Below are 72,089 nucleotides of genomic sequence, written 5' to 3' on the forward strand. Positions count from 1 at the left end.
ATTTGATTGTTCTCCACGGACTGGACAAATACAGTGAAGGCAGCAATAGTGGCAAGCTTTGCCCCCTCCCTTCAGTGCTATTCATTCTGAACTCCAGTTAGTCTTCACTGTCCTGCCTTCCCTGAAGAAAGAAATGCCAAACTAAGCTGCAGTACATATGTTGGCTATGTAATTTCCTTGATTATGGCATGTATCAATCCCCAAATTCACGATATCAATTATTTCAGTTTTCACTTAAGCCATAAAGCAGGGTGCTGACTTCAAGTTATAAAATAAATTTACCATTTTATATGATGCATGATTAACTGAGTTACTAGTGAAAACCTGAAGTCACTCCCCAGATGTTGCAAGAGCCTGAGAGTAACACAGAGCTGGTTGCATTCAAGATTTGAATGTAAAATCTGGAGTGAGGATGCATTTTTTCAAGGGCTGGAATTTTAACAGTATTTGGCAGCCACTTACTTCCCCAAAATAACCAGAAACAGTTAAGAGGATTATCATGTAAAGAATCGTAGTAGATGCCCTGGTCGATTAGTAGATACACTGTGAGGTAGAAACATTGAAGCATGGCACCCAAGCCATTTTGAGTTAGAAAAGCCAGAAGAGAGACTTCGACCTATGCAGAAGAGGAGAGTAATAGAAATATGTAACTGTGCTTACCTGAAAATCTCCTTTCTTCAAGTAAGTTCCACAGATCCCTACAATGGGTACTGCAGGCTGCTTGCAGGTTGGGGGCAGAACCAAACTTCTCAGTCACGGGCAGCCGGGGATGCCCCAGCTCCTGAAGTTCCCTCCAGTCGAGACAATTTGCACAGTTAGGATAATTCATTTCTACTTACCTAAACTAAACTATATTTGGAGGAAAGAGCATAATAGTTTTTCCTCCTACGGAGCATGAAAAATTCCAGCTACTGATAACAAAGCCAAGTCCTTGATGTCAATTTCTATCTCTATTCTGGATGACCTATTTGTCTCCAGGATGGCCAAATCTATGGACCTTATTACTAAAAGAACAGACATTTTCATGTAGGCTCAGTGTGATGCTCTGTACCTCAGGGGGATACCCTGCATCCCCATGTTCATCTTTATAAAACGATTGTGTGGTATCCAATGCAAAGCTTGTCATGTTGGCTGTCTTCGGAAGTCTCATAATACACTGAGCATGGTTGTTATACTAATTGTCACAGTAACGTTATAGTAAGGTTATAATTTCATGTATATAGTTATGAGGCTGAAAATGTATCCTCACGGCTTAAAGCAAGCCCATGCAAAAACTCGTCAGGGTGTGGATGGGACAAACCCAGCCCAGCCTCACAGGAACAATGGACACTGGCTTAGGCAGCAACAAAAGAATCTGTTAGACCCTTGAGGGAGTCGCCCCCTTCCTTTGGGCAGTTTGGGACTGTGATGAGGTAATGCTCACCTAACTCTGAAGGGGGGGTGCAAAGCCAGGAGGAAAGAAAGGACATGATACAAGGGAGAGACATTTTGCCATGCTCTCTCTCTCCCACCTACATCTACAGACAACACCACCACCACCACCAAGTGACTGAAACACTGATCAAAAGGGAGAGAGAGCCTGACTGAAAAGCCAGCCTGTGGTGAGAAGCATCTAAGTTTTTAAAGACATTGAAAGTGTTAAGATCAGCTTAGAATGTGTTTTGCTTTTATTTCATTTGACTAAATCTGACTTGTTATGCTTTGATTTATAATCACTTAAATCTACCTTTATAGTTAATATATCTGATTGTTTATACTACCTGAAGCAGTGCATTTGGTTTGTAGTGTGTCAGAGACTCCCCTTGGGAGAACAAACCTGCTACATATCAATTTCTTTGTTAAATTGACAAACTTATATAAGCTTGCAGCATCCAGCGGGCATAACTAGACACTGCAAGACAGAGGTTCCCAGGATTGTGGCTGGGACCAGAGATATTGGCTAGTGTCATTCGCTTGCAAGTTGCTGGGAGCAGCTTACATGCCAGAGGCTGTGCGTGAACAGCCCAGGAATGGGGGTTCTCACAGCAGAGCAGGGTAAGGCTGACTCCTAGAGTCAAGGATTGGAGAGGCCTAGCAGATCACTGATCCAGACAACACCAGAGGGGAACGTCACACTCAGATACATTTTTCTATTCTTGTTTGTGCTAAGGTCCAGAGATGCATTATAATGAGATTTTTATAGCAGTGTGCCAGCAGGGTGGGAAGCAGGATCATCCTTTAAAGGTGAACATCCAAAACAAGGTAGATTATAGATAGATATCTTTTCTGTTATCCCCTGGGCACTAAGGCATGGAGAAGACTGCACTGTGGCAGTCTGTCACCTCCCAATACAAGAAACATGGCTGTTATGCCCTGAGATTATCAGTGCTCCTAAGGGCTGGACTGTGATGCATAACTGAAGGGAGAATACTTCTTGAATGTATTTAGGGAATGAATGCTATGACGGGGTGAGGACTACCTGTCTGCATTAAAAGTACAAAACTAGGTCTTATTAGAGAAAGCTTCCAACTTCAAATAAAAGGCTCATCTGATTGGAGATGGTCGCCATTGGGAAGCCTACTCTAATGGGTAGGAATTATGATGACACCTCCTTCAGGGGCTCAATCTGGGTAGTAGTCTGTGGAGCAGAATTGGGTTCCAAGGTCATGCTCTATGACCTTGCAGGGCTGGAATATGGTAGATGACCTAAGGAAGTATTTAATGTTGGGATTTGTATAAAACTTCCTTTTCTTGAAAATGCTGAGAACATTAAATGTTAACATGGTAATTAAACTAGGGACTTTGCACCGGCCAGTTGAATAAGTTTTACTTGCTGACTTCACTTTTTGGGGTCCAGGAAAGCAATAATCAGATCAGCTAAGGGCTTATCTATACTTACATCACTGCAATTGTGGAGCTGCACTGGTGCAGCTGTGCCCCTGTAGTACTTAAACAGAAGAACTTCTCCCATTGGCATAGGTACTCCACTCCCTGGGAAGCGGTAACTATGTCAACAGGAGAAACCCTCCCATTGACATAGTGTAGTCTATACCTGGCATTCAGATGGTATAACTGCACCACTCAGGAGTATGACTTTTTCATACCTCTGAGCAACATAGTTATACCAACATAAATTCATGGTGTAGGGTAAGTATTTATTCTAAACCTGTATACTCCCAGGTAGTGGATTAGTCTTCTAGTAGCAAACCGCCTTTGGGCTATAAAGGTATCCAAAGGTCCAATGCTAGGCTAATCTAGTTGGAGAGCCATAGCTTCCACAGCCAGAAAGGCATAAACAGTATGATTACTGTTCTCGTTTCTATCTTTTGTACTGTTGTAGGAAGCAGTGGAAAAGGTAGGAAGACATATGGCAGGGACTTTTGCACAGCTTTGCCAGAGGTCATTCCCCACATCACATCCTAGGTCATGACATACAGAGAAACTGCAGGGCAGTTTATATACTGTGTCCAAATGCAAAGAGGTTGATAACCAGCCCACCAATTGATTTATGATGAGAGAGATATTTCAGGGTATAGGAACCACTCTGCTAATCAGACTTCTGCCATATATGTCTTAGTGTTCATCTCCTTCTTGCTGTGCAGTCCACGGGGACAGGAAATTTTGCTCTGCCCAGCGCAGAAGAATTAATATGAAAACTGTCAGACATGTTGACTATCATGACCAGAATAGGTCTGTTATCCATGGAAGGAGGTTCTGAGCCCTCAATGAACATGATATTCCAGATGATGGATGCTGTGTTCTCACTTTCTGGTACCCATTCTCTGTATTGAACTGGGAAGATCCCTTCAAAAATAAACTGTTGTATAATAATCCCAATTGTGGGGGTGGAGAATATACAATTTGAGCTAGATAATCTGCCAACAGATGAGACAGTGAGATGCAGAGGGGATACTGGAATTATTGGATAGGTACCAGATTAACTCTGGAACCTTGAAGCATGCCTGTCTATGAAAGCAAAATTGCCAATAGGCTCCAATAAGAATTGAATTTCTGTTTCTGTGACACCGCTTGTTTTCCATTACGGCAATCTTCAGCTTCTCTTAACATTCTTCTGAGATGAGACCTTGTACCCAATATTATTCATCTCACCCCAGGCCTATTGCTAACTTTTCTGGCACCCTGGGTGTATCCTGAATCCAGGATACTCCAGGAACCGTCTCAGTCTGTGTGATTACTTCAGCTTTCTCTCTGTAAAAAATTCCACAGAAAGATTGTCCAGAAGAAGAAAAGTGAATTTTGTTCCTTCAGTATTGTTGCTACCATATTCCTGGAGAGAGATTCTGAGAGTACATGTAAGATCAAAAGGTAGTGACTGAAATTGGGAAAAGTAAAAGGCCCATCTATGAAATCAAAGAATTGTCTGAGATAAAATGGCAATGCTTTGAAGCCAAGCCTCTTTTTGGAGCTTATTTAAGTGTTTTAGACAGGGCCCTGCTCTGCTTGTCCCAGATACTCTGAGGCTAGAAACAGGGTGGGGAGCAGATTGTAATGCTCTGATCTGAAGCAGATGATGGATGATTTCATTTATGTTGTAACCTTTCTATGGGTTTCTGAAACTGGGAATGGGACAAAGCTGTTCCTGTAATTCTTGCACAGTTCCATAGGATACCCCATTCTGGACAATGTACAATGACCTCATTAGATCAAAGCTGCAGGTAGCCCTTTCGATAACAAATTTAAAAAGCCTGGCACCAATCAGTAGTCTATCTCCAGATAGGACTGGTAGGGATACTGCAGATAGCTCTGAGGTAAAGAGGACACCTAGCCCTGCACTTGTTCCAGCTACCACTTGCAAAGAGGTATTTTGAACAGCTGGGTGGGAAAATGCAGACATGTTTGTTGAAATTAGCCTATTTGTAAAAATCTAACCATTCTGTGAAGATAGTTGAATTTCAGCAAAGTTCTGATGGGACCCTGGTAGAGTTCCAACAAAACCCTGCCTGTCTGTTTTCCAGCCAACTTTCCCACCTGGGTTCATGGCAGCCTACCACCTGGACTGCACTGGAGTTGAGGACCTCAGAGCTTCCAGGGTCCATGACTCCTGATGAGACCACCACACCGACTGCCTCTGAGTTAGGAACCCCAGAGCTTCCAGTGTCCGTGGCTCCAGGGCAGGCCACCATGCAGACTGCCAGAGTTGGGGACCGCAGGGCTTCCAGGGTTCACAGCCCCAGGGCAGCCCACCCAGCAGACTGCCTGACAGCCAAGACTCCATTCCCTTTCACAGAGAGTTTTGAAATATATGGTTTTTGTTCCAAATTGGAATGAAACCAAATTTCAGTATATCAAAATCCTCCACTAAATCCTGTGACACACGGCCTGCATTGCATTGATCTACCCTGCTGCACTCTGGAAAGCTGAGAAGGGGAAACAGTACTGATTTTATTTTTCATTCCCTCCCCCTCTCCTCCCCCCGCTATGGGAGTTTATCCCCATAATTCTGCTTCAGAGGGGATAGTGAGCTCCTTGTCCTCAGAGAGGCAGAGCTTATTTGTCTCCATTCTCCCACATTGGCTCCTTCTGGGTCTCTCAAAGAAGGCACTGGTCTAGGGCTCAAGGAGGGGCTTCCCAGAAACTCTACTCTGCTCTTCCAGTCAGGATCCACATGGTCCAGGTAGGTCCAGCATTGGCACATTCATGCTCTGTCTGGTGCCCTCCGTTGGTGGCCTACAGGGACAAGGAGGGTGAGGAGGCAGCTGAGCATGCATGGCTGCTGGTGCGGGCTCTAGGGACTCAGGCCCGGACTTCCATCTGACATACTACCCTTTTAGTGTCATTCCCCTCGTGGAGATGGAGAAGTGGCAAGGGAGGGGTTGCTTGCTATGGAGCCAGTTCTTTTCCAAATCTGCCTCGCTCTTTACCTGCAAGGGGCAACCCCACCTTGGTGGGGACTGCACTCTGCCCACAGAGCTGGCCAAACTCCCCGACAAGACACTCAATAAATGTGGGGAGCAAGAGACACAGACCCTTCTTTTACCTTCTGGGCTTTTCTCAGTCTAGCTCACATCCTAAAGACTGCAAGGGAAAGAGTCACTGCAAACGCCTCAGAAGAGCAAGGGGAAGTGGTGCTGAAGGGACACTGCCACAAAATAAAAAGCAGCCCTAGGATACAGCTGGGAATTAGAGGAACACATTAGTGAGCCAGGTTGTCAGAGATTAGCAAATAATTTTGGAATTGCCCTCAGAAAAGCTCTGCCATAGGTGGGTCAGATTGAACTTCTGGCCAGTGTGGGGCTAGATTAAATGGAGGAAATTTCAGACAGGGGGCAGTCTGGCACTGCCCTGCTGCCAGTGACTGACAGGCCTGATTCTGCCCCTAAGCTGCCAGAAACCTGAAGTAATGGTTCCGTGGACCTTAGAACAACAAAGAAATTGCTTTACACTGCTTTACACTCCTGCATCTACTGGTGGTTAGCTAGAAGCAGACTTACGATCTCACTGGCAGCAGAGATACACACAGTAAACAAAGCTGAAAACAAACAGCTGTGTAATATATAGCATTAAAGCGTTTCACAGTACAGCAATAATAGGACAAACAAGTCCCCCACTAATTGGAGGATATCCAGCAAGGCACGAGGACTGAAACTATTTGATTGTAGTCTTCATGAGATGAAATGCACACTGCAAGAAAGTCCTATAGAAATCTAAACAGTGTCATTGAAACTGCCAAGCCATCAATAAAAGTAACAAATGGGAAGGGTTATAATAATATATAATTAGCACTTTGAAAACCTAAAGTGCTGACAGGACATTAATCCTCCCAATAGCATTGTGAGGGCAAAGGCAGCTTTAGCATTTTGAGGTGGGCCTGTGAAACAATTTTTGGTCTCAGCCTCAAACTGACCATTCGCCATGATCACACCACTATGAACTAGAGTGGCCTTATAATTTTTCAGACTGCGAACATGATGATTCTTTGTTTTCTCCACTCCAAGTTTGGAAAGCAGTGCCCAGCTGGTTTTGCTAGAGGTCATGCACAATTACCAACACTAGACAAACATTTTCTAAGAACAATTCTCTCAATAAACCTGGGCCTGAGCACCACTAGTCTCCCAGTCACTGAAGGCATTTGATAAATGTTCGGTTATTGTCTCAATGTTTTTCTCTAATTATTTAACTATGTAATGCAGAGTGGCCAGCAACAGACATCTTAGATACTCAAAGTAGCCATCCCTAACACATACAGAGGAAATCTCTGTCAAAGTCTGCCAGAAAAAGCAACGTCCTAAAAGTAGTGCACATCTTTTCTTTCACAAATTAGTAGTTACAAATTATTCATCCCCTCCCCCCTTCCCCCGGATTAAGAGATAGTGCTGCTTCTCCTGCACTAAAACCCCTGCTTTTTGGCTTCTATCACCCGTCTATCTATTATTATTTATTGTTTGTATTATTTTAGTGCCTAGGAGCCCAAATCATGGACTAGGACCCTGTTGGGCTACACACTGTACAAACACAGAACAAAGACAGTCTATTTAGGGTTATGGTTGTGCTACCTTGTGTCACTGTCTATGGTCTCAATAAGTCAATACTCATACACAACCCTCATTCAACCATTAGAAATGCTGGATATGCCTTTATGGGAATTAGGAATAATTTAATACCACCTCAGGCAACTTTTGAGCAATGCTGAATGACCAAGTACATAAGTCCCTGAAAGGCCAACCAAATCCACATCATAGTGCTGCCATGGATTTTCAGCTTATGACTATAGTTACACAATTTCCAATTCCAGTGAGTGACATGAGAAGAATTCCATAGTCTGACATTAGAAGCAACCTTCTAGGTAACTATAGAGACCAATTGTATTTGCAAAAATCAAATCTGAGAATGAGAGTTGTAAGGGACTGGCCTGAAACCTCTCTCTTCCTAATAATACATACACAAAGTTTTAAAATGCATATATCTTTTTGGTATATTACATACAGAACACTTAAAAATGAAGACATTAACGAGGCAGTCTCTTTGGATCTCAGAATCTGTCCCATTTTCTTCTTGATTTAAACTCTTATATTTCAAGCGAACTGTTAGCAGTTCAGACATGCATATCTCATTTTAGATTACTCACATTTCATCTGGAAAAAGCAAGGCCATTTCCACTGCATCACCTCCTGGAATTCTTTTCTCTTCACCTGTCACCCAGATAAGTTTGGATAAGATAAAAAACACTTTCCCTTCTTCCCCCTCAAAAGACTCAATTTCCTCTTGCTTCCTACTGCCAGTACCTGTTTCACAGTCATAAATATCCACACAGACGACAAGATCATTTTTTCATCTGGTTATCCTTGCAGAAATGCTACAGCTCTTCCCCCCTCCCCACAAAGAGGGTCATTTTTCAAGTTGACCTTTAATATTTTAGGATGGCCTTAGTCTTAACTAGCATTTTAGTTTGTGAGGCTACAGCTTAAACTATATTTTTAACCACAATATCAATTTGCTGGTATCATCATTCAATGCCTTCCAGGCTTTTGTCCATATTGATCAATCCAGCAGCCATCAACACAATTTCTCTCCTGCTGACTTCATTGTCTTGCCTGGCTAAAGTATATTTGAACACACAGAAAACAGTCTAGTCATTCTCCCCAAAGCCCTGGTCAGAAATCTCTGGTTTAAGAAATCAAGTATGCCTGAGATAGGAAGGGTCCTAAATTTAAAAATATATATTTGTTTCTGTTTCTTGGTATTTTTTAGATTTCTTTTCCCTGCATAAATGTTGCACAGGCACATGGGGATTAACAGTCAGGGCTAGTCTACAGTCAATTTTTGCACAGGGTTGACTACATTGAAAAATGTATGATTTAGTTATTTTAGGGGGCTGCACCAATGTGTCTGCAGTAAGGCATAAGAAGCTTTACATTGGTATCTGAACAAGCAATATTGATACAAATTTCCTGGTATCAGTACAACTGCTTCCACACTTAGTGTATTCACACTTATCCATTTCCCCCCGTCGATTTAGTTAATTTGGTGCAAAAATTAAATGTAGACCAGTACTCAGGCACATACACCTGTTTTAGCACAGCAACAGTAGCCAATAAGAGTTCCATTTGGTTCAGAAAGGGGCACACAAGAATGGAGAAGACTCTTAAGCTCCCTCTGCACCACTCATCTATGCAATGGCAGATCATCAGCTGTTCCTATATTTGCAAAACAAATACTGACTCTAGAAATGTGACAGACGAGATTAAAAGAATTAAGAGAAAAAGACGGTAGGTTATGCTATCAAATTAACAACTCTGAGGTAACATGGACCAAGTGAGATGAATGGGTTAAAAATTGTTGATAGGGTTTAATAGTACGTAGGTAACATATACTGCTTCAATCTATTATATTCTCTTCCATTGCATAACTGACACTCTTTTAATACTTATGTAAGACAATTAATTGTAGTATCAACAATTCTGTTTATTTTTCATAAAGATTTAGTAACAAATGTACTATTTGCATTAAGGACACAATGTACTAGACAAAACTGAGTATCATTGTTGGATGTTATTCTTGAAAACTAAAACTGGTCAAGTAGTGCAAGTGATTTAAGGATAAATTTTGTGAATAAACTTGCTGAGTTTGCTCTACTATTATTTATGGGGTGATGTTATTCCTTGCTGAAGAGTCTTCAGCTGATTACCAGTTTCTATGTAAAAATGTTATGGAACATGAAAGTTCCACAAATTTTAGCACAAGTGATGATTTGTCCCAAAATTTGTACTGAATTGCATTATTTATTAAAGGCTATTTATTATGTCCTATTAATAATTGGTTATATTCCAGTTTAAAAAGTGTCAGCCCTCCAATCATGGAGCTGAAACAATTTTACATGACTCGGGTGATAATACACACACCACAAAAACTGAAGAACCAGTTACTGAAAACGAAGTCAAAGCCAACAGATGCCGAACAACTCACAGGGTATTTATTTACATAAACTCTTCAGCAGAATACTTGTGAAATACAAGTGCATCAGTAGATATCAGGATCAGTTTGTGAATGATTCACAAAAGGAGAAAATAGCTAAATTCACTGATAACGATGTGGAACCAATAATTCAAATACTTCTAATGAAAAGTGTATAACCTTAAAACTGGAGAGAACAAGAATCAGTACGATATTTAGGATTGGGATTTTTATAATAATCACCATTGACATATTTGCAGCATTTACTGTTGAAATCCAGACTAAGTATGGTAACAGAATAAGAATGTTAACCACAATAGGTATCCAAAAAGCAAAACAAGCCTCATGCCATGACAGTTTAGGATTTCATGACTGAAATAAGGAATTATTTGTGATTGTCTAAGTGCAGAATTTATCAAAAACGTCCACACAAACACAAAAAACCAAGCCCTAAAGGGCGAGTCCTTGTTCGGCTACACAATTGTACAATCATTTCTATAAAAATGGGAAACCAATGAAGCCAAAAAGTTAGAAATGTGTGCTGCTAGTGGAAATCATAGAATTAATATTCAAGGTCAGATTCTCTGTTGTGCCCAGGAGCTAGGTACATATTTTACGTGTGTTTATATTCAGGTCCTAGAAAAGAGGAACTGCCTGTGTTTGCATCTCCATTAGTTTATCTCAAATAATACTTAACAGAAAATAGAAGAGAGTCTTTGAGAAATATTAGACCGAAGCAAAAATCAAAACCAAACCATACCCAAAATACAGCTAACCATGTTATCTTTTAGCTAGGTCTGTGTAGGGAAAATGCAGAGGCATTTCTTTGGGGAGATGGGAACTATTTTGTGCCAAAACCTTATATATAATTCATGCTTTCCATTCAGTAAACCCTAATCACACTATATATTACATATGCACGTTGGTTGCGTGGATGGAAAACATGACCAGCCAAAAACAGATATTCATAACTCCAAAGAAGGAACTACCTATTTACTTCCCCTAAAGGGAACAATAAAAGAAGTTCTCCTTTCTTGGTCCCTTCCCCACAAAAACAAACAGTACAGCCAAACTGAGTAGGTCATAAATCAAACAAAAAAATTCCATAGGGCCAGTTCAAGCATCTCATGGTTAAAGTAAAATGTAGATAAATCTGGACAAGAAAGCATTGACATGAAGAAAATAATTGCATATTATTGTATCCTTAAAACATATAGGGCCTGATTCAACTCCCACAGAAGCAAGTGAAAATACTCTCATTGATTTGAGGTCCACAGGTCTGACTCAGCAAAGTACTTAAAGATGTTTAACTTTAGCACTTGAGTATTTCCATTGATTTCAGTGGGAATTGAAGACAAGTTTAGAATTAGACACATACTTAAGTATCTTCCTGAATGGGGCCTTAGTGTCGTGTTGCTTTCCATATTAATAAATAATAATGGTTAAATGACATAAGTGCAGGGATTGCCCCATTTTTTCTACATAATTAGATAATGTAGCCTTATTGTTTGCTGTATTTCCTATACTTGCTGCCAGGTATACATACCTAGGGAATAGTGTAAAATCTGATGATGACATTATTTAGCAATCTTGGCAATAATATAAATTATATGAGGCAACTGTACAGCTTTTAAAGGTGATAACTGTATTATATGATATAGTATAGTTGTCTGTTGGAAGCATGGTATATTAAATATGCTTAAAATATGATGACATTGAGGTCACAGATCAAATCCAAGATATTATTGCAAATCAATGGAATCATTCAAATGACATACAAAAAGCGTAAACTTCCAACCATATTGGAGGAGATCAAAGTTGCCTGCTCAAGTTCATTGGTCTTACAGCGAGATCACTGATCAGATCTGAGCAGTTATTACAAAGCTAGGGCAAAATACCATTTCAGTTATGGCTGTTGGTTCCTAATATGGGAGAAATTCACATCTATCGATTCATATAGTCATACTTTCAGAATCTAAAATATAAGATACTATTGTTTTATGTTAACTAATTAAATGTTGAAGTTATAAAAAAAATCATAGAATTATTGAAATGTAGGGCTGTAAAGAATCTTGAGATAAATTCCAGCCCCCTGCACTGGGGTAAGAGAAATAAAACCTAGACCATTCCTGACAGATGTTTGTCTAACCTGTGCTTAAAAACCTCCAAAGATGGGGATTCTACAATCTCCCTTGGAAGTTTGTGTGATGGGTTGGACCCCTTGGGATGCCACCTGATGTGCTCAGACACCACTGAGCCCACCTTTTATGCCAGTTTGGCCACCCTTTTTACCTGTCTTGCTGAGTAAGGCTATTAAGCGTCCTCCAACACACACAGGCAGAACTACCCCCAACTGCAGAACAAAACAGACACGGAGATCAGTTCTGGGAAGGCTTAGCTTAAGGGACTTGCCCCAGCACACAGATGTCCACCTCCCAAAGATATATTATGAAATCTGCCTCCTCCCTCAATGTGGAGGAGGGTATGCAGTTTTTCTTCTTGGGCAGACAGCCATGGAGAGGAGGAGTCTGGTTTACCTTCCTCCCTACCCTTAAATAGGATTTACATAAGGCAGGAATTCTTTGTTTCCCAAACTTGCCCCCCCCCCCTTATAGCGGAAAGATACCAGAAGTCCCGGGTAACGTTTAGTATCAGGTGACAAGACCACCTGGCTCTGTAGTATCACAGCATCCATGAGTCAGTGGCAGTATAGAGCATCTGCAGGAAGGCCAAGCTTTTCACAATTCATTGTCCTCGCTGATGGGCCATCTGCCCTGTCTGACTTTTCCATTGTTGTACCTGAAGTGTTAGCAGGGGGCATCACCCAAAGTAACAGTCAATATTCCTAACTTCAGACACAGAAATGCTACAGGCCTACAAATTGGATAATTGCATTCAGTAAATCATAATCTTTCCAATGATCTCATACGAGCCATCCTGCATAAAGTATATTTCAGTTATGTCATATTCATATCATAAGCATATTTTCATAAAGAATATGGAATCAAATGTCACAGTTTATTCCAATGCTTAACTACCCTTATAGTGAGAACGTTTTTCCTAATATCTAATCTCCCTTGCTGCAGATTAAGCCCATTACTTTTGGCCTACCTTTAGTGAACATGGAAAACTATTGATCAGAGTCCTCTTTATAACTGGCCTCAACATATTCAAAGTCTGTTATAAAGTCCTCCCTCAAAAACATGCCCTTTTCTTTTTTTAAAAAAGCTTTCCTCATAGGTCAGGTTTTCTAAAGTGTTTATCATTTTTGTTGCTCTCCTCCAGACTCTCTCTAGTTTATCCACATCTTTCCTTAAGTGTGGCACCCAGAATTGGACACCGAACTCCTGCTGAGGCCTGATAGTTACTTCCCTTGTCTTATATACAACACTCCTGCTAATACCCCCCCAAAAATGAAATTAGCCTTTTTTGCAATTGTGTCACATTGATAATAGATCAGAAACACCCCCAGATCCTTTTCAGCAGTACTACCACCTAGCCAGTTATTCCCCATTTTGTAGTTGTGCATTTGATTTTTCCTTACTAAGTACTTGTACTTGTCTTTATTAAATTTCATCTTGTTAAATTCAGGCTAATTTTCCAATTAGTCAAGGTCATATTGAATTCTAATCCTGTCCGCCAAAGTTTTTGTAACCCCTTCCAGCCTGGCATCATCTGCAAATTTTATAAGCACACTCGCCACTCCAATATCGAAGTCATTAACTAAAACATTGACTAATAGTGGACCTAAGACTGAACCCTGCAGGATCCAGTTTGACAGTGTACCATTGGTCTTTAAAACCAGTTGTGCACCTACTTTATAGTAATTTCATCTAGACCACATTTCCCTAGTTTATGAGAATGTCATGTGGGATTGTGTCAAAAGCCTTAATTAAAATCAATATATATTGTGTTTACTGCTTCCTCTCCCCCCACCCACATCCATTAGGCCAGTAACACTATCAAATAAGGAAATTAGGTTTAATAAAATACATGCATATGATACTATAGTGACATAACACAAGTCCAATGACAGCACATTAGCTCCAGATTCATTCTTCAGGACATGTTCATTCCTGTACTATAATTTCACATTTCTCCTTTGTGAAAGTTCATCTTATAACATAATTATAGGGGATATCTCCAACTTTTACTAGAAGATGACTGACTGCACACTTGTGCCAAGGCAGGTGGTCAGCAGGCTGATATGCTTTCTTTTGGAATATGTGGGCTCTTGATGCATCCCAATATCTTGGCACAAACAAGGGGAAGGAGGACAGAAAGCTTCTGTTTCTAATACCTGCTCACACACATTGGAAGTACAAGTCAAAACAAAGACAACATTACTTGTGCAATTGTAACCCACACACCTTCTGGGTGTGGTGTTCTGTCCCATCTAGTGGCACCGAGACCACTTAGAGAGAGTTAAATGAGTCTGCTCTGCAGGCAGTTGGCTTTTAGCTCATGCGGTAGCGGCTCGTGCACTAAGCTCCAGAGGTCCCAGGTTCAATCCCGCCAACGACCAGGGTTTGTCGGCGTTACACAGTTAGGCAGTTCTGAAAAGAAAATGATTTTAACCAGTGAGATTTCAATAGCAAATTCCATGTTGTTTAAGATGGGTGCCTTTGCAGCTTGTTGTGCAATGTATTTTAAATGGAGTGTACCCAAACTCATGCTGTATTGCTTCAGAAATAATACACTTCCCCTGCCCCCCAACAGATGGGTATCCATTCTCTGTTGGCCCATTCCTACACTGTGTGAAGCGCAGTAATTGCAAACCATTCAACACTACCGAATTAAGAGCAAATACCACTGTTTGGCAATACTGGGCTTTAAAGAGCTGACCAACTCCTGAATGCAGTCATCAGGCCTTCTGCACTGAAAAACTAAGATCCTTTATAAGTATGAATGCCTGAAAGGGAAACTTCAAAAGACTCCAGACACATTCCCCTAGATGGCATAATCTTGGGGCCAAGGTAACTCTTTTGCTCTACAAGGAATAGTGATGATTTAAACAGAAGCGTAATGGCAGTCAATTGCTTTTTTGTTGAAGACTGACAGTTTCAGTAGGAGATTTGGCTGATGGCACAATCAAGAAGGAAAGCCCCTCCAAAAGCAGCACATAAAGAAACCTCAAAAAGATTAAGACATTGCAGCAGTTGGCATCAGTTTACAATTTTTCTTTCCTTTCACTGGTGCAATTACCAGTGATAGTCTGCATGCAAAGGGTCAGATTTTGATTTCACTTTTGCTGGTAAATGCAGAATAACTCAACTGAAGTCCATGTAATGGTTCCACATTTACATGAGTAACAGCAAGAAGAGAACCTGGCCCAGAATATGAACAGGAAATAAATCATTTTCCTGATTCATGAGCTTATAACTTAACTTAAATCAGTTACCAACTGCAAAGCACCCCTGTGCGCACACATATCTCTGTGTGATTGCTCCCACTCTGATACAACCTTAAGGCAGTCCTGGAAAACATTCTGGAAGCATCTGAGGCTGCAGTAGTACAGCAAAGTGTGGCATGGGTCTGGTTAATTTCAGAAAATTGGAGTGTTGGAATTACAATGTGGTGACAGAACTCATCAGAAGAATTTATTTCCGTGCTTTGGGCCAGTGGCCTAACAAATTGGAAAATATTTGCCTATGCTTAAGCTCCAAATTAAAGTGACATCTTTTATTAAAATTGCTAGTTTTATGTACTGAAAGATATGCCATACACAATCTTACTATCAGGCTATAGTATGTATAACTTTCATTACATTAAATACCATACTGAATTTTTAAAGAACACAAGGACAGAATTTCTTCAAAGAAAAATTCTTTAATTGTATATGCAATACAGTCTATATAAATTTTTTGTACAAGCTATATGTATTGTGACAAAGTTCCTCCTCTATCTTGGTGGGTCCTGTGCTTATTGGTGGATTTTCTTGCCTCAGAGATTCACCATGTGGGTTGGGGAACAGCCCAGAGACCTTCCCCTCTGGGAGAACCCACAGACCAGGTCAATTGGGAGGTTTGGGGGCAACCTGGGCCCACCCTCTACTCCAGGTTCCAGCCCAGGGCCCTGTGGACTGCAGCTGTCGATAGTGTCTCCTGTAACAGCTGCATGACAGCTACATCTCCCTGGGCTACATCCCCATGGCCTCCTCCAAACACCTTCCTTATTCTCACCACAGGATCTTCCTCCTGGTGTCTGATAACGCTTGTGCTCCTCAATCCTCCAGCAGTACACCCACTCACTCTCAGATCCTTGCGCCTCTTGCTCCCAGCTCCTCACACTCCCACCACAAACTGAAGTGAGCTCCTTTTTAAAACCCAGGTGCCCTGATTAGCCTGCCTTAATTGATTCTAGAAACTTCTTCTTAATTGGCTCCAGGTGTCCTAATTAGCCTGCCTGCCTTAACTGGTTCTAGCAGGTTCCTGATTACTCTAGTGCAGCCCCTGTTCTGGTCACTCAGGGAACAGAAAACTACTCATCCAGTGATCAGTATATTTGCCCTCTACCAGACTCTTGTACCCCACTGGTCTGGGTCTGTCACATATCCCTCCCCCCTGCTCAATGCCAAGGGGTTGGGCAGCTTGGGACGCCAGACAGTGCACACGTGACAAGCCATCGGCGTTGCCATGACGGCTCCCTGCTCTGTGTTGCACACGGAACTGGAAAGGTTGGAGGGATAAGAACCATGTTGTCACCCTTGTGTTCTTCTCCTTGTACCGCTGCATCCATTGAAGAGGGGCATGGTAGGTCACGAGGACAAATCTGCGCCCGAGCAGGTAGTAGCGCAATGTTTCCATGGCCCATTTTACAGCAAGGCATTCTCTCTCCACCACTGCATATTTTTGTTCCCTTGGAAGGACTTTCCGACTGAGGTATAGAATTGGGTGTTCCTCCTCCCCGACCATCTGTGATAGAACAGCCCCCAACCCTACTTCCGATGCATCCGTCTGCAGGATAAACTCCTTGGTGAAATCAGGGGCTGTCAGTACGGGGTTATTGCAGAGGGCAGTCCATAGGTCTGTGAATACTTCCTCTGCTGCGTCGGACCATCTCACCAGATCAGGTCCACGGGCTTTCACTAGGTCTGTCAGGGGGCTTGCCCTTGTGGCAAAGTGGGGGATAAATCATCGGTAATACCCCACCACATCTAGGAACGCCCAGACTTGTTTTTTGCAACTTGGTCGGGGCCAATTTTGGATGGCCTCTAACTTGTTCACTTGGGGTTTTACCAGACCTTTTCCCACAATGTAGCCAAGATATTTGGCCTCTGTAAACCCTACAGCGCACTTGGCAGGGTTTGCTGTAAGGCCAGCTCACCTGAAGGTATCGAGGACTGCCTCCACCTTCTCCAGGTGGGTTTCCCAGTCTGGGGTATGAATGACCACATTGTCCAAGTAGGCAGCAGCATAACTGTTATGCGGGCATAATAGCTTGTCCATGAGGTGCTGGAAGGTAGCTGGGGCCCCATGTAGTCCAAAAGGGAGGACAGTATATTGAAAAAGACCCTCTGGTGTAGAGAACGCAGTCTTTTCCTTTGCGTCTTCTGCAAGGGGAATCTGCCAGTACTCCTTTGTCAAGTCTAGGGTAGTCAAGTACTGGGCATTACCCAGATGGTCCACTAGCTCATCTATGCGAGGTATGGGGTACGCATCGAACTGGGATACTTCCTTTAGTTGCCGGAAGTTGTTGCAAAATCTTGTGGTGCCATCAGGTTTGGGCACCAGCACGACTGGGCTGGACCACTGACTGTGGCATTCTTCGATGATCCTCAACTCCAGCATTTTTTTTACTTCTGCTTTTATTTCCTCCCTTTTTGCCGCTGGCACCCGATAGGGCCTCATTGTTACTCTGGCCCCAGGGTTCGTGATGATATGTCTCGGTTGTTCGACCCAGTTTTGCCGAGAACACATCTTGGTTCCGGAAGATCATCTCAGACACCTCATTCTTCTGGTCTTGTGTTAAATCGGGAGACACTCTCACCTGTTTGGAAGGCTTGTTTTCCTGGGTTAGGTCTTTTTGGACCGTTGTGCATGCCTCTTGTGCATGCCAGGGTTTCAGAAGGTTAATGTGATAAATCTGTTCTTGTTTTCTGCGTCCTGCCTGCCGCACCTTGTAGGTTACTTTCCCCACGGGTTCAACCACCTCATAGGGCCCCTGCCATTGGGCCAGAAGCTTGCTTTCTGCCGTGGGTACCAACACCATAACCCAATCCCCTGGTTGGAACTGTCGCACTTTTGCCTGGCGATTGTAATGGGTTCGTTGGGCCTCCTGTGCTTTCTCCAAATGTTCCTGTACAATAGGGGTAACCCGGGCTATCCAGTCTCGCATCTGCATTACATGCTCTATTATATTTCTCCCCTCATTGGGTTCCTCTTCCCAGACTTCTTTGGCAATATCTAGTATGCCATGGGGGTGACACCCGTATAATAACTCAAAGGGGTAAAACCCAGCTGAGGCCTGTGGTACCTCCCAGATAGCGAACATAAGGTAGGGTAGTAGGGTGTCCCAATCCTTCCCATCCCGACTTACCACCTTCCTTATCATAGCCTTGAGGATTCGGTTAAACCTTTCTACCAACCCATCAGTCTGTGGCTGGTACACCGAAGTTCTCAGGGTATGTATATGAAGCAGCGTACAGAGGTCATTAGCTTCGACATAAATGGGGTTCCTTGGTCGGTTAATATCTCCTTCGGTAGCCCCATTCAGGCAAAGATCCCCACCAGCTCTTTGGATATAGTTTTAGAGGCCGTGTTCTGCAGGGGAATGGCTTCTGGGTAGCGAGTAGCATAGTCCAAAACAACAAGTATATATTGGTGGCCCTGAGCTGTCTTCTCCAGGGATCCCACTAGGTCCATGGCTATTCGCTCGAAGGGGACCTCTATGATGGGAAGGGGTACTAAAGATGCCCTCAAGTGGGGACGGGGACTGTGCAGCTGACACTCCGGGCAGGAGGCACATTACCTCCGCACTTCTTCATGTACTCCGGACCAGAAGAACCGTAGTAGGTCTCGTGCCAGGGTCTTCTCTACTCCCAAATGCCCCCCAAAAAGATGACAATGAGCAAGACTTAATACAGCGTTCTGGTGTTTTTGAGGTACTAGGATCTGCTGTACCTTCTGCCCCTGTACTTGTGCAACCCGATATAAGAGATCCTTTTTCATTAGGAAGTAGGGTCCTGGTCCCTGGGTTTTTCCTTCCACGGGGACCCCATCTATTCAGTCACCTCCTTCCTAATGTTGTCATACCTTGGGTCTTCTGCCTGATCCCGTCCAAAATTTCCTCTCCCGGGGCTAATCTGTCCAAGATCTAGGAGCCCAGAATCTGTTGCCTCTACTGGTTCAGAAGCATTAGGGTGGGGGTCAGACTCAGATGCTTCTCCCTCCTGCGTGGGGTCCGCCTACCTACAAGAGCAACCCTCTGGCTTTGGGTCAGTATTCGGGTTCCCAAGGCCTTAGCTTCCCTTCTTTCCCTTTTTGTCTTTCTACCCTGTCTGGGAGTGGAGAACAAATCTGGGGATATTTCAGAGAAGATTGGGGGTTGACAGTCTGCTGTGGATACCTCATCAATTTTAGGGTCCCCATCTTTCTCCAATCCCCCTAGTGGGAGTAAGTTTCCAAACCCTGGGACGTCCCTCCCTATGAGCACCGGGTATGGGAGTTTAGGGACTACACCTGCTGCTACCTCAGTAGTGTTCCCTTGGATCTTGATTTTTACTGGAATGGTGGGGTAGTAACTAACTGTCCCATGGACACATGTTATCCCCGTACGTTTAGCCTGCAATAGCTGACTACGCTTCACGAGCTTCCCTGAGATAAGCGTGATAGCACTCCCTGAATCAACCAGTGCTGTGATCCCTACCCCATTTAGTTTCACTGGTCTGGTATACATATGTGGGGTTAGTGAGACCCCCACAAGGTGGATTAGGGAGCATGGATCTGCCCAGTTCCCCAGGTTACACTGCATAGGCTCCTCAGCATTGGGACACTGTGCAGCTATGTGTCCCCACTCCCCACAGGCATAACATCTGTATGGAGTCCTAGGCGTTCCCCGGTCTCTTGGTTTGGGCACTCTAACATCACAATCCTCTTCTCCCTCAGTGCTCCGACTCTTTGTGGCCTCTAATGGGCCTTCAGCCTCTCTCTTTTTCCACCTGGGCCCTCCTGCTGGCCCAGTCACCAAACTTTAGGGCGTGGTGCTGCTAGTTTAACCCGGGTGCCTCTTCCTTAACTGGTCGGGTCAGCTCCCTCGCTGTCCTTCGCCTCTCTACCAGGGCGACAACCTCATCATAGGTGGAGGGTTCGTTCTGGCTTACCCAGGCATGAAGGTCTGGTGGTAGTCCCCTCATGTATCCGTCGATGACCAGAACCGCTAGTATCTCTTCCAGACTCCGGGACTCTGTTTGCAACCACTTTCGTGCGAGATGGATGAGGTCATACAATTGGGACCGCGGGGTTTTGTCTTCCTGGTACCTCCAACCATCATACTGCTGGGCCCGCACTGCTGTCGTTACCCCAGATCTGGCCAGAATCTCTGCTTTCAGCTGGGGGTAGTCTGCCGCAGCCTCTTCAGGCAGATCATGGTAGGCCTTCTGGGTCTCCCCACACAGGAATGGGGCAAGGATGCCAGACCACTGATCTCGACGCCAGGCCTCCCGTAGGGCTGTCCTCTCAAAGGCCAGAAGGTATGCCTCTACATCATCCTCCCATGTCATTTTCTGCAGCCAATAGCTGGCCCGTATGAGCCGCGTCCCATCATGGCCGCGATTCAGCTCTGTAAGGGACTTTACCTAGTTTACTAGTTCCCGCAACACAGCTCGGTCTTGAGCAGCCTGGTCCATCAGCGGGCAATTAGTCTCCTGCTGCAGCCACACTGCCTCCTGTTGGGCGGCTGCCTGGACACGGGTAGCCTCCTGCTGGGCCGCCGTAGCTTGTATCAGTGCCCGCACTACATCATCCATTGTGGTGAAAAAAAATAAACCCTCTCCCTTTTTTTGTTTTTTGTTTAAATCACCCTCCTTCTTCCGCCACACTGTGCACCCCAAGATCCCACTCCTGACACCAGTGTGACAAAGTTCTTCCTCTATCTTGGTGGGTCCTGCTCTTATTGGCAGATTTTTTTGCCTCAGAGATTCACCATGTGGGTTGGGGAACAGCCCAGAGACCTTCCCCTCTGGGAGAACCCACAGACCAGGTCAATTGGGAGGTTTGGGGGGAACCCAGTCCCGCCCTCTACTCCAGGTTCCAGCCCAGGGCCCTGTGGACTGCAGCTGTCTATAGTGTCTCCTGTAACAGCTGCATGACAGCTACAACTCCTGGGCTACTTCCCCATGGCCTCCTCCAAACACCTTCCTTATTCTCACCACAGGATCTTCCTCCTGGTGTCTGATAACACTTGCGCTCCTCAATCCTCCAGCAGTACACACTCTCAGCTCCTTGCACCTCTTGCTCCCAGCTCCTCACACTCCCACCACAAACTGGGGTGAGCTCCTTTTTAAAACCCAGGTGCCCTGATTAGCCTGCCTTAATTGATTCTAGAAGCTTCTTCTTAATTGGCTCCAGGTGTCCTAATTAGCCTGCCTGCCTTAACTGGTTCTAGCGGTTCCTGATTACTCTAGTGCAGCCCCTGCTCTGGTCACTCAGGGAACAGAAAACTACTCATCCAGTGACCAGTACATTTGCCCTCTACCAGACTCCTGTACCCCACTAGTCTGGGTCTGTCACAGTATGCTGTTTAATACTGTCAATATTACATGGTTGTTTGCAGTGTTGCTGTAGCCATGTTGTTCCAGGATGTTAGCGAGACAAGGTAGGTGAGGTAATATCTTTTATTGGACCAACTTCTGTTGGTAAAAGAGACTAGCTTTTGATCTTATATGAGCTCTTCTTCAGGTCTGGGAAAGGTATTATGAGTGTCACTGCTAAATACAAAGTGGAACAGACTGTTTAGTGTAAAGATTTAAATTATCTGTTCCACCTTGTATTTAGCAGTGACACTCAGAAGGCAAGGAAGACATACAATCATATCTGAGAGTGTATACTAAGAAGAATGGAAATAATGTTCTACAAGGGATATGTGGACAATAGAATGGTGTGTTGTCTTCCTGGAGACAAGACATGAGACATCACCTAAGACTGGATAGGCTTCTGGAGTCTGTGGGCAAGAAACCATTTGTGATGGTCCATACCAGCATTAATGACACAGTGTCATGTGATATTTCACATATTATAGATGACTTCACAGGTTTTTAAAGGGTGCTACAGGAGGGGAATATCCAAGTAATCTTCTTCTTGAGATCTGTTCTGTCATGAAAGTCAAGGAAAACAAAAGTCATAAGATTCTGGAAGTGAACCCCTGGCTAGGTAAGTGGTGTAAGGTTGCGGGTTTTGGTTTCGTGGAACACTGGTCCACGTTCTTTAGAAAGAGGTGGCTGGACAGTTTGGATGTCTTCTAGTAGAGGGGGAACCAATCTTCCAAGGGACAGGCTGGCTATAGTGTGTCAGGATGCTGAGAAACAATAAAATGGAAGGGTGAACAAGGGGAACAAAGGAGCATGCATTTAGCACAAATTCAAGATGTCAAGAATAAAATTAATCAAAGTACCAAGGGACCTGAAGACAAGAAATTCTTTAATTGCCTATATTCCAATGCTAGGAGCCTGGGTAACAAAACAAAAGGAATTGGAACTGATCATTAATGAGCGTAGATTTGACTTCTTGGAATTACTGAAACCTGGTGGGAGATTCACCTGACCAGATTTTTTTTTTAAATGAACAACCACACTGGTTGTAACCTGTCTAGGAAGGCTCAAATGGATAGAAGTGGCGGGAGAGTGGCACTCTGTGAAAAACAGCATTACCTGTTTCCAAGTTACTGATAGTTCTGAAGCAAATAATCTTGAATGCTTATGGATTGATGTTGTAACAGATAAAGGACAAGATGGGACACTACTTGGTGTCTGCTACAGATCACCATATACTAGAGAGCAGGATGACTGTTTCCTTAAACACACATATATAATGTGTAGGAGGAAAAAAAGCTGCATTATAATGGGGGACTTCTATCTGAGTGGCATATGCTGGAGGTCTGTTGCATCCAACATGGGTAAATTCTACATGAGACCCCCAACTCAACAAACAAAGAGGAACTGATCTCAGAACTAAAAAAATTGTGGTTGCTTAGGTGCAAGTGATCCTGATTTGGTTACATTGGTGTGTACAAACAGAATAAAGTCCAAACTAGTAATATATACTTGGTGCTTTAAAAGGACCGATTTCACAAAGCTGAAAACAATTATGAGCCCCATCAGCTAGAGAAAGAATTTAAACAGAAAAATGTGAATGATAATTGGAAACTGATAAGAACATTTTATTAGATGCCCAAAAAGCCACAATCCTACAGCAGAGAGAGAAAGCTATGCTGGTTAAAAAGACCAGCATGGCTTTGAGGGGAAGTGAAAGTGGCTATACATTTTTAAAAAAATACTCAATACATAACAAATGGAAAAGTGGGGCGGGAGGTTTGAGAAAATGAATATAAATGAGAAGCTAGGATGTGTAGAAAAATTGATAAGGGAAGCAAAGGGACGTAAAGAGAAATCTATGGCCAGAAGAGTTAGACAATTAAAAGAATAACCACACATCTCTTTCTCCCCCCCAACTATATCATGAACAAAAGGAACCCTAACATTGGTATTAATCCATTACTAGATGGACATGGTAGAATTGTCAACAATAATGCAGAAGTGTTTAAAAAACATTTCTGTCCATCTTTGGGGGGGGGAACAGCTAACATTCATCATGATGAAATATTTTCTACTCCAGTTGTAACTAAAGCTTATGTTAAAGAGCAGCTACTAAACTTAGACATTTTTATATCAGCAGGTCCAAATAACTTGCTTCCAAGGTGTTTAAAAGAACTGGCCGAGGAGCTTTCTAGACCATTAATGTTAATTTTCAATAAGTCTTAAACTACCAGGGAAGTTCCAGAAGACAGAAAGAAAGTTAATGTTTTTGTCAATTGCTAAAAAGGATAAATGGGATGCCCTGGATAAGTACAGTCCCATCAGCCTGTCATCAATCCCAACAAAACAATGGAGTGGCTGATATGGAACTCAGTTAATAGAGACTTAAAGGAGGGTCATAATTAATGCAAATCAACATGAGTTTATGGAATATAGGTCAAGCCACACTAACTTTATATATTTTTATGAGTTTATAAGTTCGGTTGAGAAAGGTAATAGATGTTATAATATATTTAGACTTCTGTAAGGCATTTGACTTGGTACCAAACAACAATTCTAATTAGAGAGAAATGGTACACTTTTAATGACTTTTAAAGCTAGTTAAATGATAAGTCTCAAAACATAATTGTAAATAGAGATTCATCATTGAGCATCTATGTTTCCATTGGGGATCGGTTTTCCCCACAGGGATTGTTTTTTGGATGTATGCTCTTTTACATTTTTATCGCTGACTTGGGAGGAAGGGGGAGAATAATTAGGGATAAAGTTTGAAGATTACACAAAGATTGGAGGAGGAATAAAATATCAGTAACCAGTGCTCTCTTTGTTAAAGAGCAATCTGGATCACTTGCTGTGCTGGGCACAGACAAATACTATGCACTTCAATACAGACAAATGTAAGGTCACAAATCTAGGAAGAAAGAATGTAGACATTACTTACAGGATGGGGACTCTATAGTAGGAAGCAGTGATTGTGAAAATGACTTTGGGGTCATGTTGGATAGTCAACTGAACATGAGCTTTGTGCCATGCTGTGGCCAGAAGGACTAATGCCATCTTTGGATGTACAGACAGGGGGATATCTAGTAGGAGTACAGAGTTTATATTACCTCTGCATTTGGCACTGAGGTGACTGTCACTGGAATTGTGTGTCCAATTCTAGTGTCCACATTTCAAGAAAGATGTTGATCAAGTGGAGATTGTCATGGCTCTTCTCGGAACCATGATTAAAGGACTGGAAAGCATGTCTTATTGTGAAACACTTAAGGAGCTCAATTTATTTATCTAATCAAAGAGAAGGATAAGGGGTAATGCCATTGTAGTCTATAAGTACCTAGATAGGGAACAGAAATTTGATAGAGGGCTCTTCAATCTAGCAAAACAAGGCATAACTACCAGTGGTTGGAAATTGAAGCTAGACAAATTCAGACTAGAAATAAGGTGAAAATGTTTACCACAAAGAGTTATTAACCATTGGAAAATTTACCAAGGGTTGTGGTGGATTCTCCATCACTGGAAATTTGTAGCTCGAGATTGGTTGTTTTTCTAACCATGCTCTAGTCTAAGCACAGTTATTGGACTTGACGCAGGAATGAATGCAGGGAAAAATTGATGGTCCATGTTATGAATGAGGTCAGGCTAGATGATCACAATGGTCCCTTCTGGCCTTAAAATCTCTGAATTATTGTTGTTAAAATTATTATTAATATACCTAGCCCCTTGTCTGAGATCTTGTCTACAGCTAGCTGGACTAAACTATGAAGTGTTACAGTCCATCTACTTGTTAACTAGAGAGAGTTGAAGAAGCAGTGAGACTAGGAGTGGTACATTTCCACAAAGGAGTTATTTTTAAATCCTAATTCCTAGATTCACTTCAAACTCTCTGGAAAATGAACTCCCAACCACAAGATATAATGTGGTAAGTTTGGTACCAATAGTCACGTGCTTTTTCATACAGAACAAAATAACTTTATCCTCACTATATCTGCAAATATCATTGCAACTAACTCTGAAGTGGCTGCCGACACCTCCATAACAACATGCAACTCGGAGCAGAGAATATAATTTAGGATATGTGAGTTTGGTGCTCATATAGTTTACTGTGCGAATAATGTAGTAATGAAAGAGATTGTCCACCTGGGAATACAGACAACGCTTTGTTGTGTCATTTGCTATGTTCTGTAGATAAAAAACCCAGTGTTGTGCCCTAGAAGATAAAGTGAGAAAAGGCCACTACACACGAAAGTGTCTCAACACCATATCAACTACCTGTGAACTACCTTGTTTTTTACAATCATTTATATTTTTGTTTCCTTTCCTTTATCTTTTACACAAACAATGCTCAGACAGCTTTACAGAAAAGCTTTGCTCTTTACAGACACAGGGTCCAATTCTCCATTCACTCTGGTGTAAGTCAGGAGTAACTTTACTGAAGTTTACAATAGAGCTGATGTGAAATGACAATTTGGCTCTGTATAATCTTCAGCTATTCAAGAACATACTAACACACTGAGTTCCAAATAAGTTAGAAGCTCCTGCTTCAGCTGATGTTTTGATAGAAATGGTAGTTGAGTCATTGCAGCTCAATGTGGATTTTATTATACTTAAGAAAGTTTAAAGAGGCAATAAATGTTACATACACTTTCCTAGTATGTTTTGAATGTTGGCCACAGCACACAAGTGGGTGGAACGACAAATAGTTGCTCTTTCAGAATTGGTTGTCACGGATTTTCAGGAGAAAGTTTGACAGCATTTACATTAGTATCTACTGCTGTGTCTCATTGTTTATTGGGATTTTTACCCCACTGATGTACCAAGGTTCTTAGGACCATACTGTTTTATGCCATTATTAGAGATGGGCCCAAATCAAACCCCAGATTCATCACCCAAAATCTTTGCAAATGCGTGATCTAGTGGAAAGGCAACTGGATTAGGAGTCAGGAGACCCGGATTCCATTAAGAGCTGGCCAAAACTCCCATTTCTGGTTTGTGAAAAATTTCAACATTTCAAAATTTGTTTTTACTCTAAATCAGAATGAAACCAATTTTTTCTAAAATTTCTCAAGAACTGGATACCCTGAAAAAAATTCATTTCAGAAAACACCAAAACATGGTGTTTCTAAAACAAAATACAATCCCCAGAGCAGCTGAGAGAAATTGACATTCTTGTCATTTTTGCCACTGCTATTAGCATTGAAACTTTCAAGAATGTCAATTCTGGTCAGCAGCTGCCAGGGTCTATGGCTCCAGGGCTACCCTGGGGTCTGCTCTGACCCTGGGAACTCATTCCAGTCTCCTGGGCCAGATGACTCCCCAGGTTGCCCAGTTCCTGAGCGGGCAGCCTGGGTAGCCAGTTGGCCCAAAAGCCTGGAAGCCCAGTGGGCCCTGTCTCCGGAACAGCCTGCATGGTGGGGCTGCCCCAGAGCCTAGGACTTGGAAGCCTGTCCCAGAACCTCCCAGCTCCATGGCATATACTGAGGGTATATCTACACTGCAGCTGGGAGTGAATCTCCCAGCCCTGATAGACTCATGTTAGCAGTGCTCTGAAAATAGAGCACGGGTTAGAGCTTAGACTCTTAAGCCTATGGTGTTGGGTGGTCTTGACAGCCCAAGCTCCCCACTGAGCCCCAATGTCCACATTGCTATTTTTATTTAGCGCACTAGCTCGAGCCTCTAGGACTTCCAGGCTTACAGCTCTGTGGCACGAAATGAGAAGCCAAACCCCAGTTAGAGTCAGGGATCCCACAGCTTCCAGCTCTGTGGCAACTGGGAACCTGGACACTTTGGGAGTCCTGGCATGGCATGGAGCTGGGCAGTCTGCACAGTGGGGCTGCCCTAACGCTGTAGAGGCTAGGAGCCAGGGTCCCTGGTTCTGGGGAAAGCCGCATGGCACAGCTGCCCTAGAGCAACACGCTTTGAAAGCTTGGTGTCGCTGGCCTCAGGCAGTCCACATTGCTTGGCTCCCCAGCAGCCCACCGGGCCTGTGATTTGGGGAAAGTTCATCAAATCCAGCCTACTATCACGAAAAATTTCAGTTTCAACAAATTGGCGTTTTCTAGCTAAACTGTTTCACTGGAAAATTTCCATTTCTATCCTTAGATCTGTTGCTGATCTGATGTGGGTAAGTGTGACAGGATTTGACTCATCGCTGTGTCCTGGGAATTAGCTTAGTCCATCCATGCACCCTCATCTGGTGACATCTCACCGCCATCACTTCTGCTCCCAGATGCGAATTGTCCCAACAATCAGTGTCCTCTTCAGGACACAGCCCTCCGGTTGTGTCACACACTGTTCTCCTTCCAGGGGAACTGTAGCCCACTGTCCAGCCACTTCCTCAGTGGCAAGTGGGAGGGTAGGCTCACCCACTATTCCAGGCCCCCACCCAGGGGGCCTGTTGATGGCACCTGTTGATGGCAACCACATACTGCATCCCCTCCAAACCCACAATCTAGATCCCTGGGCCACTTCCCCACAGCCCCAGCACCTTCTCCATTCTTGTCTCAGGGCCTCAGCATGGCAGTAGTCAGCCGGGAGCTCACTCTTGCTCCCCAGATCCTGCCAAGCACTGCTCTGTTCAGGGTACTGGCTGCCCTCTACTTGCAAGACAGCTAGTCCTGCTCCCTCCACAAGCTTGAGTGAGTGACTGACCTGACCTACCTTGCAGATCTTCTTATATCGGCCTGTCTGGCCCTGATTGGCTGCTCCTCGTAGCCTTCTCCAAATGGCTGTCTCCTGCACAGCTTCCCTAGGGTCCTCTTCAATTGGTTGCCTGTTGTGAAGCCTCCATAGGGTTCTTTTAACCCTTTATGGGCTAGTGTGGGGTAGATGCCCCATTACAGTAAGTCACTTCACCCATTTCCTTTCCCACCCTTTGTCTTGTCTATTTAGATTGTAAGCTCTTCTGGGAAGGGACTGTCTCTCAGTGTATGTTTTGTACAGTGCTTAGCACAATGGTGTCTCAGTCTTGGTTAAGGCATTGAGGCACTACTATAATACAAATAAATACATGAATATTACTACTACTAACAGTAATAATGGTGTGTATAAGGATTCAGTATCTGGATGAGAATTTTCTTGATGTTCCCTATCTTTATATCAATTGAACCAAACTGATGGATCTTATCTCTTTTAAATTTGGGGCGTTATGGGGTAGAGTTTGAAATCAAGATCAGGACCTGAATTTTGCAGTTCAGGCTCATCTCTAAATATCAATTATGGTGATTAAACTGGCACTTAGATTGCTTAGCACTGAATTTCCCTCTCCTACACTGGTTTATACTACCCCAGTGTTATTCCACTGACTTCAGTGGAGTTATTCACTGATGAGAGGAGAATCAGGGCCTATCTAATCACTATTTAGGTGACTAAAAATAACACTTCCAAAAAGAATCAGGGCCTATCTAATCACCACATAGGTGCCTAATAAGGCCGTTTAATAAGTATGTTTGTACAATCACCGCTAGTTTTAAATAAGAAGGGGTGGGTAGGCTGGTCATTCTCTGAGAAGGCTTCTGTACTTTGGAACTTGTTTTCCCCTTGCTTCAACAGATGTATTAACCTTCTGGATACACTGCAACATCCATCTTTTTTGGTAGGCCTTTAGTGAGGGGAGGTAAATTGATCAACTCACCGATTGAGTATTTTACAAAGATAGTTAATTTAACGTTACTGGTTAGATTTAAAAAAAACAAAACAAAAGAAGCCAGATATTTCACTTGAATATTGGATAGCAAAAAGAGTGTGAGATGCCAACTAAATACGTTTTAAAAAGTGAAAAGGAAATATACAGATTGAGACCAGTCAATGGAAAATTTCACATACAGATGGGCTTCTGGCAATTATAAAGCTTGTTCCCCTAGACTTAGTTACTTTCATGAAGAAATGTGAGTTGTTTCTGTTAATAGCTAGAGCACAATGAGGATTTCTAACTGAATCATCTGAAAGACTATTTTAAAGAGTGACTATAATAGCAAGTATTACAAGCTTCCTGTTCAGGCTAAAAAGAATCCTTCCTTACTTCAATGGGTTGGGCTTTTTTTTTTCTGTCCTCTACCCCCCTTTTTCTTTATTCCCTCAATTTTCACAGAGCTACAGTAACAATTAGTTATGACTCAGATCAAGAGGATTAAAGCCGTACTATTATTAAAATCTAACTGGGGGATTATAAACTACTTTTAAATTCATAGGGTATCTAGGTAGCAATATTTATCCATGTATTATTCATCAGCAGATGATGAGCTGAATATGGATGGTTGAAACAGTTTGGATAAAATAAGAACAGACCAAACTTTCACCTAAAATTCAAACTGTGCCTGGATTTTTTTTGAATTTTGAAAAAAATTGGTTAATTTTTCCCCCCTTTTGAGTTGCATCACCTCTGCACTTTCTGGTTTTGTCCGGTAATAAAATAATCTGAGAACGAATGAACGTTCAAGAAGAGGCCACACAAAAGTCTGTTAGCATGAGCTTTTCAGAACAAGAAGGATAACATAAGTTCACAATCATTTTTGCACTCGCAATATTATTTGTTCTCTCATCATTTATCTTAACTGACAAATGGGCCCAGTTAATTAGTGTTTCAACGTAAAAAATAACAGGAAACTTGTTACAAAAAATTTTAAGGAAGTTATCCTAAAAATAATGATTTCTTATATGCAATAATGCATGTACATATAAGTTTTGGCTCTTATATGTTTTCGTTTTGGGGAAACCAAAGTGCATTACAAATATAATTGGGACATTTTACTCTGCACTAAAATGTAGCCGCCTTTCTAACGGCACACAGAAATTGTATAATTCAGCACAGGAACTCTATACAACAGTTTAGGATACAATAACTTATTCAGTTGTGGGAGAATTTATTTAGGCACAATGTAGCATCCTGGTCCCATTCAAATCAATGGCAAAACTCTCCTGGAGTTGAATGGGGCCAGGACACCATCCAGTAAAATGCCCTTTTAATGGAATCTGGACTGGACATGGGTTCTGTAATGCTACTTTGGTAAAAAGTACCATCAGATAGAGCTTTAACAGCCTCAAGTGGGCAGGACTTTGCTTTTACATCACTCCTTAGATTAGATGGCATTCAAGCTGGCGAGAAAAGTTTCAAAACTCAATTAAAATTTCAATGGAAAAAGGGACACAAAATTCAGAAAAAAAGTCATCCCATTTTCAAGCAGCTGGTCAAAAAAAGAAATTTCAATTACATTTTTGTTCCTGAAATGTGAAGTTTTATGAAAAAAAATGGAATAAAATTTTCAAGAAAACTGTCATCTTGTTCTTGACCAGCTCTGGTTGGCACTTTATAAAGATCAATGTGATCATTTTGTGATTTATATATAAGTAAACCTTCTCAGAAGCCAGTTAAATAAGAATCCATTTTTCTGGTGTTGTCATATTACCAGCTATTGAGAAAGAGAACCTGATTTTCATTCCTCCTTCAATTCCTTGTAATTCTCACAAAAAGATTCAGCTGAAGAAGCTGTGTGTCTCCTTACAGCATCCAATATTCAGATGTTCTTCAGGAAACTGTACAACATCTCACACTTACTTCTTTCTTCTTTCCAGTTTTTACTAAAAACATGCGAAGTGGCTTTGTTTAAGGATCTGGTTTACTTCAGACCAAAAGTTTCTTGCAAACTTTTGATGGAAAAAGTATAATTTACTGACATATACTGATTTAAATATTTTAAAAACCTTCTATGGGTTGGGAATGACAGAGGACACAGGGACTGGAAGGTGTGCCACAAGCCTCAAGTAGCACATGACTACTCCTTCATGCAAAAAGGCCAAAATATCTCAGTGATGTTTTTAAAGCAATGAAATGCCAGAAACCAGTAGCCACAGGTAAAGTACTTAAATACTTCCAACATGTTTGCAAGACAGGCTTATAGCACAAGCCAAAACCTGTCCACAGAAAACCATGGTAAAACTGAAGACCATACCTCAGTGTACTTTGTGTGGCTACATTTTTTACACATCTGGTGACCATACCTCTTGAGATTTGGACTTGCACAGGAGTATGTTGCATGCCTCCATTTATTGTTTGCCATGCTTAGTGAAACAGTGTTACACCACCTTTGTCAGCAGGCATTTTTACAATAAATTTACCCAACACCGTTTGCAACTAAGTTGTAATGATCTCAAGATGTGACACACCAGTCATTTAGAAGGGAGAATGCACTCTAGGAGGGACAAAAAGGTAATTACAAATTTTGTTGGACCATTGTGTGCACACAAAATAAGGGCTTATTCGTGTCAGTTAAGAGGCAGAGCTGTGCTGAGGAGAGGGATGAAGCGAGGTACCTGAGATACAGTCCTCAGGAACAATATACCCCTCTAACTCATCCGGTATACCTCTCTAACTCATTACTCTTTCAGAGACACTGTGAGGGATCACAGTGTCTCTCCAAGGGCCAGACTTTTACAAGTATTTAGGCAACTAGTTCAATAGAAGTTAGGTACCTAAATACCTTTAAAATTCTGCCCTTATAAAAAAATTATACCTTAGCAAAGCATGGAAATGGCAGCCCTTTTTATACCTTTTAAAAGGTATAACCAGCTCTCCCCCCAGCACAGCTTTTCTAGCACTATCCAGTGTGCCAAGGGGCAAGGTTGTGCTATTCCTGAAGAAGCAGGGAGTCTTGGGTTTCAATGAATTTTTATTTAACTGCTCCTTCAAGAACATAGACATGACACTGAAATTAGTTTCTCACTCAGACAGTCCCCAAACCCTTCTCTTTCTAGCCAACATCCTGCTAGATGGCATTACACAACAAGGACCGTGGCCACCACATCTCCTCTGGGCCATTCAGTAAGCTTGGCATAGCTAGTCAGGGCCTTCTCTCCCTATCACAGAGAGCACTGGTAACCAAGTTATTGTTACTTTCTGTAGGGGTGTGTTAGAGAGGGAAGGGGCTCCTTTCAGGAGCAATATAATTTTGCCCTTCATAAGCTGTGTCAGAAGAAGACAGTGCATGGAGAGTCTGCAAATCATCTACCTTTCTGTTTTTGTCATACCTTGGGTGTCACAGAGAGCTCACCTGTTTTTTTACAAGCACACACATTGTTTTATTTACCAGTCTGTGAAACTGAACTAGGTATCTGGTTGCCGGCTCTCTCTCTCTCTCTGTCTCAACTTCCTGCTTCTCCTTCCAAAAATGCTTTCTCTTCCCATTCCCCTTAAAGTTGAAATGCCCTAAACTTAAACACAGAGCTAAATAATTAATAGAACTATACTGCTGACATTACAGTACATGCACTAATCGTTTAGGACCAGACTGTTTTTTTTGGGCAATACTGTGCGTTCACTGTACAAAACTGCTTCTGGAGGTATTGTGACTCCAAGAGTGGCTGTGCAATCCTTTGAGAGCTCCATTGGCTTATCTGATGGCAGTAGAGAGGGTTGGGCCCATAGTCCTACCTCCTCTGGGGAGTTCAGATTCATGTAGAGCTCATCCTGCATAAGCATTGCCACTCCCTCCTTTGCACAACTGTGCAGCTCCAGACACAGTTAGTCAGTCCACTTGGGTATGTTAAAAGATATTAAACTTCCAGCACATGTTGGCATAGGTTTTCATTTGTGTGGCACAATTTGAAACATAGCAGATAGCACCTGTTGCTGGAAAGTTTCCCCTAACTACTGTGTCTTTTTCACTCCAGCACAGGGCAGGACATGCCACTCCAGAGATGAAAAATCTGAAACTGCTTCTTAGCTTTAAGTCAGCATGTTTTAGTCAACCGCCAAATTCACAGGTGAGGCTATTGACTCCTATTTGGAGGAAACTTATTTATGTGGTCAGTCAAATGTGTAAGTAAACAAAATAATGTAGGAAAGGATCAAATTATCACAGTTAGTGGTTGGATCCATTCTTCTCTCTTATTGCTTGGAATAACTTACGTGCAAAATAAGTTACCATATTGTAATAAAGAATACCCAGGATAAGTTTTCATTTCCATGGTATGTTTACTACTGAACCTCTTTATACTTTCTGAATTACAACCTTCATTTATACTATATATAGGGGGGACATTTTTAATCTTCTTTTTTCTTGTATGACAATTTTAGATAGTCTAAAAATAATAGTTCCCCAAAAGACAGGAATCAATGTGTTCCACACTCCCAATATCCTTCTGAACCATTCAACAACAACATCTTGCTTTTCTATAGTATCTTTTCATCTGAGGATCTCAAAGAACTTCACAGCATTCCGAAGGCTCACAACAACACCCTTGTCATGTAGGTAAGTATTATGATGCGTATGTTATAGAGCAGTAATTTGAAGCACAGCATGGTTAAGTGACATGCCCACATTCACACAGTGAGGTAGGCCTGACCTACACACAATGTTGCACTGGCGTAACTAAATGTAGGATGTTGGATTGGTTTAATTAAACCAGTGTAACTTTGTGTGTGGATACATTGGTTTAACTTGCTTCTGTTATTTAAACTGATGTTAGAATTTCCAGGATGGAATATAGGTAACTGGTTCCAATCCAGCACCCAAGACTGCAGGACTGGATATCTCCTGAGATCTAGAGAATGGGATACAAGGCCTTTCCTCTTTAGTGTACCGGCTGCATTCCAGCCCTAGAACAGGGAAACACAACATTTGTATGTAGACAAGGTCTTAATGGGAAAGCCCATGGGAATAAAACCCAGGTGTGCTGCCTCCCCTATTCTCTCCTTTCTGCATCCAGCTTTTGTTATTTCAGCATCAGCCAGATCTTACAGGAGGGAATACCAACGTTGTAAGGCAGCTAGATTTGGATCATTTGCATAAATTACACTATGCTTGACAAAATTATCCATTATTCATTGTAAAAGAATTACCCAGTGTCACTCAATATATGCCAACAGTTAGAAAAATAATACCAGTTTCAGAATTTCCCTCAAACCAGATCACTATTTAACTTCATTATGTTCTGTCAAATCTTCCGCAAACACACATTTATTTGTATAAGCAGTTTCTGTCTTCTAATCAAGGAATTTTAGTTTTAGCACAATTCCTGAGCTCCTAATCTAAATGTTAGGAAATTACATAAAAATTATATTAGCATATAAAGGCCCATATTCTCCAGCCTCTTCTTCCCAAGGCCATTGGTGTATACTTTGAAAATAAATGTGTCTGTCCACAGAGTTGGCATTAGACTCGGTGGGGCCCAGGGCAGAAAGCCCAAGCCCAAGCCCCACTGCCCGGGGATGAAGTCGAAGCCTGAGCAACTTAGCTTTGTGGGGCCCCCTGTGGTGTGTCGCCCGGAACAATTGCCCTGCTTGCCACCCCCTAATGCCGGCCCTGTCTGGTCACCCTGGTGGTACTATGGCTGTTGTGGAAAGGCCACCTTGAAAAGGTGGGTCTTATATCTTGTGATGAACATAGTGACTCTATGGTCATTGAGCACAATTTCTAGGTTCCTATACATTCTGGCAATAGACCCCAGTTATCCAAACCATTGTTCTGATTTGCCAATTAGGACTTTTGGAGAGGTCAGAGCTGTACAAGGTTACTTGGCCCTATCTGGGATCTTGTCATCAGAAGCCATTCTCCAGAGGCCATAAGAGTTTTTGTTCTAATTGTGCCAGTTCGTTCCGATAACACTGAAAATAATACAGCACAATCACAAGAGCATTCATGATACAAGGCATTTGTGATATGTGACGTGTATGCTATAAAAAGGGGCTTATTCACTCCTGTGGAGCTGGAATCCAGTGTATCAGAAGTAGCTTCATACCATAATTCATGGAAGGTGACAGTGAAGGAGCCCTGTAGTTACCAGTGAAATGAAAAAAGACTACTAGTAGTAGACGATGCTAGGCCTGTGGCTTTCTGTTGGTTCTAAAGTATCAGATCACCTTACTAACAGAATGCCTTGGGATTAGAGAGAACCAGAATGAGGAAAAACAGTTTGAAAAGAAAAAAAACCCTAACATCTGGACCAATCTGATGTCAATGTTTGGTTATGGAATGAGTTGACCTTTGCTGAAATGCATTATAGGGTCCAGCAGCAATATGCACTTTCTGCTGAGTAACATATTGGCTTCAAATCTCACTATTTATTGAACTTCCCCAAGGTCAGAAATGCAGTAAGGATGGGGAAACCTATTTGGGTGAAGGTATGAGTGGCTCATCATTTCATTAAGTAGAAACCCAAATCATTGTTTAGGTTCAAGAACATATAAAAGTCACTCCGAACATGTTTCTTGGGGGAAATGGCCCTGTGACCTCCTAAAAAATATATAAATCCTAGGAAATTGATTCTTCACTCCAGTCAGATGGAATTTATTAATTTTTAAACAAGCCAGTACTAGTCAGTGTTGTCATTATTTGTTGTCTCCTCCTACTGAACTGAAATAGGCCACCTGCCTGCTTTTCCTTTGAGAACAGAAGAAAATAAAAGCTACCAGAGCTCACGCACACTGACAAAATCGTGAATAGGGTTTACTCAAGTTTATGTAAAAACAGCCACACATTTCTACAAGTCTGCTGCTAGAAGCTAGAATTATTACACTCAGGGACTTTGGAATACAACTTTGAAGCCTAATAAGGAACCAGTATGAAATGGTCGGGATGGAACATTTTACAAGGTAACTGGGTGCATCAGGTTTATGTGGTGACAAAAAAGGAGGAGGATGGACGTTAGATGGAGTAGATTAAAAAGCACTGCATTCAAATGTGCAAGTGTTGTGCCCACATTGCAGGGAGACAGCAGGAGGCAATGAGTCATCCAACATTTAATCTAACACCCCCTAAAACAAGATGTATTCGGCATCAACGTGGGATCTCCAAAGGGCTCTCAAAGTTCTGACGATGAGTGGCATGGGTTACTCACACCTTTCTTTCCCTGTAATGCAGCCAGCAGTTAGTAAGCAATTTGATTCAGAGGGAGAGTTTCTGATGAGTCATACAGAACCCAATATCTCAATTTAAGGGCTCTTTGTCATCGTTGTAGATTTCTTACTGCTAATTTTATGTAGAAAAGGGCTTTCGGGGACATCATGATGCTCTCCCTTTAGGGAAAAAAAATGTAGAGAAGGAAAGAGTGAGTTTAGGGAGTCATGGAAACAGGTGGGTGCTGCAAGTGCACCAGAGACATAGTGTGTGAAATTTGTTAGCATATTGTGGACTCTTCCGGTGGTTGATATATTTTTTTTTAAAGAAGGTAATATTAGGGAGAAATTAATCAGATTGTTAAAAAAACCTGGCAGAATAAACGTGTCAACAAACCTTCTTATTACCCACACTCTATTAAAACACTGTAAAAGATTTCTATGGAAACATTAGGCTATGAGAAAGGGGAATACTCAGCTCTGTGGAGGCTCCAGTCCTCATTTCAAAAAGAGATGGGCAACAAGTGTCAAAACTGATCCCTCCTTTAATCAAATCCTAGGAAGGGGGAGCATGGCAACGTTGGAAGATTCAAACCCAAGAGGCCTGGTTGCCTGTGGCGAACAGCAGGAATGCTGTGCTAATGCTGAGACATGAAAGTACAGAAGAAAAACAGTTTCTAAACTGATTTGAATCGGGATGACTAAAGCTGCTACTTGAAATTTTTCAGCATTTGGAGAACGTTTCTAAGTGTGTAATGGTACAGACACCCTGAGAATGCCGACATTTTTTAGAATTGATGACACCTCCCTTTGCAAATGAACAGCAGCTCTGCCTTTCTGCTTTCCTCTTATGTGAGAGCAAATGCACAATATTCCCACCACCTGGGGCTGAGAGAATTGTGTCGCCCGATTTTTTATTATTCACACCTCCTTTCTTTTACACCAGATCAGGGTCAATGGAATATTTAGCATTTTTACACGCTTTCCCTCACCCCTAAAACAAAACCTCATAAATGATTCAGAAAAATAAATCCATATTAATGTCTTTGTTCTAGAACTCTGAACTAATAAAGAGGTCCTCCTCCCCTAGCTTCTGAGAGACCCCCTGACTGGAATAACATTGCTTCCCAAAGCATGAAATGTAAGTAAGATCCCCATTAGAACTCACTGAGACACAATATTTAGAGATCATGACAAGTCTCCTCCTTCTAAAAGATCAAAGGAAAAAAGGAAGGCATAGGTATATGTTCCAATACGAAGCTTTCTGGGCAACATTTCACCTTTTACATTTCAGTCAGGGGTGCTGGAGCAATGTGTACAGTGGAGGTGCTAAGAGCCATTGAACTAAACTGTGAATCCTGTATATGAAGGAAACCACTTCAAGAGGGGGTGCGGCAACATCCCTAGTTCCAGCACTTATGATTTCAGCTGCCTCCACTAAGTAAGGACAATTCATCTGAATGACTCTTTTTCAATATTTTCTCTATTCTATGATATATTCAAAGGTCATGCTGATCCTCATTAAATATGTACTTAAAATCTTGTCCTTTAATAACCATTTCAACTGATATAGCAACTTTCATCCAAAGATACCAAATCAGTTGCAAGCAACCTGTGGCCCGTGGGCTGCACTCGGCCCATCAGGGTAATCCGTTGGTGGCCCGTGAGACAGTTTGTTTACATTGACTGTCCACAGGCATGGCCACCTGCAGCTCCCAGTGGCCGCGGTTCACCATTTCTGGCCAATGGGAGCTGCAGGAAGCGGTGGCCAGCATGTCACTGTGGCCTGCTACCTCTTACTACCCCCTACTACTGAACCTTCCTGTCTGTCGGCATTGCATCCCCTTCTAGTAGTGGGGGTCAGAGCTGGAAGCCTCACTCCATATGTACGTGCTGGAGCTTCAGGACATCCACAATGCATACCATGCCTTCCAGGACCGCAACAGGATATTCACTCGTTCACATACTCACTGCAATACCATCACAATGTACTACATGAACAAACAAGGGGAGGCACACTCCATGTTGCTCTGCCTAGAAGTGATCTATCTGTGGCAGTTTTGCGTTGAGGAGGACATTACTCTGGTAGCTGTCCATTTACCTAGGATGCAAAATCATCTCATGGACCATCTCAGCAGGTAGTTTTCTGTGTCCTGTCCACTGCCCCTCTTGTGTCAGAAAACCACATTCCTCATTGCTAGTGAAGACCCACTAAATCGACAGCAGAGTGCTCTCCGGTCAACTCCAGTACTCTACCTCTCTGAGAAGAGTAAGGGAAGTCAACCAGAGAGCGTCTCCCATCGACTCAGTGCAGTGATTACACCGCGGTAAGTTGACCTAAGCTGCATCGACTCCAGCTACGTTATTCACATAGCTAGAGTAGCATAACTTAGGTCGACTTACCTCGGTAGTGAAGACAAGGCCTTATTTGCAGGCTTTGATGATGGGGCCTCCTTACACACAGTTCTCCAAAGAGAAGGTAACTTTATGACCACATCCAAAAATTATCCAAAGTGGTTCTCTCAGTTTCATGTGAACCAAGCAGTATATTTACCCATGTTATTCCCTAAGCCACATTCATCCCCAGAGGAACAGCGCCTTCATATTTTGGCTGTCAGGCGATGTCTAGCCTTTTATCTGGACTGAACTGTTTCATGCTTCACTTCGCCTGTCTATGTCATATGCATACCGCATGAAGGGGCAAGCACTGTGCAAGTGCCACATGAAGGGGCAAGTCTCTGCACAGACCATCTCTGGATGGATAACAATCTGTATCAAGACTGCATATGGGATAGCTTTGGCTATGTCTCCTCCATTTACAAGATCATTCGACAAGAGCGCAAGAAATGCCAATGGTCTTCTTCAGTGACATTTCCACATTAGACATTTGCAGGGTGGCCTCGTGGTCATCCACCCATACATTTACAGACCATTATACTAGTGCCACATCTTCCAGAGCGGATGCAGGTCTCAGAAGGGGAAGTCCTGTGATCCCTATTTTGATAGATAGACTGCAAGCCCCCACCCTTCCACCACTCCTGCATGGGGTACTGCTTGTGAGTCACCTAAGTGGGATACATGTCTGCATCTACTTGAAGAAGAAGAAAGTTACTTACTGTAAATGTGGTTCTTCAAAATGTGATGCAGACATGTATTTCACGATCCACCCTCTGTCCCCCCTGTATCAGAGTCTGCCACAGGGCTGTTCAGTGCAAAGGATCTGAGGGGGGTTGGGATGGCGTCAGCTCATATAGCCAGGGGAGGGGCCACAGCTACAAGCCACCCCTCTACAAGTACTGCTGGCAAAATCTCCAGGCACACTAGGCATGTACACATTTAAGTGAAATACACGTCTGCATCATATCTTGAAGAATGACACCTACAGTAATTAACCGTTTCATCCAGGTCTCCCTACTGCCAGGACCCTGCTCTAACCATTAGACCTCTCCTTTATGGCTTGAAAACAGAAAATTATTGCTAGAAAATTTTATACTAGATTTTTTGGCCTCTTTTTTCTCCCTAGAATATAGAGGATAAAATTTGGAGTGCAATGACATAACTTGAATGAAACATTACCTGTTGGGTTCTGATTATTATTTGTTGACAAATCCACTTACATAAATGTGCCAAAGAAATAGCGAGATGGAATTTAAGATAAGCATTCCGGAACCTCATAGATGGCTGGTATAATAGGCCAGTGGAGACTCAGCCTCCCCAGTGCAGCCACCGCAGACCCACTGCTGGACACCTGGGCCTCTTCCTGTCCCCGCTCCACCCCTTCCCCAAGGCCCCCACCACCCGCTGCTGTCTGGCTGAATCCCTCCTCTCCTCCATTCTACCCCACCTCTTCTGAGGTACCCGCTGATTGCCGCATCCCTCCTCTCCTCTCCTCTCCTCCCCCACAAGGCCCACACCGCCCTGCGTCCCTCCTCTCTTCCACTCCCTTCCCCCATAAGGCCCACACACTGTGTTCCTGTGGGCAGGGTGTGGGGGTGTCATGGGAGAGAGGGGAGGAGAGGAGGAACATGGTGAGTGGCAGGAGGGGGCCAACCAGGGGTGAGGCCTGGGGTGAAGCCTAGGGTTAAGTATGGGCACGGCTGTGGGCGGAAGAGGTGGGACAGGAAGCTAGCCGCCCCCAGGGGAAGCTTCACCCACTGCCCATACAGAAGTTATTATTTAGGAATGCCATGGGCAGCATAGTGTTTTATGCACTGTATTGCCTCTGTATCAGTAATCTGTATAAGGAGTGATCTGTAATTATGCAGTTACAGCTGATTAGTGTCAAACTCAAGTGAACACACAAGGTTTGAATAAATACCATACAATCATGCTATACCCAGCAAAATAGAACACCACTGCATTCAAATAGGTCTGCAGAGTTGAAATGACATATATACTCTATAGGAAATTGTCCTGTAAATGACACTGCTTTTTCTCCCTGCAAATTGCAATCCAACATCCTAGTCATTTCACATAAGGATTAGTGATAAGTGAATGTCAAAAGGCTTGGAATTCAAGTTTAATTTAGAAAAAAACATCCCAAAGATTTGTATACTTATCAGTAGTTAATTTGCACATCCTGATGTTGCAACATTCAGCAAAAATCTCACAGGTATGAGGTTTTTGGCAATTCTGCTTCTAGCTGTGATATACTGGTCTAAATTTTCAAAAATGACTAGTAATTTTGAGTGCCTAATGGGAGACATCTTGGAGGATTTGCAGAGGGTAAAATACTCAGAACTTTCTTAAAATCAGCCTGCTCCAAGATGTTTTGAATTGGGCACCCGAACACTGAACCCCCAGAAATGTAGGCCACTTTCTTATAGTATTTTGGAACTTTTAAGGTTTTTGTCTTAGACTAAAAGTGGAAATTAAAAAAAAACATACACATACAACACAGCATCTTAAAAAAAGATTTGGTTCAAGTAATGAATAAAGGTTCAGTTGGGGTAGGAAGTTTCTTATTTTCTCCAAACTTGGTCATTCATCCCTAATAAAGATGGATTTGGAAGTGCAACAGGAGATAATTTCAAATGTTTTTTTAATTTTTTTAATATTTTTCATGTTGTGGAACACCAAGTGATGTGCAACCTAAAAAAACAATTAATTTTAAATGGCATTTATTCTGCCAGGCAAAGAGATAGATATCTTATTCTTTCCTATCTCACAGCTACTAGTAAAAGAAGGAATGTTCTGAAAAATCCTCACCTATCACACTAAATAGGTTAAACATTGGAATAAACTGCCTAGGGAGGTTGTGGAATCTCCATCTCTGGAGATATTTAAGAGTAGGTTAGATAAGTGTCTATCAGGGATGGTCTAGACAGTATTTGGTCCTGCCATGAGGGCAGGGGACTGGACTCGATGACCTCTCGAGGTCCCTTCCAGTCCTAGAGTCTATGAATCACAACAAACTGAAGAGCATATTGTAAACTCCTTGCTCACACTGGTGACAGGTTTCTCACCCAGGTTGTCTCATTCAGTCTAATAGGATCAGTCAGATGAGTTACTGCTCACCAGTATAAGTGAGGTATTCACACACTGGCAATTAATTTTTTCAGGATCTGACCTCCAGTGGGTGTAAAATAGGCATAACACCATTGACTTCATGGAAACACCAGTTTATAGCAGCTGAGGATCTGGACCAAAGCTGTTCCCTGTATTGTAGGGAGGGTTCATTAGCCATTGCTAGGTACCTATACAAAAAGTGAATGAAGTTTTTATTCAGCCCAGGCTGAAGCATTACAAGTTAACAAATGGGGAACTAGATAGATTAAGGAACTGATGAATCAGATACAGAGACTTTCATCCACAAAACACCAGTCTGAATCTGGTTTAAAACACTAAGCGACTGAAGTCATGACAATCTGACAATTATTTATTGGCCTTTGCGAAGCAAGGTGGCCTTAGTCCTTTTTTCAGTGGACTGCTGTCCAAGCCACAAAGATCACCCTCTGTAACTGGCATCTTTATTGACAGTTTCCACAGAAAGGCTAAGGATAATAAGTCAAGAGGCATGATCTACCTTCTTGCCTCACTGATTAAAGCAGGCACAGCAGCATGGGGAAAATTGCACTGTTGCTGTCTGTGCTGTAGTTGTTCTGTCAGTAGACAAGGAACACATCCCTGCATTGTCAACCTGACATGTCAAAAGCATGGCATTACCTGTTTTCAAAAAGGCTCAGTCTAAAAGTTCTGCTTTTAAACTCAAAAGTGGTTAAATCTTGTCTCCATTGTAAAGTTGAAAAAACCTGGTCTGTTTTGAACTATACTTTTTTCTGGTGATAGCAAGATGATAAAACCGCTTTCCCCAGTCTGGGAAATCCTCAGTAGAAGTACTCGTTTAACTTTCATGCAGCAAGGGAAAAAGAAAGAAAAGAAAAACTTGTGTGAAGATCAGTCTGATACAATAATTTAATGGCTTGATTGGTGAGAAAACAATCCTTGGTAAGGTTAGGGTTGATGTCTACTTGAAATTTACTGTTTAAAAATTCAGAAATCAAGAATAATGAGGGCATGCATCAGACACAGTATAATACCAGTTACTCTGACCACAGTCTTTATGATATCCAGACACAACCAAGCAAATATTAAACACAGTTATTGAGATTTTTTTGGTCTTTCTGCTGCATATCTTTTTAGGCACAAGCACAGGAGAACTTTGTGGTCCCCACTTCAAAAAGGAAGTCTACTGTACAAATCTAAAATGCTAGCTTCCTGCTAATTTAATTTTGATGCCAGAATAATATATTTCAATATTACTTGGAGAAAGAAGGCTGGATTTTTTTCCCACTTGTTACTGAGAAACCAGTACAGATACAGTTTTAGGGAAGGAATATTAATCAGGGCGTAGTCAACTGATGTCATGATTATCATGAGAGATGGGGTCTGGTAAAATAGTTAATTGGAGCTCATTGTGGAACTGAGGCAGGATCTGGAGTCTCACTGCAATCATTTCAAGTCCATTTGTGCATATGCACGTGAAACTTCTGATGACTGAGTTTCTCTGGGACGCGTCCCTTTCATCAGTATAAGACACTGTGCAGGAATCAATTAAAGCGCATTGTGTCGGTCACCAGAGATGAAATTCTGGCATATAAACCCCTCTATGCTCTCTTAAAAAATCTGGGACCAGTCCTCCATTTGCCTATTAGGTTCATGTCAGGCTTTACTTCCGACGTAAACATCCTCTGTGGTGTGCTTACTAAGCCAATAAAAAAAAAAAAAAAAAAAATTCCAGCTTGCTTGCATGATCATTGGGAGCATTGAGCATAGGGCTGTTGGAAAGGAGGAAAGAATAAACTGAGGGTATGAAGACAGTGTGAGGGAGGTGTGGCCAAACAAGAACAACATCAAATTTACCAGATGGTGGCAGAAGCAGAGTGATGAGGGAGGAGAATAGGAAAAAATATTCCCCAAAGTGGCTCTCCTAAAGATCTCATGCTGTTGCTAAGAAGAGAACTGCAAAGTTCCAGGAGATGTTTACTCCAGTACTCATGCCGTTCCTGCCAGCATAAATGTGCCTGTGTACGGGGCACATACTTTTGTACTGGTGCAGGTGTTATACAAATAATGGTAACCATGTAGGATATTTTAAAGACAGACTGTTACATCTTCAATACTGTCTTCCCTTCCAAAAAAATGTTAAAATGTGAAAGCAAAAAACATTGTCTTACTGACAAGAACACTAAAGATGCTTCTAAAACCGGCAATTTATTTATACTGTATTTTGTTTATACACAGCAGCTGGTTTACAGGACTGTCATGTGGCGGTGATGGCTAACTTAAGAATTTTACCACAATTTTTCTAAAGAACCAAAAATTCAAACTTTTTAATTTAAAATCCGAGAAGAAAGACTTTTTTTTTATTGGCCCTTGTACAACTTAGCCACTGCTCACTGTTCTTAAAATCACTGGCTCCATTGTCAGTGATAATAAGGCTGGGGGAGAGACCCCGGGAGGTAAACCACACATTTATTTGGTCTTTAAGCTTTATTAGTATGTAGGCTGCTTGTGATCTTTGTGAAACTCAGAGACGCAAAGTGTGGTTTGTTTATGAAAGCTACTGCCAGTGGCTGAGATTAGGCTTTTCCCAATGGCACCCCAGGGAGTTGGGACACTTCATGTAGTCAAGTGTCTGTCCACTTGTCCTGCAATTCTATGACTATGTTTATGCTCAGCCTCAAGGCTTGTTTTCTTAATCTGGATTCAATGTAGCACAGCTGTGGTATTGAGCGGGTTGCCAGATATGTTTAAGGCAGCCTGTTGAACCCCAGTCCGGCAATGGCCACAAGTTGGTCGAACCTCGTTGTACACAGAAGAGTATGGCAGGTAACCACAAGACAAACTTTTGACTATTGCAGGGATAATCCTCTGAGGAAAAGGTGCTTGTTGTGGTACTATCCTGTCCACTGTATCGTCTAAGTTAATTACTTACTTGATTTAGTCAGTGAGACTGCAGAACTTCGAACGGAGTCCTGTTGATATAGTAATGCATCTATAACCTTTCCCTCCTTCCCCATGTTGCTATCTCAGCCAGACTGCAATGAATGCACTGCTTGTAGCTAAACAGCACAAGAGTGACCAGATGGATTTCAGAGCTGCCAGCATTCACCTTTGGCTTGCAAACACAGCCACAGCCTATGGGATGTGGCCTGTATCTCGGGGAGAAAAAATTACACATATCAGATGCTCTTGGCTGTGCCATAGATATTTGGTGTAACCTCGGGCAAGTCATGTAACTCCTGAGTGATCATGGGCAAGTCACGCAATTTCTCTGTGCCTCCGTTTCCTCGTCAGTAAAATAGGGATATTATTACTTACTGACTTCACTGGAATATTGTGAGGCTTAATTCAGTAATATTTGTAAGATCTGAGATCCTTAAATGGTAGGCCTTAGAGAGAAGGAAAGTCTTGCAGTTAAAGTCACAAAAGTCAACTCTAGCTTTTAGTCACTAACAGCTTTCTGAAGCTGCTACCCCTTACTACATTTTGTAGGCCTTGTCTTTGCCTGAAGGAGATTTTTTTTTTTTAAGTTTGACTCAACACATATAATTCATTGTGAAGTACAAGGAAAGTGAAGGGGAAAATTCCACACGATAAAATTCTTGCAATGTCTTTTGATGGCCCTAGTTCCAGGGACACTATAGAAAGAGAGGAGAAATTTGGCATGGAGTGGACACAGCCTTCTACAAAAAGTGTTGTGGTCAGTGACATTTCGTTTTGATTTCACCTAATTATGAGTCTTTGAAAATGGCACTTTGTGCAATTGGTATGATTTTAAGCCCTTTTCAGCAATATTTTGAGTGCAAGTAATCTGTGATTCATGCACGGGTAACTTAGCATCACTGTGAAAAATGTAGTCAAGGGACAGGGTAAAGGAGGCAGGAATTAGGAATTACTTTATGTACCAATATGGTGCCCGCCCCCCTGAGAAGGACAATTGTTGAGATGTCAGGTGTGTTTGTGTGGGGCCATGCCTAATTAAAACTGATTTCTTCTAACCTTTGTAAAAATTCACTAAAGAATGAAACAACAAAAATGGCCAAATAATTTTATATAAAAGGGTTCTCAGACTCACGTAATCTGAAAATAGAACAGTCCAACAGATACAGCAAAAATGTGTAAGGTCAATTTTGAATAAATAACAAAATTGCAAAGTTGAGAATGCTCAGCGACTGGTAGGGTTTCATGATTGCTTCAACATCCGGAGCATTTTATAATCAATCTGTTGTAACATACATTTCAAATATCGATATAGAGCAGTTTTAACAAAGGCTAGAAGGCCTGCCAAATTTTGGATAATGATCCACATTCCAAACACTCCATAGTTTAGAAGCACTCAGACTGAGCCTTTTTTACGTCTTGAGAAAAATTACAGTAGTTCAAAGTCCTGATCTGGATACTGAAAATGCTACAAAGTTATTTGGTACTCTCATGTGGTAATTTTTCTGTATGAGAACATACTTATGGATATTGCATTAAGGCAAAACAGAAAGCTCTTAATTCCACAGAGGTTAATAACCATACAAAATAATAGACTGTCGTGTGTATACTATTCACATGATATAGTATTTTCCTTTGGGACCTCCATCACAGGAAGAACAAGTGCAAATGAAATATTGTAGGAAAGAACACATGGAAACTGAAGAACAATAACTTCTAAAGCCAGAAAGATGAAGCCAATGATATTAACCAACACTGCTAGTTATTCCCTTTTCCCCCATATAAAATACTAATTGGTAAACCAATGAAATGTCAATATGGGGAAAACTTATTTGAATCCCATCACCTAAAAAGATATAAGGCTGTATTCAGAAGGAAGTCTAAGATAGCTTAAGTAAGCCTAAAGCTTGTTCCAGCTCTTCCACATGTTGAACTTCACCAACCTAGATTTCCTTGGAAATTTATTGAGATGTATTTTACACCCTCCCACACACCATCTCAGAATGTGGCCCATAGTCCTTAAATATGTTAGGGACCAAATTCTTACCTGGCATCTTTAAATGCATATTTCTATACAGAGGACCAATACATTCCAGAAAAGAGTACATCTCCTGAACTTCAGAGATGTGATCCTACTCATACTAGGACAACACAATGAATACTCATATTTTTATGTTATCTGCAACTCGGGAGTACAGGGACAAAGAGAGACATGGGAAATGAGTGTGAAAAAACCCATTGGACAGCTCCTGTCGACACTTTAACAGCAATGGAAAAGTAAGTACTGCATGCACTTAGTGCTAACATCATGACATTAAGGTCTGCTCACTGCCCTTAGAGCAGCCTGGAGAGGGACAAAAGGAAAAGGCAGGATTTCATCTCTCTCTTATGACAGACATAACACAAGCAATAAAAATTAACAGATGATTTTGAGCCTTTTGTTTACATTACATCAGTTCCTCACTGCTCTCTAATGTTCATCAACCTTCATTTAACAAACCAGAGAGAACTAAGCTGTATTTTTTTTAGGATGGGTTTGCCCTCTTTTTTTTTTTTTTTTTTTGATCATTTCTCTTTGAACTGATTTTAAGTGTGGTTATAATCTGAAAATATCATCCTGTTAAAATGCCATTGTAGGTTTTCATGTTTATTGTCTCAATGATTTCCAGATCAAATTTGCTCAGTTTACAAGCAAAATTTTGTTGTTGTTGTTTTAATATTTACCAGGGCTATATACTCAGCCTGGGTACTGAAAGCCAAACTGGCTCATACCTCATCCTCATCTGCAATAAAAAGATTTTGCAACTGGAATTTAGTTAACAATTCTGTTTATGATGTGTGAGACAGTATAGAATCCAGCTTGCTCTCCCATAACTACATTGGCTGTCTAGCGCTAAAAGGAGAAAAAATGAAAAACTTGTTTTCGTGAGTAAGATACACATATGAAATTGGGTTTTCACACAGAGAACAGAGCTGTTGACTAAGAACATGCCATTTTCACACAGTCACTTTTCTGACCATAACCACACTTTAAACTCTGGGAATGGTTTTATTTTTCTCTCCTGTAGCACACCAGATGTGATACATTTTAATTTTTTTTTTAACAGGACCCAACTTAAGGCCACATGACAAAAACCTGACACCATAATCCTTAAATTTATATGCCTGACATTTTGAAAGTCCTGTGTCAGGGTCAAAATCCTAGTAAATCAAACTTCTCACCCTAAAAATCTCCGTTCATCTGATGTTAAATGGGACAGAATGTCTCCATGAAGTATTCTTATGAACAACAGAAGGTTCTAAGATGTAATTTTAAAAAGTCTCTTAGCTGGAGTGGCTGATATAGCAGTTTGCTTCTATGAATGCTCAGCTGTCTCATTGCTGGGTCTGCATGTGTCACACATTTCACTTCAGTCTTTGGTTCAGTCTGGTGGCTACCTCTCTTTGAAGGTGCTGTGCAATATGGGATGTCATAGAAGGAAGCAGTGAATTATGGGACACTTCAAAAGGGAGGATACCACCTGCCTATAGCAAAGATTCCAAGAAAGTGGGAGGAAGAAACAGTAAGTGGGAGGACCTGCAGAAGACTTCTGTGTCTGTTACATTAAAAGACAAAGACTCCTTTAAAGTCACACAGGCATTTCTTTTTTACCTAGCCAGGATATGACAGGCAGGCATCGCAAGCATTCTTGGTCAGTTGCATATGACAGCTTCTATTTTTCAAAGGTAATAATCCAGGAATCCAATTTTATAATACACCCTTGAGGCATGAAATGGAAATCAAACCATCCAGATTTTGCAATTGTTACTTGGCACGTTGCATATGTGTAATTAAAAACCTTTTGATGGAAATCGCTGCCATAATTTGCGAGCTTTCTTTAATCCACCTATAGTATATGCAGCACCTGCAGGCACCTGTTCTGTTCTCATAATACAACATCAATAACATGTCTGAAGATGATGGGAACTTAGAAAGGAATGCCAGTTTGAAAACTTGGCTGGTGCTTGGCTCTTCTTGTTTATGTATCTAGCCATCCCCTAACCAAGAAATATCCCATGGACAAATGAGTTTTCTTTTGGAACAGAGTCCTGGCCAAGTGGCACTAAAGTATTTTACCATAAAAAATAAATTTAAACAAAAACAATTTAATTATATACATGGCCTTTAGCTACGTATATACTGAGTTGCAACAACAGCAATACAACGAAGCAGCATGCGATTTATTAGTGAATTAAAAAACTTGCTTTTTGCCAAAGCAAGTGCAAAACTTCCTTAAATATTTTGAAATTGCAAACTTGAAATGATCGATTATTAACAGACAGCTGCAAGTTTTCTTGTGAAATTCATCCTAAAGCTGCTGTGTTTGGACTGAGCTAAATGCTGTTTGTCGGGTTCCAACTGTGAGGACCCAAAATGTTACTTTCTAGTTTTCATGTTCCCAGTCACGTGCATCCCCTTGGCCCAATTTCTCTTCTCCCTATTACTCCGGCAGCTTCCCTAGAAGAGGAAAGCAGACACTGCCTCTCAAAAGCAATTGTGTTCTTCAGCTTTCCTAAGTGGAGAAATCCACAGAGCATTGTCCTTCCGAACAGGAGAGACAGTGCATTCCCTGTGCATTGAAAACAGAGACTCTTTAACCTATTCCAGAGGAGAAAGTATATTGCCATGATTCATGGATTTGCTGTACTGACCATAAAGCATTTTAATACCGTGTCATTTCATTGGGGAAAAAATTACCAATTGCCTGTAAAAAGGAACACGCACATATAAGTTCATGTTTTTCATAGTCTTTGTTGATCTTCAACACATAGTGAAATACTCAATGAGGGCTGATTCAGAACTAGCTAATGTCAATGGGAGCCCTTCAATTGACTTCAATGGGCATTGAATCAGATGCCTAATTACTCTAGTGTTTTGTTTTGTTTTTTTCACTTTTTTGATAAAGGCAATAACACACATATTTTGTACTTTGTAGAGCACCTTTCATTGTAGAATTTCAGATGCTTTACAACTCACTGCTGGAGCTGAGTTAACAATAGATTTTGGGGTTTGGTGGCCAAACCAAAAAATCCCCTCTCCTGTCCCCCGCCCCCCGCCCATTCTGTCTGTTTTGAACTAAAACTGATTTGTTTTCAGTTTTTACTGCTGGAATGAAAAACAAACAAAAAAAATCCATTGCATTCGATTACAATTGACATTTTCCAAATGGAATGTTGATTCAAAATGACGTTTAAAAATAAAAGAGTTTTGTTTAGAAACAAAATGTCAACTTTCAAAAAAAAAAGTTTCCTCATTTTTTATTTGGCCAAAACTATGTGCTGAATTCTACCCAAATTCACTAAAAGTCTTGCTTGTCCTCAAACTTCATTTTTCAGTGACTTTACTATTTGCCAAAAAAAAAAAAAAAAAAAAAAAAAAAAACGTCCAGATCTATTAACTGCTAAATCTGTTAGTCCCCAGGAATGTGTCAAATGTTATTCTTACCTTCATTTTTCAGGTTGGTAAACTGACGCACATAGAGGTAAGTGATTTGACAATGTTTAAACAACGTCGTGTTAGGGCCTTGTTCAAGAAAAAAAAAATCACTTATCCCCCACTGCAGCCTCTTTACTTCTCCAGTGAAGCCAGCCTCACTACCTTATTTGGTCCCATCTCCAACTCTTATTTCAGTAGGGTTTTTTCCATGATGCCTCAGGTATGGAACAATTTCTCAACCTTAGTGTGTTAGGACTGATTTGAATTAGAATACGGTAGGGCCTAAAATTCACTTCTTCAATAAGATTTACAAACAGCTAACCGAGTCATTCAATGACAGTCAACCTTACTCACCTCAATATTTTATAGGAGCGGGTCAATGGAAAATTAAGCATACAGTTAAGTTTACACCTTCTTTTGAATCTCCTGTTTTCTAGGGGATATCTATCTATTGTACAGCACCATACACATCACTAGCACTTAAGCAATACTGGTAGCAAACTTGATATTAATAGCTTCAGAGGTTACATACAATCTTTAATCTCCCATTTCAGGAAAGGTAACTTTGAAAGTGGTATTGGTTCAGCTTCTATTGTATATTGATTATATGGATTTAATTCCTGTCATTCTGACTTAAAATGTGGGCAAAGCATGAAAACAATACTATTTTCTATGGCTATCAGTCCCCTCATAGTAATGGTTATGGATAATACCATAGAATCATAGAACCACAGGGTTAGAAGGGACCACAAGGGTCATCTAATCTAACCCCCTGCCAAGATGCAGGATTTGTTGTGTATAAACCATCCAAGACAAATGGCTACCTAGCTTCTTTTTGAAAACCTCCAATGAAGGAGATTCCATTACTTTCTTAGGCAGTTTGTTCCATTGTTTTACTGTTCTTACAGTTAGGAAGTTTTTCCTGAGATTTAATCTAAATCTGCTATGATGCAGTTTGAACCCATTGCTTCGTCCTGCCCTCCGTGGCAAGATAGAACAATTTTTCTCCATCTTTTTTTATGGAAGCCTTTCAAGTATTTGAAGACCGCTATCATGTCCTCCCTTAATCTCCTTTTTTCCAAACTAAACATATCCAGAACCTTTAGCCTTTGCTCATATGGCTTGCATTCCATCTCTTAGGTCATCTTTGTTGCTTGCCTTTGGATCCTTTCCAGTTTCTCTACATCCTTTCTATACAGCGGTCACCAAAATTGGACACAGTACTTTAGCTGAGGTCTAACAGGTGCAAGTAGAGAGGTACTATCACCTCCCATTACTTGCATGCTATGCCTCTGCTAATGCAAACTAAAATTGCATTTGGTTTATTTGAAACAGCATCACATTGTTGACTCATGTTCAGGTTGTGATCCACCACAACTGTCCATGGTGACTAAGTTGGATCTATTGTCATCACCTTTGAACCCCACATTTAGTTGGCTCACCTTCAGGACCATGCATAAACTGGTGGGACAGCCTTACCAGTGGCATAGTTCCCTCCTCTCAGAGATGATCCAGAAGGTTGTAATGAATAATTCCCCTCCATGGGTTCTGTCCGCATTCCTTCCCCACTCTGAACTCTGGGGTACAGATATGGGGACCCGCATGAAAGACCCTATGCTTATTTTTACCAGCTTAGGTTAAAAACTTTCAAGGCACAAATTCCACCTTGTCCTTGAACAGTATGCTGCCACCACCAAGTGATTTTGACAAAGAATCAGGGAAAGGACCACTTGGAGTCCTATTCCCCCAAATCCTATACCCACTTTCCTGAGGAAGGCTTGAGAATAATATCCTCACCAATTGGTACAGGTGAACACAGACCCAAACCCTTGGATCTTAAGAACAATGAAAAATCAATCAGGTTCTTAAAAGAAGAATTTATTTTAAAAAAGATAAAAGAATCACCTCTGTAAAATCACGATGGAAGATAACTTTACAGCGTAACAAAAAGATTCAAAACACAAAGGATTTCCCCTCCAGGCAAAACTTTAAAGTTACAAAAACAGGGATAAACCTTCCTCTTAGCACAGGGAAAATTCACAAGCTACAACAAAAGATAATCTAAAACATTTCCTTACTATTACTTACTATTTCTGCAATATTAGATGCTTAGTTCAGATATGGCTTAGGGAGATGCATTTTCCCTGCCCTGGTTCCTTGCTGACTCTGAGAGAACAAAGGAACACACAAAAACAAAAACCTTCCCCACAGATTTGAAAGTATCTTCTCCCCTTATTGGTCCTTTTGGTCAGGTACCAGCCAGGTTATCTGAGCTTCTTAACCCTTTACAGGTAAGGAGGGATTTTATGCTATCCTTACCTGTATGTTTATGACAAGTTCAAACATGCAGAGTCCTGCAGAGCTTCATTCTGCACCAATACTGTAGGAAGAGCATTTAAACCTGCTAAGGGACATTTTAAGACATTAAGGGCTGTTACTGAGACCCAGTTCTCATCCTCATCAGACCTAAAATATGAAGAATCCCTTATTTACTCATTCCTGGTTGAGGTGGGAATATGGATAAAACGAAGGTCTCTGAAGCTCAATCCACAGGATTACTAGTTGTCTAGGGACTCATTGCCAATTAGAGGGTAAGGTTATGTTTGCACCATCTAATGGACAACCATGCCTGTCTTGTGACAATATGGGCTGCAGCCTAGGGACTAGTCTCGGTCTGTTTGGATTCCCAGAGGGTTTTGGTAGCTCGCAGTCCACTTGCCTCTTGCCTCTCATGCTGTCCATGAGACTATGGCCTCTTCACTCAGATTTGGACCTTGACACTGTCACCAGACCTCTGCCCCACCAGCTATATTGTTTCAGGTTTCTTGGCTTCTGGTTATCCTTGAAGGAGTGTCTCAAGGTTGAGCAGGATGAGAAAGCAGCAGCTCACCCCGAGTGAATTGGGTGGCTATGAGCACCCCTTAGTTTTCTGATCTGCTTTTTGATGGTTATGCATTTGCTTCCATGCTCAAGGTTTTGGTTGCAATTTCTGAAGCCCCGAATTGTCTGGGATCCTGTTACATGAGTGATTACCTTTTCCCCCATATCTCACTTTGCCAGCTCAGATCTGCTGGGTTGCTCTTGCTGATGTTCCCTTGAGTTTCATCATCTGGGACTGGAGGACCAGGATATTCTCAGATGAGGGCTTGTGACCTAGTTGCCTATGAAACTGGCTATATCTGGCTGTGCACCAAAGCTCAAATTTGACTAGCACCAGAGCACAAGACAAGGTGTTTATACAGGCCTTTATGTAAGCAGCATCGAAGTCCAACAGTTAAATAATTAAAATTGATAGCCTCTAATTGAGACTGTTTTATGTTTGTTTTTAATTGTTGTAACTGTGCCAAGACCCTACAGTAATGTATACCACATGAAAATAAACTTCTGACTCTCCATTCATCTGCTCAAACTAAGAGACAACGCTCCCACCTCATTTTAAGTGAAGGGTATGATGGGTAGCAGAGTGGCTGGCAATTGTTATTTCCTATTGTAGAACATATTGTTTGTCTTATTGTTTAAATTATGTAAATACTCTGAGCAGATGTGGCAATGTGAGCCTAATAATGAAAATAAAACTTTAAAAATATATACCAAGAAGTCAACTATTATGAATGTTAAAGAGTTTCCCTAACTGAAAAATGGTTGAAGGGGGGGCAGGCCTTTCTTTAACCACCAGACTGTCAATGTTTGATGGCACTAATGGAAATTGTGTATGAAGTTATCATTGCGTGTTTCTTCTACAGTAATTGGTATACCCTGAAACAAGATCTGCAATCCTGGCATTCTTCAATTATGATGCTTTACATCTCTTTGTTTGAACTAGGGATGTGTGAATTCATCATGCTTGTTTTTGAAAATGCTCAGACATTGCTGGCTGGAATCAAATATTATTAGTTGTCCTGATCAGGAGAATGTATAAAAAAGGAGCATGGAGACAGGCCACAGAGAGAGAGAGAAAGGCAAACAGAATAGCAAACGGAGCAGAGTGGGTAGCATGTAAAAGTAATACAGAAAGACTGTAAAATCAGAGCAGAGAAGGAAAGAGAGAACAATTACTTGGAGATATTAAAAGCAAGAAGTCTCTGCTGCTCTCTTTTAAATGAAACAGAAATGGGACTAATTATTCATTTGTTTCACAATGTATATCTTCATGTAATTACACTGACAGTGCATGCTGCCCATATGTGTTCTTTCCACAGCCGTTATTACGGGCCCTTCTGGCCTTAACTGTGTGAAACCTCATGCTAACACAAGCTTAAAAGAAATTGCTGTACTTGACTGATGTTCATTTGGTGCAAATCTATACTCTCCATCACGGGACCTGTGAGCATGCGGCTTTATCCGAAGGGCCGCCTCCCTCTTACTCTAACATGGGAAGAGTTGAGCGAGTTGTCAGTGGTTTCTCATGTTTCTTCCTCATGCACCACATTTAGCATACTGTGACTGAAATGTGTGTGTGGGGGGGTCTGTTTGCTTGAGACATTTGCACACAATGAAAGCTAAGTAGCAGAAGCACTTATCCACTTTGGTGAAAGGGAGTTGTCTGGCTTAGAAGTAGGAGCAAATATCAAGAGGACATAGACAGATGTGAGAGGGCAGCCTTAACATCAGTCCATGGTGCCATCATCATTAGGGATCCCCCAGGGCAATAGTGCTGCTTGCAGGATAGCCCATAGCACTGCTGCAAACAATTAATGGCTAATGTCCCAACAGTAATTTGACTGGAACAGAAAAGTAGTGTGGTTGGGTTCACCTTACCACGGACAGACCAGCATATAGACAAGTTAGTGCTCACTGTGTCATTTTTGGTGGCAGAAGTAGAAGAAATAGTATGTCAGTGTGCCATGTGGAGCATGTACAGATTTAAAGACATATATTGCCAGTTTAGTTTCACGGCAGAAGTAGACTTTGCAATTTGATATATGAAAATAAACTTTTGTCTCTAAAACTCCACATTTCATGAAACTGAGGATGTGACCTGGTGAAAGGTTTATGGCCAATTTTGCCATGTTCTAGTACATAAACAGAAAACACCACATAAGTCAAGTCGTGACACCCACAAGACAGCAGTAAGAGGCAAGAAGACGACTAGCAAGAAGAGCCTGCATGATGGATCTTCAGGTCATGTGGCGCTGAAGCAGCATGGAGGGACAGGATTGATAGATTACAAGAATTCAGCTTTAAAGTGAATGTGAAGCAATAGCACAAGGTACGAAGATGTAATGAAAGCTTCTCTTGGGTTCATGTTATCTATAATCATCTTCTACATGAATTTGGAAAAGGGCAATTGAATTCAGTAATTAAACAGACTCTAACAACACTGGCAGTGGCCTATATGCTGTCATTTTCATGTAGTCCAGACATAAGGGAAACTGTGGCCATAAACTTGTTTCAGATATGAATAAAAAAAAAATCTGATGCTTGTAATTAAAAGTTTGGAAGAAAAAGTGGAAAATAGTCCTATTTGCTAGATTGAATACTGACTAAAAAGGTATATTTTATTAAATCTATGGACTTAGAAGTCCAAGATTTCATCCACTGGGGTTTTGTTTGGGGTTTGTGTGTGTGCTTCATATACAGTATAATGTGCTTTGTTCATTGTTGCTGATTTTACCCCTGTTGTAATTAGAAAAAAATTCAATACACAGACTATGTTCAAAACTCCACAGTCCATACTCCCTTTCCCCTCCCTATCTGCCCCATCATTTCATCCAACAATTAGTTTTAACCTACAAAGGGCCATTATATGGTTAAGTTTTCATATGAATCAACACAGATGAATGCAATAGAGTACATTGACATAACCATGTAAAAAAGACTGTATGGACCAACATTTGAAATGAAAAAGCAACATTTTCTTGTCCTGGGTAAAGACTAAAATTTGTAACTGACATAAAAGGTAATTTTTTTAAAGACTTGTATTTTCTTTGCCCTAGTCCCAGTTATTACTGCTGTATTTGAGACTCCACAGACACTGCATTTCTTCTACTGGCTGGACATTTCTGAAATAGTACCACTATCAGGTAGATCAGATTGTTGGCAAAAGCTTTGGCACCAGAGAGACTCAACAAATAAATTTCATCACACTGACCCTGTACTAAACAGCAACTTTATGTGGATAACCTCATGGGAATGGAAGTTGAGAAAGAGCTATTTCAAGGCCTCCAATAACTTAATCTCTGGACAGTTCATAATGCAAAGCCATTTCTGCTTCCTTTGCTCTCAGTGCTAGAGTGTTTCTGGGATACTGTAATCCTAAAACGGTGGGGAGGGTGACATGGGGGGTAGGAGTTTGAGAGAGGAGGAGGAGATCCCACTCTAATTATACACTACTTTAAAAAAAAAAAAACAGGAGCCAACTTTTTTTTTCATCTTGGAAATTCTCACAGCCTCAGTTACGTGAATGCAAAAAGTAACTTTTATTTGAAGAACCAACACTCACTTCTTTGTTAGGAAAACGTAAGGCACCACCCAGCAGACTTGAAGGCTCCTATATTATCAGCTAACTATTTCCTGGGTATATGTTCACCCTTTCCATGCAGCTCGCCTACTTTTTTAATCAAAGAAGAAAATAAAATGTGGGGAAAACAAATTCTGTAAAGCAGTTGAAGTATCTGTGATTTGCTACAACTCCTTTTTTTATTTATCTTTTTGAAGTAATGGAAATTTCAGAAGTGTCCAGCTTTGCAGAAACAAAACTGGACAGAATCCAAGGGGAGCCCTAGTACAACACTGTGTGTTCTTTCCAAGGTAAAGGGATTCTGCTTAGCATTGCTTGCCATCATTTTGGAATGAGCCATAAGAGACAGGGCCAGTGTGTGTGGTTGAAAGAAACTGCCAGGGTGGGAAAGGGTTCGTATTAGTCAGAGTGTTAATTAATCATTAATGAACTATTTATGCATGGAATATTTAACCAATTTCTCAAGATTTATTATAACTTCAAATCTATTTTTCCATTACTGGATTTTTTTCACCCAGAAATGTTACAGCATACTTACTACTGCACTATTCTACCACACTGCAGTTTAGAACAGTGTTTTCAACTGTGCTGAGCCATTACTGTAGAAAACTGTAGGCATTTGTTAAAGGCTGTCTCTGGATTCACCATATATAACCCTCAATATGTATGTGTCGTGGAAATCAGGCAATCCAATTTCCAGTCAGCTCGAGAGAAGAAGTGAACATTGCTATCTCTGATCCTAAAGGGCTTGTTTTCCTGGTCACAAAAGCACAGGCACCAGTTTCCTCAAAGCCTACTATGCAATAGAGATGGGATCAAATCAACCCCCAGAACTGAGCCACCTCTGAACTTCTGTGAAATTCAAATCTGGATCAGATTATTGTGGGGGAGGCCAGGGGCCTCCCTGCCACAAGATCTTGGTCTGAATGCTCCAGACTTCTCAACATTTTAGATCCAAATCTGACTTTGGGGGTTGGTTTCATCTCTGTCCCTAAAAAACACAGGGACAGACTGTGCCTGACTTTAGCATGGGGGTGCAAAGTGTTTTTCCCATCCCTTACTTGTACTCCCTCTGCAATGGCTAGGCCTGACAGCAGACAGGAACTGCTCCCTACTGGAATCGTGGGAGATGCTAGTTGTTCCAAACAGTGCTGCGAGTTTGGGGCAGGAGGAGATAAGATAGGGCCAGGATTCTGACCACAGAGCTGGTTGACCATACAAGATGAAGCAGGCTGCATGGTCCAAAAGGCTGGTGCAACATGCCTGTTATCCCTGTGCATCAAGGAGTTATAATGCTTTCTAGAGCACTATCCTCTCCCACCCCAAACATGGGTCAATGCCTAAAGAGCACAATCTGTCCCATTCTGTATAATGCAGCAACTTCAGATAAGCTCTCCCCTCAGGCTCATATGCATGTGCCTTATTGTTCCTAGGCAGGCTAAGAATAAACAGACCATACATTATCAATGAAACACTGAAATATTCTTCTCTGTTGTCTTCAATTTTCCTTCTGTATGCAGAGAAGTCAGGCCTCATCCAGCAACAAGAAGTTTTGCAAAGCCATTGTGATCTCACAGTTACAGAGCAACATTAATACTAATATCATAAACAGGAGGTGCTTTGAGTTTTTTCAGTTATGCTAGTTGAGGGTTTTTTTAAATAAAGGAATAAGAAAAATGAAGACATCTCCCTTCCCGCCTGCTTCTTTGACCATAAATCTTCAGCACGAACATTTTATTCCTTTTTAAATACAATGCATCTTTTCATGAGGCAGCTCTTGGAAGCTAGCCTTACGGCATGTTACTGTATATATCAAGGTAGAGTACAGTTTACAGGGTATGCTAGTTTCAATGGGATTGGGAGGGGAGATGAAGTAGTCTTATGAGAGGAAGCTTTATTAACTAGAGGTTTAGTCTATGGATTTCACAGATTTTACTGGCCGCAGCTAGCCATGGCAATTCTATTTCATCGTGCCTGAGTTTTAAACACGACTTTGCATTTCATTTCACCCTGTCCTTGAGAAAGACAGGTGTCCATGGATAGTGTATCCGGACACTAAACCAGATACCCAGTCCAAATTCAGGAATGACAAAAGGCTACTGTGATGGAATAAATGCTTCCTTCTCCGGCCAACATTTACAGTTTCACCTTCTTTGTCTTCCAGTTCATTGCCCTGGTAAGGTGTCTAGCAGCCGACAAACAGAGCCTAAAATTTAAGACGTCTGCAAAGGTCAAGTTAGCTTTACTTGTACGTTTAGTGAAAGGAGAGCCTAGGCATCTTGCCTTGGTTGAGTAAAGTAACAAAACAAAAGAGAAAGTTTAAGAATTTATCTTCTGGAAGTCTTTTGCATCCTTAACAATGCCTTTGTATTTCAGGGCTTTTCAGCTGGCCTTGTCACACTGGAAAGATCTCTGCACAGTCAAGAAAATCCTCCACACAGTTTGAACTCATAAGACCCTGAGATATGATAAGGTTGCAAATCCAAAGCTTTAAAGAAACAGTGACAATGAAAGGGCAAAAACCAAAACAAGTAAAAGGGCAGGGAGTGCGGTTACAAAAGGAACAACGGGATAAGTTTACAGTGTATCACTTTTTTAATATGGGGATAAACATTCATTTGCCAGCTTGATTTTCAAGTTTACCTTTTTAGCACTATTACTTTCCCCCACTTCACCAAAGAAACCAAATTCAATTCTCTTTCTGCCTTTGGCTTCCCATGCTCATGACTTTCCCCCCCAATTGTTTACTCTTTTTACTCTATTTTCGGTAAAATGTCAGCAAACAATTGTCATCTGCTATCTGTAAAAGATAAGTATAGGTGGAAAGGGGAATAGAGAAATCTAACACGTCCCTGCAAGTACTACTGTACTATCTGCAACAGATACATTTATCTGTGGGTAACCTGACCTTCTAAATACACCCAACAGTATTCTGAAGAGTGAATGCCTGACCGAACACACTTGGGTAGAGTAGCAATGAGTCCTTCTTTTAAAAGACACAGGTATTCTGAAGAGTGAATACCTGACCCGACTTGCTAATGTCATCCAAAGGGACTCTCTGCATTGATTTCAGTGGGAGCTGGATCACATGCTAGAGAAGTTGTAATGGGTTCTACTTTTGAATGTCAGGTATGGTTTACTCCTTTCTAACCATGCACTTTTGCATTTTTCAGCTGGCACATCACACAGTAAAATGATCAGTTTGGAGGAACTGAATCACACTAGGTCATCCCAAATTTAAAAAACAATAAATTATCAATTATCAAAATTGTAGTTAGAAACCTGTTGTTTTGAGATTAATGTGGTATTTAACACCACAAACAAACAGGAAAATAAAGAACTAATACTACTCATTCAAAATCTGGGGATAGAGCCAAAAATACTAGAAGGTTGTCAGTGTCAAGTGCAAAACATCGAATTGCTGTAATTTTATAATGTGTGCTCACATTGTATGCGATTGTTCTGGCAGATCACCTGATGGCTTTTTTCACTTAATGATCATACATTTTTATGAAAAATTGGGGGAGGGAGTCTTTACAACTAGAGCTGGGCAAAATTTTCTGGATGAAACATTTTTTTCACTGAAAAATGCATCTTCAGATGGATCAAAAAAATCCAAAAAACTCAAAACATTTAATTTCAACATTTTCAAAATGAACTGCTTCCATTTTTTTTGTTTCAAAATAACTTTTCGCTTTGAATTTTGCTTCAATTTTTTTTTTTCAAAAAAGTAAAAACCCTCAAAAAATGAAACATTTTGTTTCAGGAAAGAACAAAACATTGATTAGATCCAGAACGAAATGCTGGTCTTTTATGTTTCATCAAAAATTTAGAAAATTTGCATTTTTTTTGTTTGTTTTGGGTCGACCCAAAACTATTTTTTTCCAAGTGTTTTGGTTCAGCCACCAAACTGAAAAACTAGTCATTCAGACAGCTCTATTTGCAGTCCAAGTGCAGAGTCTCCCTACTTTTACTCATGAAGAAAGTCCCAGTGGCATGTTAATTGAATCTTATAAAATCATAGAAATAGAGGGTTGGAAGGGACCTTCAGAGGCACTGAGGCAGGACCACATATACCTAGACCATTTCTGACAGGGGTTTGTCTAAGTTGTTCTTTAAGAACTCCAGCAGTGGTGATTCTACAACTTCCCTTGCTAACCTACTCCCTCACGAGGAAGGGTTGCAGGTGGACCCTAACAAAATTTGGTATTATCCAAAAATAAGCAATGCTTATTTTTAAAAATACTTCTTAAAAATTTCTTTGGGAACGGAAATCTACCCAAGGCCATATCTTGCTTACCCTATTCACATGAATAGTCTTTCTGAAGTCAAAGTAACTATTTGTCTGAGTAAAGCAAGCAGGATTTATCCCATGAAAGTTTGTTTTTCACTATCACAAGCCATTGTAATTTTTAATTAATTCATACAAACAACACCCTCAAACCTAAAATACTGCAAAACAGAATTTCACCACATTTCTCTGTACTTGTAAGCAGATGCTCAGAAGAACACTCACTCATTGCCATACTGTCTTTGCTGTCAACATCTCACAACTTAAACTGTACTTACATAAGATGACCACCAAGAAACCCTACGACACTACTGTGATTCTTCCTTTGATTGTGTACTAACATATCTCAGCATAATGTTATGGAACACTGTGCTGTTAGGGGAACCATCTTTTGCATGAGATGTACAATTAAGGTCCTAACCTAAACAGCTGTAGATCTTTTTGCAAAAACAATGATGGTGGCCTAGTGTCTTGGTTAAATTCCAGTTTTGACATTTACATACTTCCCACCTAAATTTCACAACCTCAGTTGAGTGCAGAACTTTTCATTTTTGTCTGAAATTGTTGGGTGGTATTGCTATGTATTGTTTAACGGATGCTGTGTTCCACCTCAGACGTGACTGAATTTCAGTGGTTTTGAATGATTATTGTACAATATGTACATTTTGTAAGGTACCGTAGCAATTTTTGGGATGAAAGCTGCTGTATGAATTTAAGTTATTGTTCCAGGGGTTAAAAAGAGTGAAGGCATACTAATTTAGACACACAGATTTGAAAAGATTTCCAGTTAAGCTTAGGCAATATATAATTCTTAAGACATGAATGACCATCATATTAAAGGGGCTCTGTTGCAGCACTGACAACCCAAACTTTCAAAAAATCATGACTCACAACATCAAAATTAATTTCTAAAGACAATGTTTTGCAATATTGAATTGGCCCATCAATTACTCCAGGAACCTTACAAAATATATATACACACATACAGAGAGAGAGAGAGGGGTCTATTTTTTCACCACTACATAGGTCAGATTGATCTTACTTTAAAGATAATTCCAGACAATACCATGCAGTATATGGGAATAACCCAGACATGTGACAGTAAATTCTGAAAGGTCCCATCTGAAAGGTTCTCCCCCCTCAGAGAAAACAGTTCAACCCACAGATTCTTCAGCTATTCTATGGACAGCAGCCTGGTATCTCTTCAGTTTCTCGGGGGACCATCTCACCTCCAATGGGGCCAAGCTGCCATGGACTTCCCCCCAATTGCTACTGTAGGGACCTCCCTCTGGGTTATGGAATTCCACATCAAGGAGAGGGAAAATACTAATGTTAATACTGTATTACTGTCTTCGTTGGTTTTAATTTAAGTGGGGAATGACAAAGGGATTAATGAAGGGTTGGGGGCAAGAGAAACAATACACTGAAAATCCCAATCCCTCAGATTATTCTTTTCCACCCCATTTTATTCCCTCTCCACATGTGAACCCCTGACTCCGAGGAGTAGCTAGTTCAGGGAAAGGGATGGGAATGATGCTGCAAGGTTGCTGCATTCTCTCCCCTTTAACATTCCCAGAGGGCATCAGCCAAATTTTTAATCCTCTTTTGTCTGGAGAGATCATATGAAGCTAAATTGGTGTTCCAGTTTTTAATATTTTTATTTATGTTCTGTAACTAAAAAATAGCTTGTGGAAATCTCAATTATGTGTTTCCTTCTTGACAGTTAAAGAAAAAATGTATTCAAGGAATCAGCAAATCCTCTGTCAACAAACACTCCACCCAAGCTGCACAAGTCAAAAGAAAAGTAATATGGAACCATGCTTACACAGGGTGACCAGATGCCCTGGATTACTCAAGGCAGTGCTGGAATTAGGCCCACCATCTGGCCCTATTTAGAAGGAAATATAGGGCCTGCTCCCATTTCCCTCAGGGTGAATGAGAGGTTTTCTATTGATTTCACTGGGCGATTCAGGGTACTCAGCGTTTTTGAAAATCAGGCCTCTTTATTAGGTGCTTAAATATATGGACTTTGAAGCCAAACTTTGGCATCCATTTTTAAAAAAAATCTTGGCCCTGTCTTTGTATGAAAATGTTAACTTCTGTTCTCTAAGACTTATAATATCTGCAGTTCTACTGTGAACACTCTCTCTCTCACACACACACACACACACAGACTGGCTGTAGAAATAATTAAGGGCAGAATTCCTGAAAGTTTACCACCTTCAAATAGATTATTAGATCCCAGGGACAGACGGGTCTTGAATAACAAGTAGCTACCACATTGCAATGAGGGAGAGATGATGGTTCTATACGGAAAGCCAGAAAGCTGGCCTAGCAAAGCAGCAGCAGTAATTTAGGAGTTTGAAATACCAGATGATTTAGGGCTACAGTCAGGTCTAAAAGTACTACCATTATTGCAAGGGACATAAGCAACTCTTATTACCTCCTGCTTCCTTTCAACCTCTTTTATTCATCATCTGTGTGAATAGCACTGTACCCAAAAATAGAATGGGTTAAATACTTATACTGTTTCCCAACTCCAACATTATTTTAGCAAGTATTCTTTTACAAAAATATTATTGCTGTTCATTTGCAAGTTAAAAAACACACAGTATGCTAGGATATTTGTTAATCTGGAACTCTGACAATATTTCATATTATGCATACTGCCTTATCTATTTACACAAAATATAAAAATCTGATATATGTATTTCAATGCTGTGATGAGGAGGTTTCTGATGTAAAATTCATTGCAAACAATAGAAGTAAGTCCTTACTACCAACAGTGTAAATATTTTATTGCAAGGGCTTGGTAAGAGTCATCTCACAGAGCAATGGATCCAGCATGGGTTTGAGAGAACAGGTCAACAACCTAGCAATAACAATGTATTGCTATAGAAAGTTGTCATTGAGATGTGACAATAATCATTTGTGGATGGAAGTGAAGCTGTAATATATCTGTGGTATTTTGTGATTCATTGTATGAGCGTTTTCCCAATTATACTTTAGAAAAATGTGAAGATGGCTCAAAGAATGCCAGATCTCCATTATACCTAACTCCTATTTTTCCCTGCTGTCCCCCCACTTCTCTTCTTCTCACCTCTCCTATTCATGCATGTTTTCTCCTATTTTATTACTGTTACCCCCACCCTACCATGTTATGCCTATGGGGTACTGTCTTGTTTTGCAGTTTTGACAAGTTGTGAAATTGCATAATTCCATAATTCTGTTGGAGATCCTGTAAAGCATGAGGTGTGTAGAAACATATACAAGCTGTAAGTCATTTATCTTTTGTACTTTTGTCTATTTATTTAAGAAAAATCAATAAAAATTAAAGGGTAAAAGTCTGCCAATGATGCAATAAGCCACAGTGGTTTCTTTCATATGAAAAAAATACTACTGTATCTCCATATCATCCAGCCCTGTGATTTTGCCCCATCCTACAAGCTCAAATATGTTAGCTATTGCAAACCAAATGTCCCCTATCAATTAATTCACACAGGGTGACACACCATAATACCCCACTGTACAACCTGAGAAAGGTGTTATCTCTGCAAATAGAATCTACAGAGTTATCCACTCCTTGCTTATGATGCCATCTAGTATTGCAAAAAGTAAAGACTTATTTGGTGGTACTTCTAGGAATGTCACAATAAATGCTGTGAGGTTCCGTTTTTTACATAGGCCTTTCCCGTAGTTGCAAGACTGATGGGCAGGGGGTTGTTTGTCCTTGGAGTTAATTTTTTATATCAGTAACACAATATAGTATGATCTTGCATCTCTGAAATCAATGGGCCTAGTTGCAAAGAGTGAGGACTACTTGAGTAAGTCAAGGTTGCACGGTCAAGCCCTTAATTTGTACTCAGTGGGACTATTCCAGACCATACTTACTTGTGTGAATAGTCCTTACTCCTATGAGTTGTCATAGTATTCAGTGAGTTTATTTTCATCAGTAAGGACAACTCATGTGAGCAAGGGTTTCAGGATTAGGTCTAATATCTGCATTTCAATTCTGCATACATTCAAAGGCTTGAAATGAAAGCATTTTATAAATAAGTAAATAAATAATACATTAAATAAACATAGTACCAAAAGTCGATAGTTAGTGGTGAGACTAGTCAAATATCCACTCCCTCCTTTGCCAGCCTGAAACTTCCCGGCATATCTACCTCCGTTATAAGAGGTATCCCAAATTTCTTGCCAATTTGCTCTAACCATCTCCACTTATAAAAAGAATTTAAATAGTCCTGGTTGCCCCCTGCCGCTGCTGAAAATATTACATCAGAAAACGTCTACTCTGACTCTTTGTTTACATGGCTCTGTCGACTGAAACATTAGAGAATTCATTGCAGGGAACAATCCTGTGTTGGCAGAAAAATTGACAAGATGACCTAATAGGTCTTTTCCATCTCTAATTTCCATGATTCTACTATTCCTAGAGGGGAAAATAACTTGTCAGCAAAGTTATTATAGAAGAAAATATAACAGTAAAAATAGCTAGAGAAAAAAGCCAACCATTTCCTTGCTCTGACATATGAATGTAGTTATTCATGTGACAGTTCCTTGTTCCTAACAATTGAGAAAAGTATGATCCAAGATTCAATACAGTGGTCAGCTGGAAAACCCTTTTGAACTGTCAGAGGCTCAGAAATCCTGAATGGCAGTGGAAGATGAGCAACGAAGTTAATAAGTAACTTACAAATATATGAAAAATGTAAGTTCTATTCATTCATTGAACTTACATAGTAGGGTTTGGGAATCTGTCTAAAAACTGTTAATTTTTTAGAAATGTGAATTGAACAAAACCCCCTGTTGCTTTTGCTAACCAACACTTTGTTAGAATGATATATCATCAAGTGCTGTTACCAATCCTTGCCTAAGCATAGGTTAGGGACTTCTAGCAGCCAACGCTGGTATCTCCATCACTTCCTCAAGCACACAAATTCACAGGATAGAAAAAAATATATAAATGGTAGGAAGAGCCTTCAAAAAATAGTCCAATTCAGGCAGGCATTAAAGCATATTAAGGGCCGCACTGAAGTGTGCTTTAAGTACCTTCCAGAATCAGTACCTAAGTTAAGTGAGTGAATTTGAAGCTTGCATCCCACAAGCATTTCTCACCAAAAGACTGAGAGTTACACTCATCATTTGATTTGTGTACATGATTACACTCAACATTCCTTAATTAATCTGGCAATCTACTGTGTGCTTTGTTTGCAAAAATGAAAACAGGGGAGAATCTGTTCATAATTAGTAAACGATCTTTACTAATCTTTAGTTATATTAAAAGAGCATGGACAATTCCACAAATTCCTCATCAGGTTAATTCCTGTGTAACACTAATAACCAGCATTGTTCTTCTGATCTGACTGGCTCAAGATACTACTTTAATTTTAACATGTTCCATTCTTGGACAGCCAAACACAGTCCACTTGGCTGAAGGAAAGGCTGACAAAAGGCCAAGGCCATGTGACGTACAACAGTTTTGGAACATGACCCTTTAGCCAACCAGAATATAACTGAAACCGCTGCCCACATAAGAAAAAGTTGTTTTAAAAGGTTATAATGAAAGTTTGGGGGACTGATTCTGTTCTTGCTTACACTGGAGTATGTGTGGAATAACTCCACTGAAGTCCCCCACCAGTGAGAAAGCATTGTATGTGAAATTGTAACTAGGCCTAGGAGATACCCTGCCTACATTTTAGAAAAATCTTAAACCAGACTAAGATCTAGATCTCTCTTGAGGTCTGACCTAAGCAGTTGAGACCCACACTGAACAAAAAAATGAACAAAAATCCTAGGAACTTAATTTTACTGGGGAAATTACAACAATCCTTTGGGTTGAAAAGGTGCCTTCAGTAAAATGCATTTTTAGACATTATATCCCACATTCTTAGTCTTCCAACTTGAAGTGGAGGAGATGGTGAATATTATCTATTATAAATCTCAACGTCAGTCAATTAATGTTCTCTAAGCACATACAAAATACCATATATGTATATTTAACTGTGGTGGAATCATGAGATCTTACATTGGTAGGCTTACAAAGTCCTGCCACACAAGTTGTAGTCTGAGGTGAAGTGAATATTCATAGCTATTTCTCACCATTTAAAAAACTTCCTTATGGTTTATAACATCCGAAATACATGTAAATGATAACGAAATATGCCATTGTTAGCTAACAACAAGATTCATATTTCATGTGTTGTTATTGGAGGGCTATATCTCATGGCTACAATATTCTATCTGTGTATATCCCATTACTCAGGAAATACCAGAAATAGTATATCAAAGATGAAACAACCACGGGTGACTTATAAAAATATAGTCTTTGATACAGAACAAAAATTTCATAGAGCTTGTAATACATTCCATATATACAACAGGCGTGCGTTTTTAGTTAGATATGATTATAATAGCTAGGAAGTAAAATTATATATATTCAGACTAACATATAAATGCTTAGGATCATATCTGGCTTTCCGAAGCATCAACACAACTCATATTTATTTCAGTAGGATTGCAAGCATGTCTCCAAAGGACATACACTGTGTTATTTGTCCAATATTGTTTAAGGTTTCAGAGGAGCCATTATGGACTGTTGTATACATTAATATTCTGACACATGTAAAACTATTCACGTGGTTTGGGTATAGAGAAAAAATCCTAATGATTATAGATATAAAATATGAATAAAATAATTACTACAAATGTAAGTGTCACTCTGAAAAGTCGATTATCTTGGCTATTCCATTTTAAAACAAAAATATGTTTCCAACACCTAATAGATTACATTTCAGACCAATCACTAAATCTTGCTACTTAAATCAAAGCCATATTTGTTGTATTGCATGCAAGATTCCAAGATTAAAACAAATACAAAATCCCACCAATAATGTGATCTGTGACATCATGGATAAATAAGTTACTGGTTTTAACTTTAAAATATGTAAATGAATTTTTACAGCTGAATTATAAACACCTGAAAATAGGATTTTGTAATGGATATGTATATACAAGTAGGGACCGATGTTCTAGTTCAGAAAAATAAGTACCAAGCCAAATTTCAGCTCAAATGTTGAACTTGATCAAACTTAACCTACTTCCCTGAAGATAGCTCATATGGATCAATGGAAACAGACCAACCCCATAAACAGCGAACCCTGTGAGGAGTCTTGATGAGGTGAAGAGAGTGGTCCTCCCCTGAAGATCTGGAAGAGCGCTAGCTACACTTTTGAAGACATTGGGATGTGAGTAAAGTTCATAGAATCATAGAATGTCAGGGTTGGAAGGGACCTCAGGAGGTCATCTAGTCCAACCCCCTGCTCAAAGTAGGACCAATCCGCAACTAAATCATCCCAGCCAGAGCTTTGTCAAGCCTGACCTTAAAAACCACCCCCTACCTAAGCCTCCCTGTTCCTTGTCCCCTAACTGCCCCCTCCTAAGACCCCCCCCCAAATGCCCCCAGGACCCTACCCCCTACCTGTACCCTGACTGCCCAAAACCTTATTCACACCCCCACCCCCAGAAAGCCCCCCCCGAACTCCCGACCCCGCCCCGTCTCTTGACTGCCCCCTCCAGAACCTCCCTGCCCCTTCTCCGACCCCCTGGCCCCCTTGTTGTTGGCCTTTCTTCACCTAATGTCTGGTGAACTTGCTCAGAAATTGCCTGAGCTGCTGGGCAGCAGCGGGGAAGGAGCTCCAAAGTGCCGGAGCCGATCTGCGATGCAGGGAGGGACGGAGGGAGGAGGACGTGCTCTCTCTGGCTGAGTGTCGGAGCCCCAAGTAAGTGACACCGGCCAGCCGGCAGCACTGTTAGCCACGCGTGCTCTGCATGGGTGGGAAGTCTGGACATTTACAAATTCCCCCCGGATGCTATTTTTAGCTTAAAAAGCCGGACATGTCTGGGGGAATCCGGACGAATGGTAACCCTACCTAATATACAACCTAAACCTCCCCCACTGCAACTTGAGACTATTACTCCTTGTTCTGTCATCTGCTACCACTGAGAACAGTCTAGCTCCATCATCTTTGGAACCCCTTTTCAGATAGTTGAAAGCAGCTATCAAATCCCCCCTCATTCTTCTCTTCTGCAGATTACACAATCCCAGTTCCCTCAGCTTCTCCTCATAAGTCATGTGTTCCAGCCCCCTAATCATTTTTGTTGCCCTTCGCTGGACTCTTTCCAATTTTTCCACATCCTTCTTGTAGTGTGGGGCCCAAAACTGGACACAGTACTCCAGATGAGGCCTCACCAATGCCGAATAGAGGGGAATGATCACGTCCCTCGATCTGCTGGCAATGCCCATACTTATACAGCCCAAAATGCCGTTAGCCTTCTTGGCAACAAGGACACACTGTTGACTCATACCCAGCTTCTTTTCCGCTGTAACCCCTAGGTCCTTTTCTGCAGAACTGCTACCTAGCCATTCAGTCCCTAGTCTGTAGCAGTGCATGGGATTCCTTCCATCCTAAGTGCAGGACTCTGCACTTGTCCTTGTTGAACCTCATCAGATTTCTTTTGGCCCAATCCTCTAATTTGTCTAGGTCCCTCTGTATACCATCCCTACCCTGCAGCGTATCTACCACTCCTCCCAGTTTAGTGTCATCTGCAAACTTGCTGAGGGTGCAGTCCACGCATCCTCCAGATCATTAATGAAGATATTGAACAAAGCCGGCCCCAGGACCGACCCTTGGGGCACTCTGCTTGATACCGGCTGCCAACTAGACATGGAGCCATTGATCACTACCCATTGAGCCCGACGATCTAGCCAGCTTTCTGTCCACCTTATAGTCCATTAATCCAGCCCATACTTCCTTAACTTGCTAGCAAGAATACTGTGGGAGACCATATCAAAAAGCATTGCTAAAGTCAAGGTATAACATGTCCACTGTTTTCCCCTCATCCACAGACCCAGTTATCTCCTCATAGAAGGCAATTAGGTTAGTCAAGCATCCCTTGCCCTTGGTGAATCCATGCTGACTATTTCTGATCACTTTCTTCTCCTCTAAGTGCTTCAGAATTGATTCCTTGAGGACCTGCTCCATGATTTTTCCAGGCACTGAGGTGAGGCTGACTGGCCTGTAGTTCTCTGGATCCTCCTCCTTCCCTTTTTTAAAGATGGGCACTACATTAGCCTTTTTCCAGTTATCCTGGACCTTTCCCGATCACCATGAGTTTTCAAAGAGAATGGCCAATGGCTCTGCAATCACATCCGACAACTCCTTTAGCACCCTCGGATGCAGCACATCCGACCCCATGGACTTATCCAGGTTTTCTAAATAGTCCTGAACCACTTCTTTCTCCACAGAGGGCTGGTCACCTCCTCCCTATGCTGTGCTGCCCAGTGCAGTAGTCTGGACAGGGCTGCCCAGAGGCTTCAGGGGGCCTGGGGCAAAGCAATTTCAGGGGGCCCTTCCATAAAAAAAAGTTGCAATACTATATAATACTATATTCTCGTGGGGGCCCCTGTGGGGCCCGGGCCTGGGGCAAATTGCCCCATTTCGCCTCCCTCACCTCCCAGGTGGCCCTGAGTCTGGGACCTGACCTTGTTCGTGAAGACAGAGGCAAAAAAAGCATTGAATACATTAGCTTTTTCCACATCCTCTCTCACTCGGTTGCCTCCCTCATTCAGTAAGGGGCCTACACTTTCCTTGACTTTCTTCTTGCTGCTAACATAAGTCACAACATGAGTTAAAGGCCCTGCTGTGGCCTGAAGAAAGCATCAAATAAAGAGGAGTGAAAAGCATGGATTCTGGAGGAAAATGGCTTATGGGAAACGCATTTTGCAGAGGAACATGTTCCAAATGGGAAACAGTTGCACAATCTATTGGGGAGAAAGGGGTTTGTGTGGAGGGGAGGGAATTTCCTGGACTAGTGGTAGCCCAAGTCTTCTCTGATGTATGCCACACTACAGTGAGTTTGTGGTTGATTTAGAAGTCCTAGTTATTAGTAAAATAGGCAAGGAATGTTTTTAATCTGTGATATTTATCCTGACAGTGTTCCCATAACTTGTTCCTGTTCCCATTGAAGTCAATGGCAAAACTCCAATGGATTTTAATGATGCAGGAGCAGCTCCACTAAGCTCTACCCTCTCATGAAAAATGAGAGAATCATGGCATGAGGCAATGAAGCCCCTTTTCCTTCCTGTAACAATTATTTTTATAAAAAACCTAGAACCATGGAGCAAAATATTCCACCATAAGACATCATCTCCCTACACTGCTTTCAATGTCTGCCAATCAGGAAACACAAGATCATGTAGAAAAAGGAAAAATGTATTTAAATAGGTTTTTAAAGGAAGAAGTGGAGTCCAGTAATTTAGGGAAGCCCCTAGTAAAGTACACTCCACCTCAGATATGAGTAATGGGACTTTTGTAACTTACATTCACCACGTGTAAGTTATAGAATTTAGCTTCACTGCTGAGAATTAAATATTAACCATTGCCAATCAGTGAGTATTCCAGATATATATTTAATAATATATTCACCTCATCAGAACCACAAATGGAGTGTTGGTTATTTAGTTAGATCAGCTCATGGAGAGACCACATTTGATCTCCAATGGCCAGTGTTGATACAAGAAAATCATTAAAAATAGTTTTGCTGTTTCACTGGAGCAGGAATATTTTTCTGCTGGCGCAGAGGGTTGCTTTCCAGACAAAAATCAACCTAAATTGATTCCTGAACTTCTGGCTAAAGACCAAGGATTCAAGTACATTGTACGGAGGAATCTACAGTGCATCTTCTTAAAGTGATACTTGAAGGAATGATAAAATAATGATTCAATATTCTACACTGACCGAAAACACTGATCCTCTCACCTATTAAAGAAAAATACAACAAGGTCTTCCACATAGATCTCCAGGTACGCTGTACGCAGTCCGCATGCCATGGCAACGTGTGTGGCCCCCTGAGCTAATAGCTACAGGAATGCAGAGCCAGAATGTT

This window comes from Malaclemys terrapin, chromosome 2 (assembly GCF_027887155.1).
Source record: "Malaclemys terrapin pileata isolate rMalTer1 chromosome 2, rMalTer1.hap1, whole genome shotgun sequence".
In the NCBI taxonomy this organism is placed as follows: domain Eukaryota; kingdom Metazoa; phylum Chordata; order Testudines; family Emydidae; genus Malaclemys; species Malaclemys terrapin.